Source organism: Diadema antillarum, unplaced genomic scaffold, assembly GCF_040938485.1.
Source record: "Diadema antillarum isolate AM-2024a unplaced genomic scaffold, OU_Dant_1.0 seq00000687_RagTag, whole genome shotgun sequence".
Classification (NCBI taxonomy): domain Eukaryota; kingdom Metazoa; phylum Echinodermata; class Echinoidea; order Diadematoida; family Diadematidae; genus Diadema; species Diadema antillarum.
Window position 1 is genome coordinate 262,833 of NW_027271592.1, and position 72,089 is coordinate 334,921.

General features: G+C 38.2%; 5 protein-coding genes across 5 annotated transcripts in view; 3 read left to right on the plus strand and 2 right to left on the minus strand.

The window, feature by feature from the left end:
• LOC139737232 (uncharacterized) overlaps positions 1-823 on the plus strand; it is a 15,242-nt gene extending 14,419 nt beyond the window's left edge. Inside the window, exon 6 of the mRNA XM_071647907.1 lies at positions 758-823. Within this exon, the coding sequence (XP_071504008.1) occupies positions 758-823 (66 nt within the window). The remainder of the gene's footprint in view (positions 1-757) is intronic.
• Positions 824-3,763: 2,940 nt separating this feature from the next.
• Positions 3,764-15,615, minus strand: LOC139737250 (cysteine and histidine-rich domain-containing protein 1-like). The gene is made up of 10 exons (XM_071647927.1): positions 15,474-15,615; positions 13,872-13,978; positions 13,116-13,202; positions 11,840-11,901; positions 9,800-9,891; positions 8,976-9,040; positions 8,010-8,080; positions 6,424-6,555; positions 5,805-5,967; positions 3,764-4,828 (listed from the first exon to the last, which is right to left on the minus strand). Exons 1-10 carry the CDS (start codon positions 15,550-15,552, stop codon positions 4,727-4,729), a joined length of 960 nt encoding a protein of 319 aa, XP_071504028.1. The 5' UTR covers positions 15,553-15,615; the 3' UTR covers positions 3,764-4,726.
• A 2,007-nt stretch (positions 15,616-17,622) lies between these two features.
• Positions 17,623-35,780, plus strand: LOC139737233 (chromatin assembly factor 1 subunit B-like). Its single transcript, XM_071647908.1, has 13 exons — positions 17,623-17,651; positions 19,752-19,874; positions 21,620-21,752; positions 22,478-22,586; positions 23,931-24,034; positions 24,685-24,781; positions 26,309-26,396; positions 28,380-28,549; positions 30,920-31,092; positions 31,988-32,171; positions 33,151-33,276; positions 34,427-34,750; positions 35,303-35,780. Exons 2-13 carry the CDS (start codon positions 19,752-19,754, stop codon positions 35,778-35,780), a joined length of 2,109 nt encoding a protein of 702 aa, XP_071504009.1. The 5' UTR covers positions 17,623-17,651.
• A 4,460-nt stretch (positions 35,781-40,240) lies between these two features.
• LOC139737252 (spermatogenesis-associated serine-rich protein 1-like) lies at positions 40,241-46,306 on the minus strand. Its single transcript, XM_071647928.1, has 7 exons — positions 45,962-46,306; positions 45,245-45,383; positions 44,414-44,520; positions 43,813-43,980; positions 42,792-42,918; positions 41,997-42,059; positions 40,241-40,352 (listed from the first exon to the last, which is right to left on the minus strand). The coding sequence occupies exons 1-7, from the start codon at positions 46,005-46,007 to the stop codon at positions 40,241-40,243; spliced, it is 762 nt and encodes a 253-aa protein (XP_071504029.1). The 5' UTR covers positions 46,008-46,306.
• A 15,881-nt stretch (positions 46,307-62,187) lies between these two features.
• LOC139737234 (uncharacterized) lies at positions 62,188-67,942 on the plus strand. Its single transcript, XM_071647910.1, has 7 exons — positions 62,188-62,242; positions 63,255-63,385; positions 64,108-64,172; positions 64,511-64,548; positions 65,117-65,196; positions 66,623-66,685; positions 67,674-67,942. The coding sequence occupies exons 1-7, from the start codon at positions 62,188-62,190 to the stop codon at positions 67,776-67,778; spliced, it is 537 nt and encodes a 178-aa protein (XP_071504011.1). The 3' UTR covers positions 67,779-67,942.
• Positions 67,943-72,089: the final 4,147 nt, after the last annotated feature.

Consider the following 72,089-nt stretch of genomic DNA (forward strand, 5'->3'; position numbering starts at 1 on the left):
AAGCAACATGGTGGGACGGGATAGGGAGACATGGCAGCTTGTGATTGCCGTGGATGCCATGTCAGATTTTTAATTAAATTCAGAGACTCCAACTCTCCCGCTTTCAACGGGAGATCTCCCGCCGAAAGCCCATTTTTGCAAAATCTCCTCTTCTCCCGCTTGAGATTTAATTTCACCTGCTTGAAATGATTTCTTACTCTGTGTCATCGTATGTTGTAAAATAAGGCTTAGATAGCACGAGATAACATCTAGGACCCCAGAGTTGGACCCAGGCAGCAAGGAACTTCGCGCACATCAAGTTAGAGTCTCCCGTTTGCTAGGGGTTTCAGGCGGGAGAATCTCCAGATCAGAAGATGCTTGGGGTTGGAGTCTCTGTTTAAAATTGCCACGGCAGTCCCGGTACTAATGAGAAACCCTGCCGTAATAAAACAGGGTGAACGCAACAAAACGCGGTGGCACGTAACACGGCGTAACAAAACTTGGAGGCAGTCCGTAGTGGGACGCGATGGAAAATATCTTGTAGTCTAGCCTGACCAGATGCCGTGAGAAGGGCATCTGATAGCTACATGTTTTAAACAGGACTGAAGACAAACAATGCGCACTACATTTCGGGCAAACGGGGCTGCCGTGGCCGCCGGGAGCATGGTGTAAATACAGCACTAGTGGCCAAATGAAATACTGTAAATCCAAAACAACACTAGCATGGTGTTTTTGGTGGCTCACATGTGTAATTTTCCTTCTTTTTTTTTTTGTGCAGGCTAATATTCAGTGTGATATCAGCAAGAAATTCCCTCACAAAAGTGGGGATGGAAACAACGTTTAAGGGTTACATAATTCTACATGTGGCATATCTCACTCTATATACACTATGTTGATACTGACACTGCAAGAAAGAGTCATACATGTATTAAACCAAGACTTTAGACTTTCTGATACATGTATCCAATTTAATTCTAAAAACATCCAGTAATCACAACTGAGGGAAGAAGGCAAATAAATAAAACATAAAAAAGTTAACTCACCCTCAATATCTCACCTTATACAAATGAGATATAAATTCTATGTTGTATGATGTAAGTCAAAACAACCTCAACAAAAGCAAAATAAAACAAAAACAAAAGACCCCCTAAAACCTGAAAAGGTTTAAAGCATAAAGCACTGAGTCTGCAAGACCACAGAGGTAGTGGATTTGCATGTGAAGATTTACATGCACATCAGGACACACATTGCACAACATTCGTTCACAATCTCATCACTTCTTGGGAATCAATATAAAAACATGATTGGGCAAAACTCTGATTCCTGATTAAAGGAGAATTTACCCCAGATATACACAGCAGAACCTCATTATAGGGAGGTTGGACAATACAAAACCCTATAACGTGATTTTTCTGGTTCCCACTTTTTATAGTGAATGTAGAAACATCAGTGGTAGGTTGTATACATCTATGAAGTTCAAGGAAAATCTGACAATCCATTTAAAATCTATCAATTTTTAAAGTTTGGGTTATATCCATGTGCTGCAATTGCTGGATAAGATAACAATTTGTGATGTCACAGTAGGGCAATAAGAAAATACAGAGAATGCCACAGTTTTCATTTTGTACGAAAAGTGCACATCCCCCCTCCCCGCCTTCTCATAGAGTGCTCTTCCATTAAGCTAAAAAAATCAAAGTTTGCCCAATTCTCTTTATATTTTCTCAATATCATTATTCTACGGTGACATCATGAATTCATGCAGTCTTCTTGTCCAGCAATGGCAGCACCAAAATTCTAAAAAAAGTTTTGAATGGATAGCCTGATTTTTCCTCAAACTTCACTGATGTGTACTACTAATATTTCTGCATTCATTCAGTCCACACATGTGAATTTGAGGTGATTTCCCCTTGGACACAAAAAAACACGCTCAAGATTGCCTCCAAAAATATATCTCTTCTCGTAACAAGTCATTCCTTTTCTCTCTGGTCGCATATGTCTCCACTTAATCTGCATTTAATAAAAGTACAATGTATCTTATTGTAATAAAACTGTCATACAGTACATTATTATTTCAGGATTTGCTCTCACATCTTCAGAGTGAGATTCTCAAATGTAGAGCAAAGAAAGTGCATGGTCATTTCTTTGTTAGTTTGATAAAACTGCACAATTTTACAGGGATTGAAGGGATCTTTTAAAAAATGTTCGAATTATGCCTTGGCAATGACCACAGCTACTACAATTTCAAACAATGTCCTTATCATGCCTGGCCATGGTATTATGTTTGGTTGAGTTCACTGAAATATCTCTTTCAGCAGATTACTGAATGAGAAAGGAAATTTTGCCCTTTCACGTTAACCCTTTAACAGTTGTCAAATTTTGGCCAGGTTTAGGTACTCTGCTACTATTAAATACACATGCCACGATGTCACAAAGTTCCAGGTTTCTTTAGAAATTTTGAAAGTGTGAGCTAAACAGAGCATAAAATAAAAGGCGAAAAACCCCACCACATTATATGCTATCTGTTGTATGCTATTGAATGCGATGCCTTCTCCCTCTCCTACTACATTGTATAAGAATATCCCTTAACTTATGCGAAAATTGAATCCAATGATCGAAACCATGAATTTTGGCCTATAACCCTTTTGCCCTCAGGAAATACAGTTCACTCTCATTATTTCAAACACAGTTACTAACTAGAAATGTTGCTATGGCGACTGGTATGCCTCCGCCATAATGCATGGTTCTTTGAATAGGTCTATAGCACAATGTCTTGACAATGACATGTGTGATGACAGTTTCACATAACTGGCAAAATATTAAAATGACAGGTTTGTCACAAATGCATTGAGTGTTCACTTTCCTTGAACTAAGTTTATATGGATAAATGGATATACTGTCTAAGAGTGCAGGTATTTGGGGATTTGAGGATTTGTACCCAACTTTTGACTCTTTCATAAATTTAAAGAAGTAAAATATAGCACTTTCACTTGACCTTTGACCTTTTGGCAAAAAATTTCCAAGAGAATCTGTATTGGGTATTACATGCATACACTAAGTTTCAAGAAAAAAAATCCTGCAGGCATTGCATAGATAAGAAAGTTCAACATTTTGATGAGTTGACCTTGACCTTTGACCCATGACCTTTGACCCATGAACCCTAAATTCCCTACATGATCACTGCCAGTCAGTAATGCATATATACTAAGTTCCATGAAGATACCTTTAAATATTTGTGAGATATGGAGAAAAAAGTGAAATTTTAACATTTTCACTTGACCTTTTACCCTTGACCTTTGACCTCATGACCCAAAGCTCTCTCTCTGGGGAATCTTTATTTGGTAGTTCATGTATACACCAAGTTTCAAGAAAATACCTCTAGACATTGCATAGATATAGAGGAAATAGTGAAATTTTGAGCATTTGACCTTGACCTTTTGACCTTTGACCTTGAGCATGTGCGCCCGAAGGTTGATAGGCACAACTTCGCCCACTCATACATATACATGCCAAGTTTCATTAGGATACGTCTAACAGTTTTTTAGATACGCTGTCCACAAAATTGATTACGGACGAGAAGGACGGACGGACGGACGGATAACCCAAATACATAATGCCTCCAGCAACACTTCATGGCGGAGGCATAAAAAAATGGCAACAACAAAGTAAAAATTCAGGTCTGAAAATCCTCATCTTCGTATCTTCATAAACTGTGTGCTATTTGTTCAGATATAGCAACATTTTGATACAGTGAATAAAAATTGCCAGTCCCAACGGCTTTCTTATAATTGGAGTCACCTGTATGTGTGTAACTTTTACTCATTATGGACAGTTTATATTCAGCTTGAATTATCATAACTTACAATTATAAAGACTGAACAGCCCTGCTGAAGTCATGTTTGGAAAACTTACTTTTTAAAACTAAGATAGAGTGACCTTTCACATAATGTCTCAACATTCATACTCATATTAATGCATATACATGTAATTGTCTACACATATCTGTTTCTACCATTTCTAATAAATTATGTTACTGCTAAATATTTCTAGTAAGGATTGCAGCTGAGAAGTGCCACTTTTGGCCAAGGTTCATTGACCTTTGAACTTTGATCCTGGCGACTTTCCAGAAAATCTTGTTTTGTGTATTTCATTCAGCAAACTTGAGCTAGGCACCCAAAAAATCCACTGAAAGTTTTTTTATGATAGCATGGTTGTAACATTTGGGGCCAACAGACAACCCAAAAAATTGAATGTTTTGTTGTTTTCTTTTTTGGGTGGAGATATAAAAATCTGACACATCTGAACACTTTGTCTCATGCACCTTTGAGAAAGGTTGGACTGACAATGTTTCAAGTGGTGACACAACATTTGCTCCAAGGACTTAGGGTTAGGGTTAGGTTTGTGATAAGTTTTTAGATCTAGTTTGATGTGAGGATTAGGATTAGGGTTACAGTTATGTTTGTGGGTAGAATTCATGCTTGGTTTAGCATGCAGATATTCTATGGCAGCTTTTGTTTGAGGAGCAAATGTCATGGAACCCTTACAAGCAGAATCAGAGGCAAAGTCAAAGGCCCATGATAGAGCCAAACATCAAGCTGACATATTCAATCTGCTGCTGAGGGACAATAAAATATTCTGAGTAAGATTTCATACACACAAATCAGAGGTGACTATTAACTGCACTTTGAAATGTTCATAATGATGGGGCACACATTTGGACAGTCTCTGGTTGGAAAGGTGCCGACCCGTGTCAAATTTCAAACTTCTTCCACGACTGAGGCCCGGCTTTCTGAAGCTTGATCTCCACCTTGGTTCCAAGCATGTTGACAACACTGCTGCTAGGATCAACAACCTGCAAAGATAAAAGGAACGTTTTGTAATGGGGTAAAGCCCCCTAACAATTTTGGAAAAATGAGGAATAAAAAGAAGCAACACTGAAGAGCATACAAAATAAGTATACAGTGCACTCTTGTTATAACGAACATGGTTATTACGAAATAAAAATTCAGGCCACAACATTATCGGCTCTATGTATTTTTATTATCTATTTGTTCAGTTGTCATGAAATTTGGATGTAGCGACAGAAAACTGCTGGTCCTGAGGACTTAGTTACAATGGGAGCCCTTTGTACAGTGCACGCCCGTGATAACGAACACGGTTATAACAAAATTCCAGTTACAACGAAACAAAAATTCAGGCCGTTGCATTATCGGTTCTATGTTTTTTATTGTTGATTTGTTCAGTTTTAATGGAATTTCGATATGATGAAAGAAAACTGGCGGTCCCAAGAACTTCGTTATTATGGCAGTTCACTGTACATACAAATGTATGAAGTCTGAAAAAGAAATTAGCTATACAACCAAAAGTCTGAAAATCCTTAATCCAATTTAAATTTCCCTAGGCCTAGAAGTTACTGCTTCTTATCTGTCACATCCAGGCAATTCACACGCTGAAAAAAATAAAAAATATGCAAGGGTTTCAAGCTTTGAGCTGATTTTATCATAAGATTCTATTATTGGTTTTCTACTGACACTTTGGAATAAATTATTGACTTGCTCTCACTTGGGAAGCTCTACCAGTGATCAAGATTGAAGAAAACCACAGGAGTGCAAGTACTATCATGATAATAGTACTGTTATCATATTACTGCAAGTACTATACTGATGCCACTTTCATTGGAAGTCATATGATTATTCATAGTTCAATAAAAGTGAGCTGAGCAGGGCAAATCATCCTTTTATCTTCAGTTTTCTATTCCAGTTGTATAGTATCTTTGTTGATTTGTGATTTAATGGTGAATAAATAAACAAACAAACAAACAAAATTACCCCTTCTAATGTGATCTTCTTCTCAAATTCGCTCTTCTCCTGGCCAAAGACTATGTGAACGTCGAGGGAAACTTGGTTGGCCTCGATGACAGTCAGACTTGGGTCTGCCTTCTTGCAATAGACTGAGAGAACGGCAACTTTTCCCGTCTGATGCCAATCATGCCTGATTTGATGGGGAAAAGATTACAAAAATATACAAAATACACAAAAAATACAATTTGTTGTAAGGAAGAGGGCTTTATTGGTGGAAAGTTCTACAGTTGTGACATGTATATAAACATATTTTTTGGGTGCAAGTTTCTTCACTTTGTCTCCCTCCATAAATTAATTTCGTTAAGATCGCAACTGCTGATCAGTAAATTAACAAACATAATAATATCTTTCTTTCATTCAATATGTCCAATTCACATAGGTTTCATGCTGTGAATGCTTCTTGTTTTACAGTATGTTCCTGTTTAACCAATACATGATGCATCATTTGCAGATTGCAGATTGCAAGAATGGTAAACAATACAGCTGGCAACTTGAAATGTCACCTCAGCACCTGGGCCAACAATAATCTATTCACGGCTTCCTAGCTCAACAATGACTGATTAATTCTACTTCCTAGGAAATTCACCTGCATGATACTGTCTTCTTTTCTGCATTGTTGTCACTTTTAAACACGTGGTCACCCAGAGAGCAGCCCTCCTGGTTCAAGAAATTGTTGAAATCTGACGTCTTTCGGTTACAACACGACCAGTATTTCATCCTGGGGGAGAAAAGAAAAGTTCAGTTTTCAATAGGGCGCTTACATTGACAAAGATGTTTTACAAGGGTGATTACCATTTCACCTGCATGATACCATCTTCTTCTCAGTGTTGTTGTCGTCATTTTTAAACATGTGAAATTTATCTGTCAGCAGTGATTACCATTGACAAAGAGGTTTTACAATTTATCATTTCCAAATGATTACCATTTACGAGGATATTACAGAATGTTCTTCATGACTAATAGAATCGTTGGTTCAGCCCCCATAGAAAAATCGGAAAAGGACAATGCCCCTTCTGTGGGCAATGTCCACCATCAGTTTTGCAAATAGGTGACGCATGCACAAACTTAACCCTATTCCAAGTGGGGGGGGGGGGGTGTCAAATTGACCCCCCTCGACATTTAACACCACGATTCCGCAACGCGCAAAGATTTTGCCGTGTCGTTTCATGACTTTTTTTATTGAAGTCTCCCGCATATTTTGAGACCAAATTTGTGACGTCCGGGTACACTGTTCTGAAGTTACGTAATGTTTTGCATATGCATGTCAACCCCAAAACGGCTCAAATTCATGATATTGTGTGCAAATTCAATGCAAATTGTGTTTTTTTGTTAAATTGATATAAATTAGATTATTTCAACTTCTAACCATAGAAATTAATCAATTCTAGCGGAGATAAGTTTGAAAAAGTGCCTGCAACAAATTTTGGCAAAAAAACAATAGAAAACAAGAGGTCGAAAAAACAAAAAAAATACATAAGAAATTAAGAAAACAATAAAAAACAAAAGAAATTGATTTTGATTTCGCTATTTTTTTTTACAAGAAAATTGTTTGATGTGTCTTGAGGAACTCTGACACAAAAATTTAGGGATCCTTCAGTTATTTTAATGGAGTTATAGGTGAATATATGATTTCATGCATAAATTTGCATAATTAATTTACTTAAAATAGAAAGGCAATATTTTTCTATCGTATGACCATATTATCTTGTAGTTGACATCCGGCTCTATCTTCATGAAAAATTTTGCGGAGATCGGTTATGTGGTTGTGGTTGTGGGCATTATTGAGGGATGGTATAGTATTGGTTGAGGCGAGGAATGGGCTTTTAACTTTTTGTGAGATACTGTACCAAGAAACTACTCATGAAAAAGTACAGGGCACACCATTCTAACAGGAATTCAAAGTTTATATGATGAAAATCGGTTCTGGAATGCCTGAGACATCCATAAACAAAGTAAAACAAAGCCATCACAATAAAAGGTGGGTCCCACCTTTCATTCAGATTGCTCTGTTTGGGTATCTCAGCCATTTCAGAACCAATTTTCATCAAATAAACTTTGAATTCCTCTTGGAATTACAGGCTCTTTCATATTTCATAAGAGGTTTCTCACTATCTCACCAAAAAACGTAAGAAACCTGAAGTTAGGTCTCAATCAAGAGACCCTCTTCCTCACCCTTCATGAAAGATGGCAGCTCCGGGATGATGCCTGCATCTATCGGTGTAGCTGCTTGGTCCTTGGTACTCCTGCACAGAAATGTGGCAAGTTTAGGAGGTTAAAGTTTTGCTGGCAAGCCTAGTAAAGCAGCAGCCAACCGTCCTACTGGAAAATTCTTCCTCCATGTATTATTTATCTCTTCAGCAAATTTCATGCGTGAATGAAACAAAGCAGAAATGGAAAAGTAGATTCTGGCATATTCAATGGGGCTGGCAGGGGCAAGAAATGTATCCATTTTATCATTGTTGGATAATCCCACAGTGAACAACTCCCCATGGGCCTACTTGCCTTTTTACCAAAATGTTTAAGACATTAAGACATCACTGAGAATGCTGGGACACAGGAAGTGTACTCTCCAGGATGATCAATAACAGCTTTTCTCACACAGAAATAGCATCACACCATGAAAATTTAATAAGGTGAATGACAAGGAATGTTTGCATGACCCCATTTTTTTTTTCAGTCCGAACTGGGCGGGTTTGTGCTTTTGAGCAAAATATGCAAATTTGGCATGCCTTTGACAGAGTTGGGCATGCAAACATGGCACATAAATGAGTAAAATTGGAGATTCTCCCACCTATATCCCAATCTGGGGACTGGAATGTCCATTACCGCTGTTGTCCAGTGCCTGCTTAAATTTTTGGTTTATAGATGATGTTTTCTGGTGCTATCTTAGTCCTACAATATTTCTTAATATATTTGACAGAACTAAAGTTGGGTGTGAGAAAGCTGAACTTTAAGTGAGAGAAAAATATGTCTTAAGCAGGAGACACATAGCCAAAGTGGAGGATCGCCTGCAGAAAGCAGTACAGTTGGAGTCTCTGAAATCAGATTTTTACAAACACTAGTATCCAAGATGATAAAAAAAAACACACACGCATGCATAGAATACAACTTGCTTGCACATGTCACCAACCTACTCACTTTTTGGCAGCCTTTATTCTTGCATTGTGTTCCTATTTTAATTTCCTGAGAATTTTGTGATGAACCTGTTTGAGAGAGAGAGAGAGAAAAAATGCATGTAATGTTGCTTTCCCACAATTAAGTTGAACTTGATGAAACCACTTTGTTTTATATACTGAGTACACCGGTGAATAGTTATTTTTCATGTTTCATAATTTCAAGACATTATTGAGAGATTATCAATGCTGCCAAGACCCAAAATGCATTCAAATGCAGAGACTTACCATTAGGAAAATGTGGTGTTCAAAATCAAACAAGCTGGAGCAAAGTTGGATGACGAAGTTGTATCATCCCATAACTTTCTCTTTAAATCACGCACAGCAATCATGCACCTAAGGCATAGAAAATTTGGACTACAAGAGGATTTGAAGCTGAAGGTTTTAAATTTGGAGAGCAGGGAGTTTAGAAAACTGAGTGAACACAAAATCTGCTTCCCCTGTCCCTGAGTACCAAAAGACATTTCTGCTAATAAATCTGTTCATTCATTTTCTTGTTACTGCATGCAAAAAACAGTTTGCATTTGAAGCACACTTTGGACTCTGACATAATCCTCTCTTTCATTACTTAAATTTGTAGCATCCTTGGGCAAACGATCCAGCTCTAGATTAAGATTTACTAAGAAAAGATGAAATACACTAAAAGTATCAATTATAAACTGAAGTAACTTGCCTTTTAGATTAATTTTGAATGAAAAAAAAAAAATCATAATTACTGTACGAAGGCCCAACTTAACATTGGTTGCTAAATAACAAAACTTTAGATCAAGTTTCTGTCAGCCCTCCCACCTTTGCTTTCTACATTCATCGACATCTTTTCCAGAGCAGCTCGAAGTGCTGAATCTACTGACACTGGCAGTCTGATCTTTGGTTCATCGGCACTGCAGGATGAGAGGAATACTTTTTGTCATAGAGCATACAGAAGGAAAAGCCATTTTTTACTATTCTAACAACTGAGATATACAAGTATTCAAAGAAATGTTTTTCAGCTCTTTTTATTTCTTTCAAGGACCTGCATTGCAGCTTATTTCACATCAAATGTTGTGAATCTATTTCATTGTTCTTTCAAACTTCTTAAACCACTGATTCAAAACGAACAAAACAAATAATTCTACACATCTTATAAAAGTTATGTATGGAGCCAATATCTTAAAGATTTATATCTGTTTCGAAATGCTCTGTGATGGAAATTTCACCATCAGATAAAACGCTCATTGAAACAAAGTTTGCAAAATCAGTTGACTTTTCAAACCCACATGTCATGAAAAATAATGTTGATTTATGCAAGACTTCTGTGACATAGATAAAGCTCATGATGTTCCCTTGTCTGCATATAGACTACCAAACAAACATACAAAAATATCAAATATTACACTATTGTTAAAAAAGATTATCAAAGTAGGCTAGATGCTTATACTGTATTGTCCTGTCTACCAACATGCAATGCAATTTTCAATAGAGGACTCATACACTGACAGAACTTTGAAGTCTTCACACTTGTAAATGTCTATAAATTTTGAAACATCACTCAAATGAGTAAGTGCAATGTGGCAAGATATCAAATACAGTGACAAGGATAAACTAGAAATGTCGCTAAGGCGACTGGTATGCCTCCGCCATAATGCATGATTCTCCTAATAGGTCTATAGTACATGTAGACAACGTATGATTACATTTTCACAAAATTGGCAAAATATTAAAATGACAAGTTTGTCACAAATGTGTTGAATGTTCACCTTCCTTGACCTACATTTGTAGGTTTAATTGGATGAATAGGAGACCATGTATTTGGGGATTTAAGGACTTAAACTTGACTTTGACCCATTCATAAGTTTATAATGCATTGAGTAATTTTCAAGGTGTGGAGAAAAAGTGCAATTTCTGTATTGAAAAGTTCATTGTTACCATTTTCATCTGGCCTTTGACCCTAAAATTCATAGGATAATCACTGTCAGGCACAACATGCATAAATATGTAGTAAGTTTCAAGATAACTTGAGCCACTTCTGAGATATGGAGGAAAAAGTTAGTTCAGCACTTTCACTTGATCTTTGACCTTTTGACCTTTGAGGCAAAAAAAAAAAAAGACGAAAAAAGAAAGTTTCCAGGGAATCTCTATTGGGTTATACATGCATACACCAAGTGTAAAACAAAATAATAATCCTGCAGGCATTGCATAAATATGAGGGAAACAGTAAAATTTCAAAGTGTTGCCCTTGACCTTTGACCCCTGACCTTTGACCCATGAACCCTAAATTCTCTAGATAATCACTGCCAGTCAGTACAGGTTGTACATGTATATTATATACTATGTTCCATGAAGATACCTTGAACAATTTCCAAGATACAGAGAAAAAAGTGAAGTTTTAATATTTTTACTTGACCTTTTGACCTTTGAACTATGACCTCATGACCCCAAACTTTCACCAGAGAATCTTAATTGGGTAATACATGTATACACTAAGTTTCAAGAAAATATCTTCAAGCATTGCATAGTTATGGTGGAAATAGTGAAATTTTACGTATTTGACCTTGACCTTTTGACCTTTGACCTTGAGCATGTGCACCCAAAAGTTGATAGGCACAACTTCACCCCCTAATACACATACATGCCAAGTTTCATTAGGATACCTCAAAAGGTTTTTTAGTTACGCTGTCCACAAAATTCATTACGGACGGAAGGACGGACGGACGGACGGAAAGACGGACGGAAGGACGGACGGACGGAAAGACGGACGGACGGACGGACGGAAGGACGGACGGACGGACGGACAACCCGAAAACATAATGCCTCCGGCACCACTTTGTGGCGGAGGCATAAAAAGTGTACCTCGGTCTGTCTGCTGGATCGGCCGCTTGTATGGGTTGACGAACAGGGAGAGGTTGAACGGGCTGGATAAAGAAAGATCCAAACAGCAAAGAAAAAGATATATGGCAAGACGGTTATGATTTAGTGACAAGACAAAATGCCCATTGCTGCACATGATTACAATGAACTCATATTTAGTTGGATGCCAGGTCAATCCATGATGCAAAAACATACATACTCTGTTTATAAAAACCTAGTACAAGATATGACGTCAAAGCAATGCTCCAAACACATGGTGGCCTATAATGTACACATTTTTGCATCATGGGGTTGACAGAAACTGTGATGTGTCAGACATTAAATTGCAACAGCACGAAGACACTTTGTTATAAGATCTTACCCAATGAGTATCCCTATGGCAATTCAACATATGTGGCATCAAGTAAAAGTCTTTTTCCATTCATATTAAAAAAAAGAAAGAAAGAAAAGAAAAGCACTCCAAGAGCGCAGACCTCCGCCAAGCAGCTCATTTCCGTCCATACATAAATGCTGAAAATCGCTAAAATATCGAAATGAAGCTAAGCTGCATAAAAAAAAAGAAGCTACAGCTGTACAGCTGTAAGAGTGTTTACCTCATAAATCAGTTTCCTGCTGCGCTGCTCCTCGAACATGGCATGCGCTTTGGTATGTGTTTAATGCAAACTTCAAATACGCGCATCTTCAACTCCCAAGTACATTGACCCTATTTGCCAGAATCTGAAGAAAAAAAAATCCTTCAAAACTTCATAAAAATTCCCAGATCACTACTCAAATTTATTCATCTATTCCTTGTGTCATTATCAACTTTTTCAGTAACTTTCATCCAAATCTGTTCACAAATTTTTGATTTATTTTGCACACAGACAAACCAATGCAGACAAAAACATAACCTCCTTCCTTGGTAGAGGTAAATATCCTTGACTTTCACATAATATACAGGTGTATATGCAGAACAGTTCTGTTTTCAAGTAATGTTCGCTTAAAGTATAACTCCATAAATACGGGAAAAAATACATAATTTCACATGGCAGTAACATAAATCCAGGCAACACTGTCTTAATTGGTAGTTCGAAACAAGAAACAACAAACATACAGCCTTTGCAACAATTGATAACACACCTTTTTTGTGTTAACCCGTTGAGGACGGTTTGATTTTGCTACAACACACATTTCCCAAAGACACCTGCCCGAGTATACTCGGGACTCGTCCTCAACGGGTTAAAGACTGATCAATGTCACTGTTGTCACTACACTGTACCTGTGGTAACGGTTCATCGACATCATTGGACTCTTTCTTCGGTTCTTCTACTGGTTTCACTGGATTATGGTTGGACTTAGAACATCCCTGGAAAGAGAGAGAATGGAAAAGTTGATGAATGCTCACAAATGACACTGTTGACCAAGTATATCTTGCCATACTTACAATGCATCTCACATCAATAGTGCAGTCTTTCCTCAGAAGAGACACTAGGCTAAACCCTCATGTCTGGTAAGTACCAAAAATACTTCACACATGTTCAGACAGAAATCATGAAAGTAAAATACAGATAAAGTGATGAAAACCAGGTTAAAAAATAAAAAGACAAAAAGGAATATTCAAGTACACGTACATGTACAATGCTCCATAGTAGGCCAGCTATCTGCCATTTAAGTTTCCTTGCTGGCAAGCATGGATTAATTGTTGTTGGACTGATGCCAAAATGACCAGTATCTTTGTGTCATATTTGAGCAAATACAGAACCAGTCTCCATTTATGTATTAGTAGACTTCTCTTACTTATCTTATCTTTTCTTTTTATTTTTAAGAGCTAAACACTTTCAGTGCTTGCTACTGTAGATGCATTCATAGCTGTGCAGCTCACTATTCTTCTGTTCCCCTGCCAGCCACAAAAATTACAATTATTAAAAATCAGGGAGGTGAGGGTGCAGACTAGAGCACAAAGAAACCTTCAGGATAATGTGGCTGCAATCAAGAGACCACAAGAGTGTGATGCATCTTAGGAGTAAGCACGCACCGGAATATTCAGGAACTCTGTGAAATCGGTGGTTCTCTTTTTGCAGCACGACCAGCCCTTCAGAGCATCGTGAAAGACGGGCACCCCAGGGTGATGCACACATGCCTCTGTCATTGACATCAGAAAAGAAAAGGAAACAGTTTATTCAATCAGTAATTACTATAGAAACAAGAAGTGCACATTGCATTACATTAATGTTAATGTGCTTGGTAACTGTACACCCCACCACGCTTTTGATGTTCATACAAAAGAGTTCGTTAAGCATTCTCATTACATGGATAGAAAATCTGTCTACATTAAGAGGACTCTTATTATTTAACATTAGGTTGTAATTGATGAGGTATGAGTTTTGTTCAATTTGTCTGCCCTCTGCTCTGTACAAAATAGAATTTGTAAGATCGCAACTGCTGATGCTGATCTTCATTTTTTAACAAACATGTCAGAAAAAAAAAGGTACGATTTCTGAAATAGATGAAAAGGAGGATCGACCCCCGCTGGTACCAGGCATTTTTCCAACATGTTTGTTAAAAAATGTAGATCAGCAGTTGTGATCTTACAGTTGTGATCTTACAAATTCAATTCTGTACAGAGGGCAGACCTACTGAGTACTGAAGAAAACTCATTCATCGTATCTTCACCCCTGTGCTTCATCTCATGCTTGAATAATATTAACTGATTTTGACGGTTCTCCTCCTGTCAAGGCAGATGTACATAATGCAGAGACTCCAACCCCAAGCACCTTCTGATCTGGAGATTCTCCCGCCTGAAACCCTTAGCAAACGGGAGACTCCAACTTGATGTGTGCGAAGCGCGAAATTCCTACGGTTCTAGATGCTCTCTGGTGCTATCTAAGGCTTATTTTTTTAACATATGATAGAAATAAGTAAGAAATCCTTTCCAACGGCAGACAAAGAGCCAGGGCGGGAGAAATTAAATCTCAAACGGGAGAACGGGAGATCTTGCAAATATGGGTTTTCGGCGGGAGATCTCCCGTCGAAAACGGGAGAGTTGGAGTCTCTGCATAATGTAGTCTTTGTGGAACATTATTTGTACATCGTATAAATTACCATGGCATTGATACATGTGTACTGATCCCAAACAACCCAAACACACCCGATGGGCGATATATCCTATGTTATTCACTATTTGGTGTTTGGCACTTCACAAAAGGCAATAATAATTTAGGGTAACTTTAGGGGTCTATGTACGGCTATGCGGCTTAGTGATGATGCAAGCAGATTGAGTTCAGCCGGCCCAGGGCCAAAGTAGTGTCAGAATTAGATGACATATCTATTTCCCAACATAATATCAAGTCATATACACCCGCAGTGAATGATATGCCATCGCCATATCGTGATACGAGAGCTAGCTCGCGCTCGGCCTGGCAGCTGGGAGGATGTTTCTTACCAGCGCGCCCGGGCGCCGGCGGCTCGCCCGCATGCGGCGGGGCTGAGACGGCGGCAGGTTACGGGAACCCACCGCAATGATCACATTTCCGTACCCAGTGTGAATGAATGAATGAAATGTATTGTTGGTGATGCTACGACTTTGCGAATGTTCTCGATCGTCTTGAAGAGTCCCAGAAATGCGCGAATAACTCACCTGGTCCATCCTGATCTTGAGAGTAGTTAATTCCACAACCCTTATTAAAGCACTGTAACCTTTCTGTAGCCGTCGTCATTTTGGTAAACTGCAAATGTATCCACGTTCGAATCTTCGTTGCTGAAAAGATCGAGAGGAACGAAAGCCGGTTCCGTGAAGAATCACTGTGTTTACTTGCACACACATGCCAAACGTAGATTGAGTGTGTGCGGGGCATTCGGCAACAAAGATAACAGCCCAAAGAAAATCGACACATAAACGAAAGCAACAATGATATTCGTTTTTTAATATGTTACCTTCTTTCTTTTTCTTTTCCCTCTTGTAATTCCTTGATTTTCTAGTTTTATGTGATTTGTTTATTTTTAAGCTAATTATGTTATGTTCTGAATCTTAAAAATCGATAAAAACTTAAATAAAAAAAAATGTTCGCTTTAGTTCCTTATGACTGTCGGAAAATTCAGAGCTCATTACACAAACATTTTCATCATTCCTTTTTGTTAAAATTGACTGAACAATTAGGGTCAGTCGAGTTCTCGACTGGTTGCTCTCCTTATCCAGGGGCGGATCTAGTCCCAAAGATCCCAATATTAAATCATGACCACAGTATTTCTGTGGTCATGACAGCATACAAAAACAAACAAACAAACAAACAAACAAACAAACAAACAAACAAACAAACAAACAAATCTTTATTTATTTATTTTTTTTGCTGACACTTCTCTTCCCAATTCGGCACACACACACGCACACACGCACACACGCACACACACACACACACACACACACACACACAAGGGCTTCACACTTTCTGCTTTCACTTCTTTCCAAAATCCGATGACAAGCAAAAAAAAGACCCCCAAAGCAAAACAAAAAACCCTTAAATCACATCTACTATTGAAATAGATTAGCTATACAGTTGTATCATTATATGAAGATGTACTACTACTACTACTACAGAGGAGGCTCGGTATGCTTATTGTGCCAGACATCGCTGGTCATCACTTGTTATATTCTAAAAAGGTACAAAACCGCCTGGGGAAGTGTATAAGTGGGACTGATGAAATCAGTTTGTTTTTACCAGGCTCGGTTACAAGTGTATATATTGGATCTATTTATATTGATTTTCCTCTGTACAGTGTCGACGAATCACTCTCTCTGTGTGTGTGTGTGTGTGTGTGTGTGTTTGCGTGCGTGTGTGACCGATTGATGACTGCTCTTTAGCACATTTCAAATATCATTATCAGCGAGGGGGGGGGGGGGGGACTCATGTTATATTCAATGTTTCAGGGTGGGTTTTTTTTTCTTGTACATCTGTATATAGAATATGTTATAAATGTTTATATGTTATAAATGTTTTAAATGTTATAACTGTTATAAATGCTGTAAATGTTATAAATGTTATTAATGTTTATATGTTATATATGTTAAATAGTAGACCCCACTCACAAGCTGTGCTTTTTGGGGACTATGTTTGGTTTGGTTTTCAATAAATTAAATTGAATTGAATTGAATTGAATTTGAACCCAACAACATTAAAAGGTCCAATATTTTCTGCAAAGAGAAAGAGAAAAATGAGGGGAAAAGTCAGAACCTATATTTTCTGCAAAAAAAAAGGGGGACGGGTCCGGAAACTGTTAAAAAGGAGACAGATTTAGAAGTTGCCGGAATAATATTTTTGCTGTAGCCTGACATCATTTTTACTCCCTATCCTATCCGCTATCCATGGGCGAGACGAGGCACCTTGTCTATGCCGAAATATTACTCGCAAATTTTAGGGGCCGAGCCTATTGAACTCGCTCCATCTCACCGAACCGGAAGTGTGATGAACACTACGACAAGCACAACGAGAGAATAATAGTCTTTATCTTCAGAACTATTGAATGACAGTCTGAATTAGTTTTGCATTGATGATAGTTCAAACTCTAAGATACTCTTTATTTCAATAATCAAAGAAGCTTCATAGGTCAATTTTATTCTTTATTAAACTTTTGATTTATAGTTTCTATTTGATTTCCAATTGGCTTAGGCTGTAATATCAATAAAGTTAATATAGGAAAGACTAAAGTATCTTGTTAAATTGTTTATGCTGCCCTCTCTAGGCCACTTGTGATCAGTTTCGCGGGAACTACGACGAGCGGGCTGACTTCTTTTCAATGGTCGAGATATCAACAAAGTACCGTAAGTTCTATATAAAAATCCTTGTTAGTGTCGTTTTTGTGTGTGTTTTTATTGAGTTATCATCGCCCTGTATTTCATAACTCTTTAACTCATGTACGGTCAGTTTTCTGGTCGAGATTCGATCTTACAAATTGGCAAACAGGTCCTAATTATGATCATATCTCGGGCGGCTCGGGCCGCGGATTCCCGTCCTGTGCTGTGCGAGCCGGAGCTGTGCGATGCATTGCCACTAGTTGCAACCCGACGACCCTGCCGCGCCGCTAGCTGCACGCAGTGCAGTATACAGTACGCCGCTGCTAAGTAACTGCTGTTTTTAGTGTTGCTGATGTTGTAGAAGCCAGGGACGTGTTACAGAGATGGAGTGGCAACTCTTCGTAATTCATGCAAACACATGTTTGGGTTCAAGGCGTTACAATCATATTGACAATGGGATGTCTAGCATTCCACTACCCTCTACGCTTTGAAGTCATGCTCCGGCACCGCTCTATTAGTAGTAGTTGCAAGACGAAATTCGGAGACGAAGAACGCATTTTACCTTTCGTTGAATTACAAGTGCTCTTTATTTCACCGTAAAATTTTGAATTTAATACCATTTGATTTAGAATAGTTTAGGAAAGAATTCAATATTTTAAACATGTATTTCTAATTTCTTCGTAATGCGCAAATCAAAATGAAATGGAAATTAACATGTTATTGTTACTAAATGTTAGGCCCTCGGGAAAGACCTGCTATAGAATCTAGTGCTATGTAGGGTAAATACCTAACGTTAATATTTTTCTATAATGCGCACATTTCCGCATATTAGTTTTCTATCTTTTAATCTGGGATATTTTGATCTTTCAAATAAAGTGCTCCGCTAAAGCGTGTTCCAGTGTGCTTTTAAACTATTTGCTGTTAAAATTGTCAATTTTACACTGCATTTTGATTCGCTGCTCCAATTCAAGGTACACAAATGCATTGTTGCCATCACATTGAAAGAGAGAGCGAATTGCAGTAGGGGCCAAGTATTTCTACATTTGTAGATGTGAAGGTGCTAGTTTTAATTATTGATGCTCTCTTTTGTCAAAGCACATGGGTAACACCTGTAGTTGAACGCGTAACTTCTCGGCGGTGCCGCGCATGACTTCAAAGGAGAGCAGTGGTCTCTCCTTCTCTAGCACCTCCCTGTAGAAGCCTAGACTTCTACTTGCCGGTTCGTCGTAACAGACATAGACGCGAGTAAAACATGACATAGGCGTGTTAATATTGAAAATGTTCACCGAAGTTATATTTTATGGATTTAATTCTATTCCTGGCTTGCCTCCCAAGCCAATCCTCAGACTCAGAGTCAGAATACTGCCAGATAGGGCCTACTTGTGAACTTGTTGAAGTTGAATAGGGCTCTAGATAGTAGAATTCTAGTACTTTTTGACTGGAGACTAGAAATTAGAAATAGAATCTAACATTAGTGACATTGTTGCGTGTTGTGTAGTATCAACACTGCTGCAGCTGCTGACATTACTTACACTAGTAGGCGTTTCTAACAGATCAGAAATGTACCTTATTGGCGAAGCAACCCGTAGGGGGTTCTAATTTAGTCATTGTTAGTACCTAGTTGTATTAAAGTTTCAAGTTTCGAGAACCATGCCAATCTAGTTTAAACAGTATAATGGAGTCATTGGTGTTCTGAACACTCACCAGTATTGCTCACTGTTTATGATTCTTAAGTTAAAATGAAATTGTAGTCTGTATATAGATAGATCATCGATCATTTAGATGCTGTAATCTTTTTAGGACAGCCACAATGGAGACTACAAGTAGTAGAATCCCCTGGCCCAAATTACTGCAGTTGCATCTGTTTATTAATTTCCATCATCAGTCAAAAATATACAATGACAGAAGGTTCTATAAAACTTGAATGGTACGGTACTTAGTTAGCTGAACAGAATTATGTACTGACCGTTTGTTAACGTGTCATGTTACACAGTGTGTCAATACACTCACTAGAGCTGTATTTATTTAATCATTTTATATAATCAATATAGAATGCATGTACTATAATAGGGCAAAATGGTGCAGATAAATGGACATTGAATTTCAATTGTCTTGTCACCTACACAGATGAAGGTTGAGACTCCCGAGATTTCATGGCACGGACGCGATCCCGTCTACAGCATAGATTTCCAACCTGGCAGTCATTCCTTGCGCAGGATAGCAACAGCAAGCACAGACACAAATGTCCAGGTATCTATTACTTTAAGTTTTAAATTCTGTGGCCAATAACAACAAAAGATATCCATGGTTAATGTTGGTACTTGTCTTGTATCCTAGGCAATCTGGCCACTTTCTGAGGGTGTTTCATAAAGAATTTACAATTTGTAAGTCTAACTTTATGGTAAGATTGACTAAAAATTATGGAATACTGTGTGTGTCTTCAATGTTGCTCAACTTTCTAATAAAAATGAAGATTTTGGAGACTTTTTCATGTACAGCCATTGATATTCCATAATACAAGATAAAATGAATAAAAAAGAATTATTCTGTAAACATTAATGATAATTTGAAGTGGGTGGTAATTAGTCTAATAAAATCGAGCAGGGAAACTAGTGGCGTACCATAATTTTTAGTCAATCTTGAATTTTAAGTTGGACATAAATTCTTCATGAAACACCCCCTGGAGAAGTAGATATTTACTATGCCTCTCATAAATCTTCATTCAGCTACAGTCATTGCAGATACCATACATGTAGCAACAACTATGCATATTAATACTGTTTAGTCATCCATTGCTGTAGACCTGATCCCATAGCAGAGCCTGCAATTATTTTGAATGACATTTTTTTTTTTCAAGGTGGGTTGGCCTGTCATCAAGCAGAGCCTTGTGACAATTTAAAATTTCTGAAGTTTGAGCCCCTCCTATTAATTGCAGGTGATCAGTAGAAACAATAGATTGCTCACAATCACAGATATTCATATATATTGCAGTTACCAGGTATGTCGTGAAGACATATTATGATAGCATTGATCATTAAACAAAGCTGTTTAGTCTACCCACCTTCGCTAATTTTTTTTTTCTATTTTTGAATCACCATCCTTTTGCTTTGATGAGCTTTTGTTGCATTCTTTTTTGTTGTTGTTTGTTTTACATTGAAATGAATAAAAGTAGTCTTGCCACGCCTACTGCAGAGAAAAAGGGAAAGAAGTGGTGGTCGCTGCACACAAAGTACAATTCCTCATACCGCAACAGCATGATATAGTTGCCAATCATTGGTATTGTGATATTGGTATTACACTGTATTAGCGTTTCCATAGTCTCAAGTTTTCCTTGCATTTTTGCACATATAGATCACAATTTTTCTTTTTCTCAACTCGAATGTCAGTGACTCTATCAGGGTAGTGAGATGAAAGGTCACATATATACATACTACCCTCTACTACTCCTCACAGTCTTCTGAATTTTTCTTGGAGGTCAGATTTTCATAAAATCATTGTCTGCAGCTCATAAACTTTAGTGGACTCACTGTCTGAAACTTGCTTCAAGTTCTTACCAAGGCAAAATAGGAAGTTACAAATCCCTTCCATAAATTTCCACTCAGCATGTACAGTATCTTATATACAGTAGTTGTCAACAACCTCAAACCTTGGCTTCCTATTAAAGTATACATCTCTCTGTTCCAGTTGTAGACATTTGTCCAGGTTTGGTTGGTATACTGTAAAACGAGGAATTTTCGCGTGCATTTTAATTTCGCGAATTTCGCGAGCGCCAAGATTCGCGAATTTAAAATGAATGCGAAAGTCCTTGCGTACATTATACGCATTGAACGCCAGTGGCATTTCGTGAAAATTTCATGCCCCGAAAAAGGCTGTCGGCTCCAATTCGCGAAAAATTCATGCCGTGAATATATCATGTTTTACAGTAGGTGGATGTAGATCATGACCTTTAAACTCAGCTTTCTGTATCTCTCCTCCTGTTGTGTGTTTTTGTCCAGGTGTGGTATGTGGAAGTAGACAATGACGGCAAGGCGCAGCCCACGTTTGCAGCCAGCCTGTCCAGACACACCAAGGCAGTCAACGTGGTGCGCTTCTCTCCCGATGGGGAGCTGATTGCATCGGGAGCTGATGGTGAGCCAAAAAATGAATGACATTTCCTTTGTGTTCTAGTTCTTGTTTTTCGTCCCTTAATGGCAGGATATCCCCCAGCAAGGTCTTATTGCTGAATTTAAGCAGGTAGTTGACTGTTCGTAGTATGAAGTGCTCGAATTGCGACTGAAACATGACTCTGCCACAATTTTTTAGTATGAGTACATTTTTGTGCTTCAAAAAGGAGGCTTTTTTGCCTCATTATTTTATGTGTAGTTCTAACAGGAGCACCGGAGGCTGTTTGCCTCATTATTCTACGTGTAATAGTTAAATGTCTGCTTGTGAATATGGGGTACCTATCATTATTTACTTTGTCCCTTTTTGTTGATTTTCTGAGTGTGATATTGTAATGCATTTGATTTCACCAGGTCATTATCTATTTGTTTATTCATCAAGTTGATAATTTGCTTATGCATTCCTCTTTCTCCCAGAATCACATTTATTTCATTTTGAGGAATATCTATGGTTCTGACATTGAAACAAATTGCTTCTCTCAAGATTGTCATTGAAATTAGTTGATTTGCTGTAGCCCACCACATAGCTATATGAAAGTCTCTTTTGTTGTTGTCTTTTTAATACCATGCTGATTATTCTGTATATAGCAAAACAAGTCCTCTATTGATTAGATTGTTTTGACCTCTTTTGAGTGATAGTTAATACCACATTTTGCTGTTGTTTGTTTGCTGCATATTCTTTAAAATCTGTAGATAGCCTAATGATCCTGTGGAAGCTGCAGGATGTCGGCATTGTGGCGCCCTCGTTTGGCAAAGAGGATGAGGACTGCAAAGAGACCTGGTCTGCCATCAAAACCTTCAGGTACATGAGTTCCTATTTGCTTGTTTGTTTGTTTCTTTATTTGTTTGCATTTTTGTTTTGTCTGTTCAATGTTTTGATTTTTCATTCTGTAAATGATGGCATGTGAAAGATCTATATTTTGATACTCTATATCATGTGAGCATGAGAGCGATACATGTATGTACACCGTAGAAGCTACCACAATAAAAAAAAACCAACTATACAAATTAGTAAAGGCTATAGAGTACAATGCAACATTACGTCCAAGGAGATGTACTGTGTGTTTGAACTTTTCTCTTCTGCCACCAATACTGAATTTTCACTCATATGTTCTCTCTCTTTTTCATTCACCTTTGCCTATTTGATGCAGAAGATGTTGAGATGTTCCTTGCCCAGGTTTCAAAATGTCTATTATTAAAAGGGAGGCAGTCCTGAGATTTTCAGTGTACTGATAATTAAGAATAGTAAAAAATATAACCTTTCACCAGTTTATATGCGTGGAAATTAAAAACTGTCTCCAAACGCGATTTTTGACAAATAATTCCTGCAGGCGATCATATAAGAGCCTGTAAAAAGATCCTACGTCGTTGATGCCCTACTCTCAAGTTGACAGGCATACCTCTAAAAACCAATTTAAGTGTTCAAATGATTAGTTGTAATTTTATCATAAAATGTGAAAATATGTGATTTATCATTTTAAACAAAATATTTCAAGCTTAGTTAAATATAATTCATGTAAATTAATATTGTAAACATACATCTATATATATCTTTAAAATCAAATATACCATGTACTTGACATCAAATAGGCACTGTCCTTTTCTAGCTTCTGTCCGTGTTGCATACTACTTTGCGTACAAACCACTCTCGCGCGCGAATTCTTACCATACTTATGTACACACAAAGAGATTTTTCTCCTCCCCACCAGTTACTGGGGAAAATCTCTTTGTGTATACAGTACTCCATCTAGCTGAGTTTGGCGTTCAGACCGAAGATTACCATAACAATTAGCGTACGCATAACGAGCAGAACACGGCTGGGAAGAGTTGTGCCTCGGTGACGTCGGACTCTCCGCCAAGACTCGCTCATTAGCATAGTCACCATGCAGATTCACACTTTTTCAACAAAAAATTATGAGCTTATCTGGTGATTTGAAAGTTTGTTTTTGGTGAAAGTATTTCATTTGAGGTACCAACAACAACATATTTTTTTTTAATTTGTGAGGACTGCCTCACTTTAAATAAAATTGTCATTTCAAAATGTACTTTTCAGATCCTTTTGTTGCTGACGAATTACTGTTGCTATTACACGCTATTTTATTATTAACTAAATTGCCTCGGTTTTACAATCTTGTTTTGTTTGTAGGGGTCATTTAGAAGACATCTATGACATATCCTGGTCGTCGGATGGTTCGAGAATCATCACGGGATCTGTTGATAACAGTGCCATCATCTGGGATGTGCAGAAAGGTGAGTCATAAAATAGCTGTGACAGAGAGACTTTGAAGTCACAGATATTCAGAAATTTTATGAAGTAAGAAATGCCTCATCCATTTAGCGAGAATCATATCAATTCTACATGCTGTGTTGTTCACTGAAATAACGGAATATGGTGATAATGTTGCTGTTGATGATGTGTTCAAAGCTTTGCTGAGTTTGGTGCTAAAAAACGGCAATGGAACTGAGCTTATTTAGCTCCATTGCCAGCCGTCGACTCACCTCGAATATCACAATGTATAGGAGCTAGTTATTTTGTTGTTATATTTGTTTCATGGAAAATGAATAAAAATATCTCTTTGAGGCGTATCTTTTACTTATATATGTAGTACATTGTATATTGTTTGCTCTTTCTGAAGAAAACCCATACAATGTAGATGAGGCTGGAAGCAAATAAAAAAAAACCTTATATACAAACTATAAATTTGTATCATCAATATAGTCTCTATTCTCATCAACAGTAATAGTCTACCTCTACCCTGATTCCTTCATATTACTAAAACCTTGGTATTTATTGTTCTTTACACCCTTAGAGTGAATCAAGTGTGGATCATCGACTCTATATTATTTCAGCGTTTTCCAGAAGAGATGAAATGATCCTGATAATTGTCTATTCTTTGCAGGAGAAAAGCTGGTTCTTCTGAAGGACCATCGCAGCTTTGTGCAGGGTGTGGCATGGGACCCAAAGGACAAATTTTGTGCTACCATCAGCTGCGACAGGTAGTGTTATTGGTGTCTACAGCAAGTGTCCATTAACTGTAAACACAAAATTATTTGCGTATTTTTTCTCCGAATTTTTCCCCAAAGTTACGCTACTTTTGGCAAACACAAATTCTAAAACCCCTCTTATACAATTTTGAGTGCAGCTTTTGGCTGGTCCTAATATTCTAATGCCTATGTGTTTTGCTGACTAGTAGCTTTCTGTGTAGGCAGTATATTGAAATGGATCGTTTGTGTTTGCCAGTACATTGATTTTCATGCATGGAGATGTCAAAAATCGCATTCTGTCTTTTGTGAATTGGATGAAATATTTTAGTTAGCAATTATGCAACACTTGCGATAACATATTTCTGCTCTGCTCAGAGGGAAAATTTAATTATGTGCAAATAAAGATGTTTACAGCAGGCAAAAAGTTTACTCTACAAACAATCACAGCCTTGTGAAAAGCAGAGAGTTCAGAATAGAGTGGGCAAAAGATTGACACATGATAAAGGGACTTATTTGTGTAATACTGTATACACCATATATTTCGCAAGTCTAAATTTTCGCGAATCGGGATTTCCAGACAATTTCGCGAGTGGTTAAATTCGCGATCGTGGAGTCCTGTACTGAACGGAGAAGTGTACACGTGTATGTCACATTCACGTCGGAATCAGAGTCAATATTTTCGCGTGTCTCTTTAATTTCGCGAATAGCACCTGACTCGCTAAATTCGCAAAAATAAAAACCTTGCAAAATATTCGGCATATACAGTACAGTGCACTCCCGTTACAACGAACACGGTTATAACGAAATTTCGTTATAACGAAGTAAATCTTCTGGTCCCAAAATTATCACCATTAAAGTCTATGGTACAAAATTCGCTTATAACGAACACGGTTATAGCGAAATTTCCGTTATAATGAAGTCTTTTCTGAGCGCCACAGACAAAGAAAAACAAAAGAAATGTGCTCTGTTATAACGAAATGCGAATTGCTTTCGAAAATACGTAGCGGAACAAGCATTTATAACGTCTCTGCATGGGTGTTCGCTCCTTGTGTCACGCACAGTTTCTGAGGGGAACTTGTTATTGTGATACCGTCACAGTTATCCCATCACATTTCACATATAGCTTTCCAGTGTATGATGAGTATTCAGCAAACATAATATGATATATAGAAATCTATACGTGGTTCCTTGTTTTCGTTATATATTGTTTTTTGTTCGGTTATAACGAAATTTCGTTATAACGAAAGAAAACTGCTGGTCCCGAGCATTTCGTTATAACGGGAGTGAACTGTATGTCACTGAAGACTGGTATGAAGATTTCTACCAGCGTTTTGGTCCACAATGGAAACCCAAAAACGCTGCATTTACTGTCACCATTCTACGTTTTTCTTTCCCTTTTCAATGATCCATTCTGAACTTGGACGATTACCTAAGCTTTTAATTACATGCTTTATTTAGGGTATTAGTGTCTCAGGTGAGTGATTTTCAAGGTAATCTGCAGGTATCCATGTTTTTGTGTGTGCTCTGGCTTCTTCACAGATCACTGAGGGTGTACAGTCTCCAGAGCAACCGATGCATGCATCACATCAACAAGATGTCAATGGCAGCCACTAGTAATAATGGCGAGGTAAGACCGGTTCCTGTATCATTTGATGTGTGTGTGTGTGTGTGTGTGTGTGTGTGTGTGTGTGTGTGTGTGTGTGTGTGTGTGTGTGTGTTTGTCTGTCTGTCAGGATGTCTGTGTACTGTAAAAGTGGACTAATTTTTCGCGCTTGGCTGGGTCAGAAGAGTTTCGCATGTTTTTAATTCCGCGGAATCAAGACGTCACGCACAGGATTGTATGGCAGGCAAAAATATTCGCGTGCTTTTATTTTCGTGCTAGTTTCTGGTTGCCCGAAATGCGCGAAAATTTCCACTTTTACAGTACCTGATGCTGGCCATTTCTGTACCTGCTATCTGTTCCCATTTAAAGCCAAAAGGGCTCAAAATTCATCTTCCACCAGTTGGAATTTGCTTGAATACATCCAAAGGATCTACCCAGACACTTACCAGGCTGACACGATTTGCCAGGATGATGAGTTGTTTTGGAGTATTTTGAGATCAAAAGTGTAGAATAATTTAATCATAGTTCACGACTTTTATTTCAGTAGAATTCTCTCCATTCAGTATTGTGGATAGGTAGAACGTATGCGACGATTGATCGTTTCCTAGTAGTTGTGTATTCAAACAAGCTCTGTTTACTCAAGAGCGGAAGATCGATGAGTACTGCTGTTGCCCAATATGTTGATTATTGATAATTTGATTGTATAAAATTATGCAGCAACCACAACCGGATTTACTCTTAGACTGTCCGGGGAAGCTTTTTAACTAATATTTCACATTTTCATCATTAGCCAATTGAAATTGTGTGACTACAGTGTTATTTCACACATTTCTAATGATTATGTGTGCATTTTATAACAAAAATTAACAATTCTGCAGGGACGTGAGAACTATATTGTCACTTTAATGAGAACATTCCTAATTAGGAAAGAAGAATCAGTCAACCGTGGTGTTCCTATCTTTGACAACACCATTTAAAGGGGTGTATGGGGGGAGATGGGTAAAAATTCTTATTTTTTATCATTTTCTCCCAATACCATGACGCAAATCTCTCGTTTGAAGAGGCTGCACCCCCGTAAATAATGCCAGTGTATATCTTGGCAATCAATGACTTAAAAAACCAAAGATATAAAACACCTGTTTCTTGACCCTGGCCTAATCTAAGCATCAGTCATCGCCACAGCGCCACAGGGGGGGGGGGGGGGGGCACCGCGAGAGGAGGAGATTGTTTTGGTTTTGGCATGGGCTATGTAGCTCCATGGTGCGTGTGTGTGTACGTGTGTGTACGTGTGCATTACACATTGTCAGCTCCGGCAAACTGGGAATGCTCTCCTTCTTATTCCTGTATTTTCGTTATTTACGGGTCAATTTTTTTCGTTCGAAATGTAAAATGGATGACCATAGAATTTCTCAATAGAATATAAAATTGAAAACTTTAGAAAGGATAGAGAAAATTGAGTTCACTTTGAATGGTCTGCCACAGGCAGATATCCTTATCATGCTCTTACGTAATACGACAGCTGCTGGAGTCATTAAACCCTGGCTTGGCCTCCAGGTTTGTCACGCCTGAGCAGAAAGTTAATTTGCAATGGACAAATACTTCGACTCCCAACTCCCAAACGAAAAATCTTTAACAAGGTATAGCACCCCATCAGCTTCATGGAAGTGGGGTCTCGCCTCAAACGAGGGATTGACGGCATGCTTCCAATTTTCTGAATTGTGGGCTCGGCAGGTATGCATTTCTTTTTGTTTGTTTGGGATTGAAATGTGAAATGAGAATTGAGAGTAAGCTGAAGTGGGCTGATGGTACCTCTTGTCATTCATATAATACCGACCACTGTCTGTAGTAGCCAGTCCTACATGACGCTGTATGTGCGTTTATTTGTCAGGCATGTGCTTCTGTAGTTGCACAGTGACATAATCAGTAGTACGCTCAATTATCTTGCATACGTGCTGGGGGAATTTGAATGCATATCTATGGCATAATGGAAATCCTTTGTGTTTTCAGAGCATGATGAAGCAGTACAGGATGTTCCACGATGACACCATGAAGTCCTTCTTCCGACGTCTGACCTTCAGCCCCGACGGCGAGCTCCTGATGGTGCCCGCTGGTTGCCTGGAGATGGGAGAGAGCATCCTCAACACAACCTACGTCTTCTCCTCCTCCTCCTTCTCAAAGTATGTCCGCTGCCTTGACCGCAAACTTCCAGTACACTGAACAGATCCATGAAGCTTGAGTGCAATTTAGAAATGAAAAGGGATGGATTTTCCCTCTTCTTTCCCACTATCATAATTATCAGTCCTTTTGAATACCGTTTACTTTCATATTTGCAAAGGTTGTCTTCTTGCAAATTTGTGACTCCACTGGCTTGTGTATTTATCACCACATAGAAATTGTATTGCCACCTATTTACAATGTGTGTCAATTGTCTCAGTACATGTGACTCAGTGCAAATACATCAGTCATGTACAATCTATGCAATTATTTCCAAGCTGTTTCCTCCAGTTGGCAAAATGCCGCAATACAAAGATTTAGATTTAGTAATGAGGTAGATATATGATATATATGTGCTGTCTCTGTGCTGTGTAAGCCTGTAAGATGCAGCCAAGAATGTTTTGTGGTGGCTTCTGTGATCATATTGCTATTTTAATGGGAATTCATAATGCAGAATGTGACCATGTTAGTGCACCGTGGTACATGCATAGTGATAGCAATCACTTCAAGAGATTGTAAGTGAAGTGAAAACTGGAATAATCCACTCATTTTTATACCCCCGCCAAACGAAGTTTGAAGGGGGTATATAGGAATCAGCGGACGGTCGGGCGGTCGGGCGGTCGGTCGGGCGGTTGGTCGGTCGGGCGGTCGGGCGGTCGGTCGGGCGGTCGGTCGGGCGGTCGGGCGGTCGGTCCGTTGCAAATCTTGCGTCGCGAACTACTTCCTCAGTTTTCAACCGATTCCCATAAAACTTGGCACAGATGTGTGCCTTGGGTTGTAGATGTGCAAGACGTATTTTTTGACAGTACCCAAAAGTATGTTGCCATGGTAACGGCATATTATGGGGAAAAATGGGTACAAATCTTGCGTCGCGAACTCCTCCCACAGTTTTTGATCAATTTTTATGAAATTAGGTACAGATGTTCATCTGAATATGTTAATGTGCAAGACACATATTTCCGCAGTGGCAAAAAGTGCGTTGCCATGGTAACGGCATGTTATTGGTAAAATATAGGGCAAAATGCTTCATGGCAAAACTGCTTCATCAGTGTTCTTCCAATTCTCATGGAATTCATATTGAATGTTTGTCTTAGGATATAGGTCAGCATGACACATTTCTTGACATGGACAAAAAGTATGTTGCCATGGTAACAGCTCACATATTATGAGCCAAAATGATGGAAAATTTTGTGTTGCAAACTACTTCCTCAGTTTTTGCCCAATTTCCATGAAACTTGGTACAGATGTGTGCCTTTGGTTGTAGATGTGCAAGACGCATTTTTTGACAGTACCCGAAAGTACGTTGCCATGGTAACAGCATATTAATGGCAGAAGATCAAGGAAAGATCTTGCGGATTTAACTACTTCCTCAGTTTTTTGACCAAAGCTTATGAAATGTGGCACACACCTTGATCTTGGTGGGAAGATGTGGAAGACATATTTTTCGGACGTGTCGGAAGCTGCGTTGCCATGGTAACGGCATATAAATGGCAGAAGATCAAGGAAAGATCTTGCGGATTGAACTACTTCCTCTGTATTCGACTGAAGCTCATGAAATGTGGCACACACATTGGTCTTGGTGGGAAGATGTGCAAGACATATTTTTTGGACGTTTCGGAAGCTGCGTTGCCCTGGTAACGGCATATTAATGGCCGAAGATCAAGGAAAGATCTTGTGGATTCAACTACTTCCTCAGTTTTTGACAAAAGCTTATGAAATGTGGCACACACAATAGTCTTGGTGGGAAGATGTGCAAGACATATTTTTCGGACGTTTCGGAAGCTGCGTTGCCATGGTAACGGCATTTAAATGGCAGAAGATCAAGGAAAGATCATTCCTTGGGTAAGACTATCGTCACGGGGCGGGGGTATTAATCACCTTCAGTGATATTTTTTATTGTGGCAAGGATTGAGCATGCATTGATGATCAAATGAGAATGGAGGGGAAGAAAAGGAATAATGAGAACTTTGGGTCAAATTTGAGAGTGTTGCAAGTGAGAAGAGTCAAAGGCAATTTGGAGGAATAGCAAATATGAATGCAGATTTAGCTGCCAGAGGACACGGGAGAATTACATTTTTTTCACTCTTGTTTTAAATTCAAGCTTAGGTTATGCGCTAAAAACTCAAATCAGGTCACTCCTTCTCTTGTGAATCATACTTATACGTTTGTTAATGCCAGTGTGCTGCTTGCGATACAATGCATTGCATAATGAAATCAATTTAGGTGGCAACCTGTCAGTAAAGACCACCTTCTAAGTTTCCCTGGGGTGGATGCTCCATGCAGGTTGGACCGTAATATTGTCACTGAGCATCTCCTCCTTTCACCCCCACCAGACCGGTCCTGCACCTGCCCGGTCCCAACAAGGCCACCATCGCCGTCAAATGCTGCCCGGTTCTCTTTGAGCTCCAGACCGCGCCCAAGGCAGACGGGGAGGCGGCCAAGAAGGTGGAGATGACTCCGGTAGACAATAAGGATGGAGCAGAGAACTCGCAGAAAGATGCAGAAAGTATGAGCAAGTGCTTCATTCACAGAGACAGTTAGGCTTAATTCATTAGCTTTGGGACCTAGGTAGAGGTTAAATATTGGATCTCTCCATTATATCAGCCTTTCAGGGTAAAGGGGACTGAGCAAGAAGGTAAACTACCTCACTGTTACTTGGGGAAGGAGAGAAGTACATTAATAAAGAAAGTTTTTAAAAAAAAAGATACACAAGGAATGCATTTTTAATGTTTTTTAAAAGCAGAAAAAGTTTTACTTCAGTATGCAGTGAAGAACCCCCCCCCCCCTATCGACAATGCATGGTAAAACTCTACTTTTGTATGGAATTGGACTGTATGTGATGTATCTGCAAGATGTTGGTTTTTATTCACAGGATTTTTCCTATTCTTTCCTTCTTTTAACCACATACCAAGAATGTCATGTAGGATTGTTTTGTGTGTGGGAAAAGTGTCATGAAAACTTAATGCCTCCGTGCAAATTGCAATGGCAGTTATATCATTATCTTCACTTCTCAAAAAATCCACAGTTCTGATCAAAATATCATGTTTCCATGGTATTGGAAAGCAGAATACTACTTATATCTTCTTTTTGGTATTAGATGGGAGACTACAGGAGGTAAAACTTTTATTCCCTCTGCAAATTTGCAGAAAATCAAAACTTCTCTATCAGAAAAAAAAAAAAATCACTCCAGATGGACATTACTATCCTCACTTGGCTCTTGACTTGATGATCCATTATCTTGATGTTCAACTGGCAGTATGCTAGGAACTACTGGAACAGATGAGTTGATTACTGGCCTGCTTCTGTTTGTCGATAAAACTGATGTGTTAATTTGCGTAGATGCCTGTCATGAATATTGGTTATAACATCGTATTCTATCATCTTACTCTACGCCATACTAGGTCCCATGGATACTGGGACCACAGCCCCTGCTGCAGCACCATCATCATCGTCATCATCATCACATGGTTCCAAAGCAGATGAAGGCCAAGAGAAATCTGATCCAAGTAAAGAAGTGAATGAGCAATTAGCCAAACAGACCCCAAAACCAGAAGTAAAGCCAGAAGAGGCTCCCAAACTATTTGAGTGAGTATGCTGAAGAACTATACCTTAGCTCCTGGTATACAATATATTCTTTGCAACTGATTGGCAAATTGCCTTTACACATCAACGTAAATAAGCACTAAATTGATCAGTGTTTTAGTAGTAGCCATGATAAAAATCATGGGCGTACATACTCGAGCAGGATTCGAACTTACGACCTCCTGATCACCGGACAGGCGGCGTTATCTCCACTAGACCACCGAGCTTTTGCCCGTCAGCAAGTGTTGGTTATAATCCTTATAGCATGCAGCGGGTACTGCTTTATTATTCAAATTCAGATGACGCCTGTGCGGTGATCAGGAGGTCGTAGGTTCGAATCCTGCTCGAGTATGTACGCCCATGATTTTTATCATGGGTACTACTAAAACACTGATCAATTCAGTGCTTATTTACATTGATGTAGGGCAATTTGTCAATCAGTTGCAATGAAAACATCTCGACGGAAGAATTTCATGAATTTGAACAATATATTCTTGTCGACATTCTTGTAATGCACAGCTTCATTGCAGCATTGATGTCTATTTAATACAAGAATAATGTTGGATCTCTATTTTACTCTCAACAACTCTCAATGAAGCAAATAGAGTATGGAAGTGTGATTTCATAGTCATTCATTGCCATGGAAACTGGTTGTAAACAACCTCACATACCCAGAATATCTGTGAGTACAGTGATTGCTATAATTAAACCGTGCTCGAACAAAAGACTGTGACATCATCACTTTTGTACTCTGTGCTTTTGAAAAATTGTGATATCAGAGATGCAGAGAACGAGCATGGGTTTAAATTTCAATCCTCATAAGCTTGCATTGGGTATTGAGTGTATGGAAGTTCTTTGTTTTTCTTTCCATTTCAGACGTGAGAGATTATGGTACAATTTTTGACCTAGCTCAAAATTCTTGAAATCCTTGCATCAAGAAAAACACTTGAGGTTCTTTTGAATTACTTTGTCTTTTTTGTAGTCTGCCGTACCGCATCGTTTTTGCCGTGGCAACGGAGGATTCCATACTCCTGTACGACACTCAGCAGAACATCCCAATTGGTCTCATCTCCAACATCCACTACCACCAGCTCAGTGATGTCTCTTGGTAAGATCCTAAATTCTCTTTTTGTGTGTTTTTCACAAAGTGTCGCCGGAGGCATTATGTTTTGGGGTTGTCCGTTTGTGCGTCCTTCCATTCGTAATCAATTTTTGGGGACAGCGTAACTAAAAAACCGTTTGAGGTATCATAATGAAACTTGGCATGTATATGTATGAGTGGGCGAAGTTTATTGTGCCTATCAGTTTTTGGGTGCCCATGCCATAAGGTCAAAAGGTGAAGGTCAAATACTCAAAATGTTTTACTATATCCCCCATATCTATGCAATTCCTGAAGGTATTTTCTTGAGACCTGGTGTATACATGTACTATCAAATAAATATCCTCCAGAGATAGTTTCGGGTCGTAGATTTAATGGTGATATCAAATATCAGGTAATCAGCAAAGTCTGTTTCCAAGTTTCTAATCATCCAAAATCTGGCAGAACTTTGCATGCCTGTATTTTGTCCATTTCTCAGGGAGTCTGGCGTTTAGTGTGGTCTTAATCATGCTCCTTCCTGTGGGAAAATGTGAGATTTCAATTCGGAACAGGAGCTGAGGTTCAAAGCATATATACTGTATACGCTATATATTTCGCGGGGGTTTTATTTTCGCGAATTTCGCGAGTTGGGAGCTATTTGCGAAATTAACAACACGCGAAAATATTACCTTCCAAAATGAATCCCTTGCCTTGATGATATGAACATTTCAGTACTAGTATACCATGTCATGGCTTTACGAACGGACCATACTGGCTAAGCTTGTTTCCACACGTCCACGTCTACTTATGAATACTGTAGAGAGCCAATCCATTATTGCAAGGGGACCACTCGTCAGAAATCTAGCGCGATGGACTTAACCACTTAAAAAATGTTGAATTCTAACTTATAGTTCGCAGCGTTTGGTGAGTTTTTTTCATGCAGTGTATAACTAGTATCATTCTTATTTGCTAGTAAGTTGACAATTCACTTTCTTTGCCACTTCATATTTTCTCTGGTCCCTCAATCGCGAATTTAACCACTCGCGAAAATGTGTGACAGCGGCAATTCGCGAAAATTTATGTACGCGAAAATTATAGCGTATACAGTAATTGCATGCATCCACTGTCACTGATACAAGCATTAGTGTCACGCTCATTTTCCCATTCTTTGTCATACCAGGTCACCTGATGGCAGGATTTTGGCCACCTCATCCACGGACGGCTACTGCTCATTTATAACCTTTGAACCTGGTGAACTTGGCAAACCCTATACTGCACCCGCCCCTGCTGCAGACAAACTGAATGATGTGAAGCCGGCCCAAGCCTCGCCCGTGACATCAGCGGCGAGCATGCCCGAGCCAACCAATCAGGGCACATCGACTTTGAAAACAGCCAATGAGAAGGTGCAGGAGCCAGTGACAGTGGTCAGCTCTGTCCCGAGATCGTCCAGTGAAGGGAGTGGGGAGGTCAAGAGGATAACACCTATCAGGGTCCAGCCATCAGGGTTAGTAGAGAAGCAGGCTTAGGTGCACTTGGATGGTGGACTTATTGTAACCGTATCCCTAGGTCCAGTTCATTCTGATTATGATGCATGCCATTGATATTTATTTCTGTATTTCAAAAAATGCATGTGTGAAAGAGCCAGAAATTACTTGATTTAGGCACATTGGCAGCACTTGCATCCAAGCATTCACATTGTAACCAGTGAAATCACATACTTGCAGAAAACCTGTATTCCCATTGCGAAAAGGACACTAAACCTCTCCAGTCTGGGTTGATTTTACGGTCAAGTAGTCAAAATTTCAATAAATCAGTGAACATCTGGACGTAAACGAGCAAGGAGTTTTCATATAGCAACAAAGTTGCACTGATTTCATGAAGATTTGTTTGAATTTACATCACATCTGACTTAACACGTGAGTTTAGTTTGATGTTGATTATGCCAATTGTCCAATTGTAATACCTTCGTTTGACTCTACAGGGCAAATGCAATCAAGGAGAACTGTAAAACAGTTCTGAAAGGTTTAGAAATGGTTTTATTATGATCATTCATCAGGTCTGTCAATCAGCCCAGGAGAATTCAGCTCACAACACTGTCTTCACCAACCATCACTCCATCACCTGCAACATCGTCCTCCACACCTCCGTCCCAATCCTCCGTGCCAACATCCAAGAGTCCTCTGGTAGCCTCAAGCGCCCCCGCTCCATCCAAACCAATCAAAGATGACAAGCAGGAGGAGGGTCATGACAGTGCGTCCACGTCAGAGACAAGGAAAGATGTTAGACAATGCCCTCAATTGTCAACACAGAGCAAGGTGAAAGGCGATGATGAGGTCATTGACCTCACAGAGGAGGATGAGGAGGAAGAAGAGGAGGAGGAAGAAGAAGAGGATGATGATGACTGCATCGATATGATTGAAGTTGAGGAAGATTCTGCCCCACCTGCAAAACCTGTTCCAGTGAAAGCTCATCCACTACCCCCCAAGCCATCAGCGCCGGCTTCGAGGAGAATAACCACCATCAAACTGCTCTAGGCAACTGAGGTCACAGTTGGTGTGTGTGTGTGTATGTAGTGCTGAATACACTTCCCATGCTATTGACTCTCTCTCTGTAGATTGTACAGAGATGATTATGTGTGATTAATGTACCACAGAGTACCAGTTCGTGGCACGTGTTGCCGGTTCTTTGGAGAATTCAGCTCATTATGACTTCCTAAGCTCTGCATTGTGATGCCGCTGAAGCCAAGATGTCAATTCACCAGGTCACCAATAGGTATTATTTTCTCTTATCAATTCTCATCCCAACATAACAGCAATGATATACATGATATTTTTTTGGGGGAAAAAAAACCCTATAAAAATTCTGATACTATACACTGGATGGTCTACCTTGTGTTCATAATCAATGTCTACCACAGTTTTATTTCTTTATTAAACCAGCAGCATTTAATCTGACCACCAGAAGATGGAATTCAAGTCAATGCAAGTCTGATGAGCTGACCACCAAGCTACCCTTTAGTATCATGACTTCGTCTGTTGAGAATGAGAAGGGCGTTGTCTCGAACACCATGGGTTTAGTGGCAACTTAACACCCTTAGTCTATTACAACTGAGTACAACTAAGTCCCCTTGTTACACTGGTGCCACCCAACTGATATAGTGATGTCATGCTTGTATATTCCATTTGATGCAGAGGCCATATGTAATAAGCACAATGGTGTCTAATTTTATTTGAATACTCTTGTGCATCAGGCATTGAAAAACACTTACAACATCAAATTTTTAGGCTGATAAAGAGCACAATTGACTGCATGACTCGGGAAATTGTAATGAGTAATTGGTGACAGTAAGTAATCTCAGTGTTTGCAACTGATTGACAAATTGCCCTACATCGACGTGAATAAGCACTGAATTGATCAATTCGGTGCTTATTTACGTCGATGTAGGGCAATTTGTCAATCAGTTGCAATGAAAACACCTCGATGGAAGAATTTAATAAATTTGAATGTCAGTGTTTATTGTCTGATGTGCTGCATGTATTGCCTCCAATGAAAATTCAAGAATGCAGATGGAAAAGTAGGAGTGTAATGTGTGTAAGGTCTGGAGACATTCATTGCCTCTATGTGCGCCATGAAAAATTGGGAGGATAATGAAGATGCATTTATGGGCAACCTCGCCTATTAAAGTGAAATCCAAAGGGACTGCTGAAAACCTTTGACCTACACAATAGAATGGACACGTATTTCTATCATCTGGGGTAAGATTTGTTTTTCTTTGACTTAGCCAATTTGTTGACTTGTGTGTGGTCAAGTTATGGGAGGTCGACTGTACATTCCTGCTTAACCCTTTTCTGTGCCAGGAACTTTGGACAGTGTATACAATGTTGTGGGGTTTTCTGTGCCAATCAACACTCAGAGCACAGAAAGGGTTAACACTCGGGGAGGCAGCTCCCCTGTAAGTTCATTCCTTCCAAGAAAGTAGTCACCATTAATCAGACAGTAGTTCTACTAAAATTCAAGAGATTTTGTGGGGAGAAAATGTCTACCATTTCATAGAAGCTTTTCCCCGTTTCAAGCATCAACATGCTTTGTATGTACAAAGTTGCATGGGAAATTGAACAGTGACTTTTCTACTATTTTTATGGAGGATGTATATCTTGTACTCAATGAAGAGTTATTGGTTGTTTTTTTTAATAGTCCCACGTTGAGCATGAGGTCAACATTACTAAAAATAACATCCTTAATAGTGATATGAATGAGAGGTTTACAGTTGTATTTCAAGATTATCTTGTAATGCAATGAAAAGACAGTTTGCACACAAAACTATAATACTATTGCAAAAGTTATTTGCATTTTTATTGAAGTATCAAATGACCAGCAAAGATATAAAACGTGTCACAGAATTCCATTACAGATACATATGTACAAAATTGTTGTATAGTTCAGCTCGCAGAACACACAAGAGTTGATGAATTTTGAGAACCTCTCAACAGAAGTAGAGTTTAAAGATTTAGAAAAAAAATAGTAAATGTGATGGTGCAGAATACCAGCAACACTTAAAAAAAAAAAGTTGTGACATGCGTGATAGTGAGCAACACTTGAGCACCAATTGTGATGTGAAATAGAAAACTGTACCTAACATGTAATAATATGACAACTGCATGCTGCACAACACATGGGTACATGGTTCATAAATGTCAATTAGAAAGTGAGACTGTTTAATATGTGAATCACACTTGTCTGACTTGCTCCCTTTATACCCCCCCCCCCCAAAAAAAAAAAAGAAAGAAAGAAAGAAAGAAAAAGAACTCCACTCTTAATACCGTTACCATACTTGTAACTTGTAAGGCTTAGCAAATTTACCTTCATTCCAATATAGAAGCGTTGTATCTCATACTCAACTACCCTGGCATGCATGCCATCATTTTTAGGTACTTCAAATAGCAGACTGTGTATATATAATAAGCTCTTGCTATTCACATCCCCTAAGCTTCTAAATCATTGGAAGGAAAATGTAATGGAAGCACTTTCCTTGCAGTGCTTAACATGACTGCTTCTTCAATTTGAAACACTACTCATATACAAAGTAGTTGAAAATTTGATACAATGAATCAAAACTAAAATGTGATGCACCGTGTGTATACAAATGTACATCCACAGAGCAGATCACATTCTATGTGCACAAAATCATTGGAATTCCATTTCAAGTTCATATGCTCTAAATGAAAAGAGTACAGCTGTATTGAGTCATTGTGACTGAGAGAAGCAGCAAGGCAGTACATTGTACAGATGTGTACTTTGAAATTTATGCAGTTTTCAAAAATGTAACAGGATTGAGCTATTTATTGGCACTAGACAACCTGTAATGTACAAAGATTTTTGTGTGTCTGTGTCCAGTAGACATGTACATATCAACTTGTATAATCTACATGTAGTAGGATAAGAGAGTAGCAACAAATAAAATATTCTTCAGGTTTTGTAATACTGTTATCTGTTTGTCTCTTCAATTACAAATGCATATGTCACTCTAATCATGTCCTTGATTTTCTAGGGGGAGGGCCTAGCAGTAATTTATTCATAGACTTTTGTAAGTCTTCAATTTTGAGTGATTTAAATGTCTTATTAGCAATACTGATTAAGAAGATGAATACAATCACATCTTCAAACATGATATTTATGCACAGCCATACAAGTGTAGACATTACTAACAGATATGGCAAGCGGGAGCAATAACTGCTTTCACCTTTTACCTTATATGCCTAGTGTGATTCGTGGCCACAACCCAGCAGTTTTTATAAAGTCACTTACATGTATTACATCGAGTCCTGTTAGGGTCTCATTGTTGCATTTTATGAAATGAGTTAAGGCAGCATACAAAAGAATATATTCACACAGCTTTTGCAAGAAAGCAATTTAGGAGTGCCTGTCTTCCAGAGGTGTCCATCTTCTGGTTGTCGTGTCTTTTTTGAAGAAAAGTGCCAAAAACGTCCAACACAAGGCATTTGTCTATTCTTTTCTGAACCTCCAATAAAGAAGGATGTGCCAAGACATCACACCAATTTCCATTATGTTCAATGGAAATTTGTTAGGAAGAAATCTGATTAAAAAAAAAAACTAAGCATACTGATATGAAATACTGGTATGGCAAACTCCTTTTCTTTTGTCCCTTTGAAATGAAATACCTCTTACTATTTTTGGCAACTGATACAATTACAAACTACATGATATAATTGAACAATTTTGCCTGTTCCCATTAATCTCTTCAGACAGTGTTTCCACTGCATTGACATGAAGGAAACAATAGGGAAAGACAACTTGATCTCCTCCCTTTGGTGAGCTCTCTTAACTCGCCTTCATCTACGAGGATAGACTGGCTACGTCAATACTGTCTGTAAGTTCAGTGCTCCCATTTGAACCAAACACACAAGCTGTGCACATCTTGAAAGGACAGAATGCTCTGCATTGGAGAAAATGAGCAAGAATTTTAGGAGCTGCACGTCAGTTTTCAGATAACTAGAGTGCTACATGTGCCAGAAAGTGTGGTTGGTTAGCCAAATACAGCGGTCTTGACTGAAGACCACACTTCAATGCCACTCCCATCTCACGTTTCAATCATGCGTGAAAGGCGACCGATTCATCAAAATCACGCACATCAAGTGGAGGTAAAGGAATGAGACGGTCGTACAGTGCACTCCCGTTATAACGAACAAGGTAATAACAAAATTTTGAATACAACGAAGTAAAAATTCAGGTCGCACTCCTATCCGCTCTGTGTTTTTACATTATATATTTGTTCGATTATACGTTGTAACAAAATTTTGATATAACGAAGGAAAACTGCAGGTCCTGAGGACTTTGTTATAACGGGAGTCCACTGTACAGTCACTGCATTGGCACCAGAAGAGAAAAGGTGGCTCTGTAAAACTGAGGTGACAAAGAGTAATGGCATGGTTCTTCCCACAGCGGACCACTCATTCTCCATCGGATCTTTCCAGTTTCAGAATGATGTTGCGGCAAGGGGCGTGGCAGGAGTCCAGTCGTTGAGGGCGATGACTGAATCCACTTCAGCGACGTATTTCCTCCTCCTCTCTTTCAGCCTGAAGGGCTCACTAAAAGACAAAAAACAAAACAAAAACAGAATATCATGAAGGTAACATGGACAATAATGAGGCTCTTTATATTATGAGCTTTCATATTTTTAGGAGATATAATTGAAGTGCATTGATAGTTTCATTCATGCTATTGCACTGCATCACTTATGATGAGGATTAACTTTCTCAGTCCCGTTGGCTACATGCTTATATGTAATTTCAATCAGGTTTCCGGTTGATGGACTCAAGAGGCTTAAAGAAAGTGAAACTGAAGCTGATGAAATATCCTGCAGTGGAGCAATCCAGTGGCGCTTTTAAAATATTAATACTTCATTTTATTCAATTTGCACTGACTGGAAGTACTTCCACATCAATAATTTAGTGGTTAACCATGGCTCGACACTAACTTTTTTGTTTGGTGGCCCGATGGGGCCACCAAAATCCTAAATTTCAAATATATGGTGGCCCGAGAGAAAAATTTGGTGTCCCGAAAAAACCCCCCAATAAAAAGCATTAAAAGTTCTTTTTTTTAATGAGTCAAATATTTAAGTTTTATGATAGTAAGAATTAAAAGTTGGACATATCTACTCATAAATAAACTTCAACAAACTTGCAACACTCACTCTCAGGCACTCATTCAGTCCTTTTCATCCATCCTTCAAACAAATTTAACTGCTAATTTCCAGCGCAAAAAGTTACGAATTTATTCATACTTTTCAAAAAATTTTGGTGGCCCGAGGCGGGCCACCAAATTTGCCCTTTTTTGAAATTTGGTGGCCCGACTTTCATTTTTGGTGGCCCCGGGCCACCGGGCCACCGTTAGTGTCGAGCCCTGGGTTAACCCTTTCTGTGCCAGGGAATTTGGACAGTGTACACCACGCTATAAGGTTTTCTGTGCCACCTGGGCACTCAAAGCGTGCAAAAGGTTAAGTAAGGGAGAATTATTATGTCAGGAGCAGACTATATCTTCTCAGGGTGATCACATACAACATGTCAGTTACACATTTCCATTGTGAGAAATGGCTACAAGAAATTAAATGACCGTATTTTCTTTTCAGTACTTTTGTACATGTGAACATGGGGTTAGTTTGTCATATGAGGGTGGTGAGTTGGCTCAGTCGGTAGCGCGTCTGCCTCACGATCACGCGGCCCGGGTTCGAACCCGAGTCTGTGCCCTGTTGCATAAAACCCTTACCGCTGGACTTACTGCTCCTTTCTAGCGGTAAGTCTTCAAATTAGTGGTAAATGTTACAATCCTTGATGCTGATTGGCTGTGACGCCTAATTTTGACGGTAGTTACCATTGAAATTCAATGGTAAGTTTTATGCAACGGGCCACTGGACTGAGCAATGTTGTGTGTAAGCATACTGTCCCCTCTAGCAAGAGGTAAAACACTCTGTCCCTCGGATAGGACATTAAATGGAGGTCCCGTGTATGAGAGAGTAACAACTCATGCACGTAAAAGATCCCGCTTCATTCATTCATCGCAAAGAGCAGGGTGTTCAACCCGGTGAAGTGGTCCCACCTCACATCCAACTGGACCCCATGGAAGACCAGCTTAATGTAGCTGAATATGGGCTATCCAGCCATCTTCCCAGATGGAAAATAAACAAACAAACAAATATATTGATTTTTCAAAAAGTGTGAAATATCTACACTTACCAGCTTTCAGCAGGGAGTTCTTGCAAGGGTACAAATGTATCCGCTTTTAATTTGACAGTTCCGCTGTGGAATGAGAAAGTATAAAGAAGCTCATGATACCACCTGTCATATTATTAAATCGATCGCTACCTACCTATCAAACCATCTATATACCATATATTATCTATCTTATCTGTCTATATATCTAAATGCACACATAAGACAAGTTTAAAGATCCAACAAATTTAACAACCATTTCCAAAGTCTACTTTGACTTCAAGTGATAAAAGCAAGCATAGCAATTTCACCATTGATGTGACATTTTAGATTATAATGTAGCAGCAGATTAATGTGTTACAAAGGAATATATATCATGCATAAATCAATTATACTTTACAACAAAAACACCTGATCCCCATAAAATGACATACTTAGTTTTTGTGAAGATGAAATGCTACTAATGTGATCAATACTTGTACATACCGCTACACTGTGCCTATGCATGTCGTTTATACAAAGTTGTATGGTGATTTATCATACTACCAGTAATCGAGCTAGCCATCAAAACAATGTTATTTACCATTTATAATGTTGCAAGTCTGTAATCATATCTTAGCAAGTCAAATAAAGGTATTTTGTACCACTTAGTAAATACACACAAGTACTTTTATATTTGTGGAGTAATTAATAATGAATTCACTCCTGTATGTTCCTCCTTAAATTTGCCTTTAAAAAGCTAATACTGTATAGTCTTGCATCTGACTGAAATGACTGAAAAGGAAGACAAAAACAAAAGAAAGCAATACAAGTTCTTACCCAAAATTAACGACAGGACGTGCAGACCCATAATGGTGAAAGCTTGTTGAATATTCGGGAGCTTGGTACGACTTGTCACCTCCTGCCGCTGCCGGAATCTCCCCACGCCTCTCCCACGTACTGTTCACTGTGTACGAAAGATTGTTATTATTTTTATGCGCATAAATACATAATCATATCTTTCTCTCTCTCTCTCTCTCTCTCTCTCTATATATATATATATATATATATATATACTTCATGTATTGGGTAGATGCATTTACATCATGTGGCATTCTGTTTTATTGAATAAGGAAAATGCTAAATGCTAAATATATCTTAACCCAATCAACTTTGTTGAGAAGAACTTTTTCAAGCGAAGACAATTACCGGTATATGCTCATTGTGCTAATTTTCATTCTTCTGGGTTTTTTTTATGTGTTGCTGTCATGGACGCTATCCATCTTCCATGTTTTCCTCTAGCAGAAATGCCTTTGATGCATATGTGTTGCTGATGGACTTTGCACTTGGCATGTAATTTAACCATCAAATTGTTTGAAGAGCATAAAAGGGGAACAATATATGCAGCGAAGAATGATAACAGGAGATTCTATCATGCCCAGCAGTATACTTGTACAAGCATGAATACTGTGGTTTGCACTATAGCACAACAATATGTGTAATACGGAAGACTATGTGAAGGCACCTACTGATCCAATTTGTGTTCCACAAATAGAAAGAATATTGAGGGTCTGGTATAGACTCCTATACATACTCTGTGGGTCTCCCATATACATGTACGAATTTCTAAATTGAAACTAATAGACATACTGGTTTCTATTTGACCAAGAGCCTACAGTTTCTATATAATACATGGGTTTGTCGACCTGGGAACAAATGGCAAACATGCAAAGACATTCAGAAATCAAATAAGCACATCAAGATCTTGCATGTTTAAAATAAAGATACACACAGCATAGAAGAGGAGTTTAGCTTCTCTGTACATCAAGAGCATGAACTATATATTATAAAATTATCTTACATTTTCTGTTCTTTCCAAGCATCATGGTGTGTGTGACCTCATTAGATGACGTAATGGTAGCCAGATGCTGCAGCTGGCCTGTCTTCAAAAAGTTGCATTTCTTGCCGATGTGAAAACCTTCGGGGTAAGCCGTCCACTCGGCACTTGATGTGATCATGGCATTCTTGTCTGAAAAAAAAAAAAATGAGATAGAAAACAATCAAATTACAAGGAATTTTGAACCTTCTGTTTAAGCAAGAAGAAATAAATGTTCTGAAAGAAGATGGTTAATATTGATTTTAAAACTTTGAATATGCTTGTATATTCCACAAGATAAGAGATGATGATGTGTATACTGGTATAATGAAATTATAAAAAAAGATAAAGATAAAATTAAGAGGTATATCAAAGTTATGTTTCATACATGTACGTTGGATATAAACAGCAGCTATACAGTTCAGAAATCAGTATATTAAAATTATGTTTCATACATCATATTAAATAAACAACAGCAATACAGTTTAGGAATCAGCATCTAGAAATATTTAGTGGTACAGAGGTTAAAAAAAAAAAAAATATATATATATATATACATATGACTGACAGAAAGCTATAAACTCACCAGGATAAGTTCGCAACTTTGGCAGTGTTGTTTCCTCTGGATACTCTCCAGTGTAATGCTTTGGGGGAGGAATAAATCTTGCTCTAGAGGACCAGTCCAGACCATAACTGCATGAGATAAATCAAAACACCATTTCATCAACACATTGCAGTGGAAGACACAAATAACTCCATAGAAAAAGAAATATATAGGAGAAACAATACTGGTACATGTATATTCAGAACATGCTCATTAAACTTTTCAATTTGTGGCTAAAAAGAAGTATGGGACACACTGTCATCAAGGCAGGAATATACATTGTATAATTACAACAAATAAATTGGCAAATAATTTATAATTAAGGAAATAATCAAAATGATGTAAAGTGGCCTCAAGTTGTTTTGTGGTAGAAAAGCTATATTTTGGTTACTGAAATTAAGGTATATTTGAAAGCTATACCAGCAGTGATAGTATGACCAAAATCATCTTAAGATTACCATGGACATTCAGAAAACAAAAACAAAACAAAAGTGATTGATGTTTTAGGCCATAAAGCCATATTACACTGTTATGGATCATAAATTTGACTAGTTTGCTATTACAGAAATAAGGATTACAGAAAGCAGTATAATGAGTATGAGAAAAATAGATAAAATACTCTATACATTGCAAAAAGTTATCATGTTGTACAGCAATGTGTAAATGACTCTCATAACGCTTTCATCCCAACTCTTCACAATCTTAGTACTTGATTACTAGGAATGCAATTAGCAAATCATATCGGACTGAGTAAAGAGATATCATAGAATTGACTTTACTGAGCACACATCCTTATCAGGAAGTTCAACTTACTCCGTGTACTCGACGTTTCTCTTCACTACATGGGGATGCCAGTCCGGTTGATCGCCATGTCCAGGGTCGATGAATCTCCGCCCCCTTTTCAGCTCTTCCTCGTAGCCCCGCCTCTCGCCATAATGCCTCCTCTCTCGTTCTGTAAAATATCCAATCAATATGATTTTGCATCATTTAGATTTTTTTTTTCACAGTACATGTTCTACCAAGTTTATACCCATACATAATACTTCTAATACAGAATACCTGGACAAAATGAAATTTTATAGATCTACAATGTATAGTAAGAGCAGGTAGTTATTTCATAAAGTCTGTTGAGCATGCATTAGTGCATAATGCATAATTAATGAATATCGAATGTGAAAATGAAATGGGTGTGAAGAGCAAAACTAATGGCCCAATAAGACTATTAATTAGCTGAAAATAGATCTCTATCATTAATATTCTTGTAACATCTATCACCTTGTATCATAACTTTTGCTTTTATCATCATGATCTTTAGATGTTCAATTAGCGGAGGATCACCGAAGCAGAGCTAGCTAGCCCATTGCGTGAATTTTGAACATAAACTTTGATGCAGTAATATATGGAATATAGCAAAAAGATTTTCACTTTGAATACAAATACGAACAGATGAAAAAAAAAAAATCACGTTAAAAATTCAAATCATCACTGACATCTGCTAAAGTCGGAAGAGAAAATGATAATTTAACTTACCTTTCCTGCCAGGTTTTCCTATTTCCGTAGTGACATGTAGCGCCATAGTTTCTTAAATCAGGGTGTATTGACGACAAAAAGTAAAAAAGCACTACTGCATAGTGGCCAGTACAGTCCCCTGACCTCCAAACAGGCGCACCTGTCGGTGGGCTGGGCGGATAGCCGCGGCCTCTTGCTTGACCGTTGAATCGCTCCTCGGGTTAGTTCTGCTGAAGTGTTATCGCGATGAATATGTACCGGTAAAACGGTTTCCACAAACAAATGATAATCTTATCGTAACATTAATCTTGAGTCATGTTACTAGATGTATATCCGTATGGGTCACCTACGGTATTCCATGCATGAGGAAATATTCTTAGTCAACTCGCAAGGACAGGGAACACAGAATCTCGGCAACTTGTTTACACCGTGTTTACGCGTGAGGGAATCGCAGTTACTACCACGGGCTGCCTTTGATTGTGACGTGCAGTGCTGTACGGGGGTCAATGCACCTAGCGCGTGACGCGTTGCTAGGCGATGGTCTCCTAGGCCCAGGACAAAGGGAAGGTGGAGTGTTGGACAAAGCGTGCAGCCGCCACCAGTAGACTCACTTCCACAGCACGTTTCGACGAATCAATATTCCCGCTAAAAACGCTAATGGCGAGGTAAGCCAAGTCGCATTCATGATGCTATTTTAAGTCTATAACAAAGATGGTTCTACACTTCTGGTCCAATCATCTAGATGAGTTGAGCTCAGTTAACCAATGATAATGAATAATGTCATATTTTCGAGTGCCAGTATTTCATGTTGTCAATAATAATAATGATAATTTAATGTATTTACTCAATAACTATTATGATAGAAATTTGAAGTCGGACTATCACTTTCAAGCATCTTGATTTGTGAATGTTTTCTAACGTGTTGGGGCGCCTTTACTTTTAGTTTTTATGTTAGATTTTTGACAAATATATGCTCTGGCCAAACAATGCCTAATGAATCAATGAAAATTCTACTTAATATATCAAAAATTGTATGTAAGTTTACTCTTGACAACATAGCAACATAATTTGCTTAAGCCAGTCGCTCATTTTTCAGCTTACTTTAGCAATATTCACATCACCATTTATGTAATTCATAGCAAACCCAGAGACTAAGTAACGTACAAGAAGCCGTTTAATTTTTTTTTTTTAAGTATGGCTTAATGACTTAAATTTCCAGAGTATACTACCTTACAATGTGATTTTTCATTATGATTTCCCTGTCCAATTACTGTAGACTCCAACAGTATAGAAAATCGATTTTGTTCGATGAGTTCAAAACACTCATTTCACTGATTAATAAGCTCGCTCATGACATATTATATCTTTCACTCAAAAAGGCGGTAAGTTTTTGATCTTGATCATGCTGCTCAAGCAAATTACATCAGAGGCATCCGGAAAATATAAACACTTGATTATCTGGCAAAGTATACGTGTAGATATACATGTACTAAGAAAGATTATTAAATGAGACTCGGCATAACAAGATCCATTAACCTTACTCCTGCTTATTGCTTGTTCAGAAACGTGTTATACGGACGACAGCATCGGTATACCGTATGTCCCAAAAAGAATTACAACGGGGCCCTACGCAATGATATCTTTAAAAATATTTCATCAATCTAAATACAAATTTAGGGTATGAAACTATAACTCATTGCCCACATCTTACAGAAAACCCCATTCGATTTGCTTCAGTGGTCAAAGAGAAGTGAGGAATTTTGTAGAGGATGTCGGGAATCTCTTTTGTCCAAGTTCTGTCTATTGTTCACACACAAAGTCATCGAAGTGCTAAACTTGGAAGAATCAGACTCATGACATGCTTTACTACAATCCCCATTTCTCTGTGACCGCTTAACCAAATCGAATGGGGATTTCTGCAAAATAGAGCTAAGATGTTATATTTTAAGACCCTGAAGTAGCATAGAAAAAAAAATAATTATATTGGATGTTATCAATGCGAAAATTTGATTGTAATTTTTGTGGGACATACTGCAGTATGTCCCTCAAAAATTACAATCAAATTTTCGAATTGATAACATCCAAAATGATCGACCTGTCCAAGTGCTACTTCGGGGCCTAAAATATAACATCTTAGCTCTATTTTGCAGAAAACCTCATTCAATTTGGTTAAGCGGTCACAGAGAAATGTAGATTGTTGTAAAGCATGTCATGAGTCTAATTTTTTTTTCCAATTTTGGCAATTCAATGCTCTAGTGCGTGAATAATAGACAGAACTTGGACAAAAGAGATTCCCGACATCCTCTACAAAATTCCTCATTTCTCTTTGACCATTGAAGCAAATCGAATGGGGTTTTCTGTAAGATGTGGGCAATGAGTTATAGTTTCATACCTTGAATTTGTATTTAGATTGATTAACTATTTGTAAAGATATCATTGCGGGGGGTCACGTTGTAATTTTTTTTGGGACATACTGTATATACGTGTTTCTACCAATCCATGTGTTTCACAATGTAGCCACTATAAAAAAAAAATTTTTTTTTATTCCTTTTATTGCAATCTTCATGTATCACTGCAGATATGGAATTATCTAGTACCAAAATGTTCTTGCTTCCTTGTTTGTTGAAAATAGTAGGCCTATCCAGAATATACACTGATTCGTACCTGTAGAGTGATGGAGTGATTCCTTTCATTTCCTCCTCATGGAGATCTGCGATTGCTAAAAAAGAAAAAGAATAAAAAAGAAATAATAAAAGAAAGACAGAAAGAAACAACCGAAACAAAATGATAGCATTCTGCCCGAAAAAAAACCACCCACAAATCTGTTATGAGGCAAATATTGAAGGAGTGTTCCTCTCATATTAACTTTCAAAATATGTAAGCTGAAAAAAAAAAACACACAACATGAAAAAGTACCAAGATAATTACATTGAGAATTTAGGGTTTCTGGGACGAACACTGAACTAGGGCTTTCTATAGCTCAGTCGGTAGAGCACAGGGCTAGCATCCGGAGGTCTCGGGTTCGAATCCCGATGGAATCCCATTTTCTTGGCTCAATTTTCCACTATTACTAGACACAGCCATTTCCCTTTTGTGTGTCTTCCTATAGTTTTATATCAAACGGGATGTCGGATTGAAGATGACCTCACCTGCACGTATACCAAATGCGAGAAGCATAGTGTTTTCTAGATTTATGCCAGTGCAGCGTGTCGACATTAAAATGATGGTATCGTTCTGGTTGAGATGAGTATTCTGGCTCTAACTTTTTACAAGATAGAAACTTCTTATATGAAATAGAAAGCATACAATAGCTATTCTAAGAGGAATTCAAAGTTTATTTGACAAAAATCGATTCTGAAATTGCTGAGATATCCAGAAACATGGTGTTCTGATAAAAGGTTGGTCCCACCGTTTATTAGGATCACTTTGCGTTACTTTGGGGTGTTTTTTTTTAATGTCTCAACCATTTCAAAACTAAAAGAAAAATTAAACAAACTGAATTTCTTTAAGAGTTGTATTATGCTCTTTGATATTTCATATAAGTGGTTTTTAATCATCTCGTAGAAGCAAAAACCTGAATCCCCGGATTCTACCAAAACTATTCCATTATATTTAATGTTGTAAACTTAAGAAATGTACACGATCCTCTGAATTCAAGTCTATTTGAAAAAGGGAGATAACTTAATATTGCGAGAACTTATAGGGAAGACGCAATAAAAGACGAACTGATCAGGAAGGATGATAGTGCTCTGATTTTATTCTGAGGCTATTGCTCTTAAAAAAACTTCCAAAAGATCGTGATTTACGTAAACAATATTTCCATATATTCAAATTATCTACAAGAACCAATAGAATAAAAGGAATTCAATTGGGTACCCTAATGGAATGGAGAGTATATAATTCAGTAAATTAACCAATAGGTAAAGAAGAGCATGAGATAATGTGATAGCTGGAGAGGATCACCAGAATGAGAGATGTCTGGGCTCAATAAAAGGAATCAAGTGTGGGATGGAATGAATGAACACACCTGAACAGAGAATGAGTGAAGGTGACAAAACTGAACAAGCTGAAAGATATCTGAAGCAATGGTGATTTTTTTTTTGCTATCTGTGTATCATTCCTTCAAACGCATGTCGAATTTATACTTTTTGTACATTCTGTTGAAAGAAGTGAAAATAAAACCTTTGAATTGAATTGAATTGAATTGAAATGGTGATGAGGCGACAACTTAATATCATTAACGCAACTGAATTAATGCCAGCAGTCAGACTGCATGGCTGTGCTGAAAAGAAATCTAATGCAAATCAATGCAAGGTCAGACAATATAAAAAAGCAGAGTATAAATAAACAAGTTGTGAGTTGTATATACAGCAAAATAAATGATGACTTAACGGTCTTACAATAGGCTATACTTACCTGTACTTCACCCTTATGCAAACGCATACGTAACCATCAGTATATTACTCTTTCATTTCGGATATTTTCTTGGTTGTTGTTGTTTTTTCGCGCTTTTTTCTCTTTGTCCTTTACTATTCTTGCATATAGGGCATAAACTATGTAAATGAGATCCCATATCCACCGCACATTCCCTACATTCCCTAACCCTAGCACATTCCCAGCAAGAACTGCATTTTATTAGGCTTTAAGTTGTTCTACTTTCTCAAGTCAATGGAATTTTATTTCGTAAAAGCTTGCTGTTTGTTGTGCTTTCTTGGTGATGATGTTGCATTAAATCAAATATCTGAACGTTTATGTCATCATTTTGTTACTTTGTGCTGCTTTTGTCTTGAATGTGGAACGCACAAACAAATAAATGAAATGTAATGAATGAAATCATAGAGTGCAGCTCACCACGCCCTAATTATCACCCTAAGTGAGCGTATTAAAATTAATTAAAAAACGTCTTGATCCGTCGCCTCGATGAGAATGCGAGGTTGGCTATTTTATCTTACATAACATGCAGACATAACGCTCTTTTCTTTCTTTTCTTTTTTTTTTTCGTCATCGACTCGCTTCGGCACGGTGATACCAATGGGTGTGTGGGATAAGTTACGCTTTTGGCGGAAACTGGGTTTCTAGTTTTGGCAACAAAATACCAAGGATTAACAGAGAACCGCTGTGCAATCAAAAAAGATTGGCGACAAAATCACATCCTGTTCGAATGTAACTTCTTCAGCACTCAGAGACAGGCTATATGTTACCTAAATATTACTATTGATATCAAAGTACTTTTAAAATGAAAAAGTTGTTTAATAGTAAAAATACAGGTATATTGCTGAAGCTTTGTAAACTGATTGGTGGTATTATTGCAAAGTTTAGATCCTCAAAGCCAGCCTAGATCCCCCACCCTGCCCCGTTCGCTATACTCCTCCCCAACATTCTCTCCAAACCCTCCGTATATCTATTAGCTCAGGACTTTCGCAAGATTATAAAAGTAACCATAAGTTCATGACGTATATGTTGTTAATACTGTGTTTGAAGTCTTGCCTTAATACTGTATACCTTGTATTCCTTTCTTTTCCTTTCTGTACTATATTGTACTATATTGTATAATGCAATTTATCTATATGTCTTTTTACTTTAGTTATCTTTTTTTTTTTTACTTTACTTCCTGCACAGTGAAAGACCGTAAGAGTAAATCTATTATCCCACACACTAGGCCTATACATAGCGTTGTTTATATAGTAGAGTATTTCTTACCCAAATGATGTATAGACCTACTCTATATTGAAATATATGTGCTCTCACTAATCAACATTATATTGAATGTTTGACTTAATATTTTTTATTTATTTTACTTTTATTTTCCTGGCTAATAACACGATATTATGTCCGCTGAACTGCTCTCAATGCACAGGCGTTTTTACTATGTTAAAATCCAATACCCCCATTATAGTTTTTGCTTTTGCTTATATCGACATTTTTGATATGTCCTTTTGTACATGTGTTATATAGTTGATATATCTATACAATGTGTATGCCCCCCCCCCCCCCCCCCCCCGGCCAAAAGGTGTTCAAGCTACCGAGGATTTACCATCGATGATATATACACAGAGTTTAGTGTGGAAACACACGCTGTAAGTGGGATATCTCCAAAGGGATCCGGGCTAACTCGGCCCACGGGACAACTCGTCCCACCCGTCGAGGGTGGGCCGAGTTGTCCCACCCGTTGGTATCGATAGTGATCGTGAGCGCTTGTCTGTGTTTGAGGTTATTTTGTCTTTGTAACGTCTTTTTTAACCGTAACTTTTATGGAATTGTGCTCAGTGGTTTCTGTAAAGAATATTTGCCAACTTTTGGGGGATACAACGACGTAAAAATGAAATTTCAGACGTTTTTATCGCGGTTCGCGATCCCCATAGGTTCACGTTCATTTCGCGCGGTGGGCTAACTCGGCCCAGCTAAGTTTTAGCTGTTGTTTTGTCAGTAAATCCCGGTAAAACTATCAATTTTATCATGTATAAAGGTGTATTCAGGGTACCTTCAACTAATTTCATCTTCGAGGGAATTTAATTTTGCGCATGTTTTGGGAAATGTTGGATATTTGTTCGCATGGTTTCATCTTTGCCGTATCCGCACCGCACCGGTCTCGCCACCAGCAGCTCGCTCACACATCACCGTGGCAGAGCTGAGCAGCGCCATGCCCATGCCCACTCTCGGCGAGGCACGGGGCGGCGCGGGGCACCCGCGCGAACGGCACAGAGGGAGCAGCCAGCCACTCCGTAAACGTCGCTACGGATAAGGGCGGTGGTTGAAATTGGAGGAAAAGGCGTCATTTGCTGCACTTCCCAATTTTCTCGCGTGAGTACTAAATTCTATGCAGTAGTCAGTTGGCATTTTCCTATCCATTGTCTTGAACTTTGAGCTGAGAGCTAGAGAGGGAGCAACTTGTTTCAACTCAACTGTGTTTTGCTGCAACGTTGCGTGAATTGGGCTGAGCTGGTGTGCTACCGCCAGCCAATGCCTAGGTGAAAGGGCAAGGTTTCTGCTAAAGGCTGGGCATATAGGGGATTGCTTGACTCTTTTTTTTTCTGATTTTTTTTTTTTTTTGTCTTTTATTTTTTTCTGAAATTTCTTTTCCAGGATGACTCAATAATATGTATTCCAACCTCATGCAGTTTGCAGTTGTCATTTTGCTGTTTTTCTGTCTATTATCCCCCAGCATCAACATTATTAATATTAATGATTGATACTGAATAAAAAAAAACACACACACACACACACACACAACACACACATAAAATAACGATTTGGATGCATGCTGTATTGTTGGCAATTATCACGTGACTCGGATGACACTATTCGCTATGTTGGGACACTGATGCTCCTTAATTTGTAACATTTGTGAAATAGTATGAGTTTTAATATGTGAAAATGTCACCTTTTTGTGTCTGAAATGATTTACTAGTATACATGTAGGCCTACTATGGTGATCTGTTTTCAAAATGATATTTATTCAATGTACTATAATTGCTAACAGAAATACTGTTGTTACTGCTAATGATTGACAAATTGCCCTACACGTACATCAATATAAATGTTTATGTATGAAGATTTATAGAGATAATTATTGACATTGATGTAGGGCAATTTGTCAATCACTTGCATTAAAAAACATCTCGACGGAAGAATTTCATGAATTCGAAGAAATACTGTTATACCGGTACTGAAATGAATGGAATATATAACCTTGGTACGAAAGCAGCAGATAAAGCAATAGTAAATTACATTGTGATCGAAGCACATCTATGTAGCAACCTAACTTATCACTTTATCATTGAATTGTCATATAGACTGCACCTTGCTACTAACAATGAATACTATTGGCCCTGAAATTAACTTTACATTAGTACATGTATGTTCTCTCTTTCTTTTACACCCAAGTACCAGGTATTACTTCTCTGGCAGGATAGACCAGTAAACTCTGTGGTATTGAATTGCATGCAGACTTGTGCAGGATGGATATACTGCTGGTAGTAGTAGGGCCTGGTAGGGGAAAATATGACCAGGTAAGCTCTGAGATTGTACTGTAGTACTAGTTTTGGAACTACATTGCATTAAAGGACAAGTTCACCTTCATAAACATAAGGATTGAGAGAATGTAGCAATATTAGTAGAACACATCATTGAAAGTTTGAGGAAAATTAGACAATCCGTTCAAAAGTTATGAATTTTTGAAGTTTTTGTGCAGTAACCGCTGGATGAGAAGACTACTGCAGTGTATGAATAACTTAGATGTCACATGCGTACAACAATATAAGGAAAATATAAAGAGAATTTCACAAAATGCCATCTTTTGAAAAAAGTACACATTCCTCTGACTCGTTACCGACAAATGTTATGGGTAATATCATTCCCCCTGCCTTTAGAAAGAGGCAAGTCAAGAGCTCTTTTATTATGCGAAAAAAGTGAAAATACGTTGAATTTTCTTATACATTTTCTTTATACTGTTGTACGCAGTATATGACTCACAAGCTGTAGTAGTCTCCTCATCCAGCGGTTCCAACACAAAAATTTTAAAAATTCATAACTTTTGCATCGATTGTCCAATTTTCCTCAAACTTTCACTGATGTGTTCTACTAATATTGTTGCATTCTCTCAATCCTTATGTTTATGAAGGTGAACTTGTCCTTTAAAGATCAAAAGTGGGATTTTTTTTTTTGTAACACCTAGAACTTTCAACAAAGCTTAACATTTGCTAATATTTCACATTTTTTCTTACCTGCGCCTAAAATTGTATTATGATGGTCTGTAGGCCCACGGTAAGACAGCAAACTTGAATTTGTTGAGCTTCTTGGCTATTTCATTCTTTTCAATCTCAGATCATTATATTTTGTTCAGTTTGTAATTGTATAGGTTCATAGGTTTACACACATTCTCATTGACCAGTATGCTGTTTCTTTGTATCGCCCTCATTCCTTTCCCATTCATGTGTTCATCCCTTTCACACCTCACCTACTCTTTTGTTTCACATTCCATATTAAGTTCGGTAGTCCGAACTTAACTTCCCTTGTCCAGTCGGCCTCTACATTGGGATGTTCGACAGTGACATAGAAAAAGAAGAAATAAGTTCTCACCTCAGCTTGTTGACACCTTTGTCCAGTTTATTTTCATTTGTAGTCATAGTGAGTTGGATTTTTACATTTTAGTTGGTCTCTTCCATTCCTGTTACTCTCAATTTCAATTTACATGTATTTTCATATTTCTCATGAAAATAGTACAGACAAAATAAAAATGTACAGCAGTCTGTCTCAGCATGAAGTCAAAGGTGAGTTTAGAATTGGGCTATGGTACTAGAAATATGATGGGGCCTATACATACCAGCAAGTTTGTTCAGCTGCAACTTATACATGGAGAATAAGCTCATCAGGAGTCACATTCCAGCAGGGCTCCTACTTAGAACCAGACTGTGTGACCATGGTAACCGGCAAGCTACCACGTACAAGAATTCTGAAATCAGGTACAATAATGAAGGACTTGTGGAATGTAACAGGCAGGCTGATCAATACCTGCATTCCTGGTTAGGATCCCTCCGGAGTAGAAGAATAGACAAGGAAAAAAAAAGCAACAAGTTTACTACCAGGTCCCGGTATGCACTTGCGTGCCGTAGCTGCAAATAAGATGTTGCTTAAGGCTGCGTTCACATAGAAGTATACTATTCGGGTATTCGGGCTTGTTTTTCGAGGGCACGCGAATAGCTTGAATCGAACGATAGGATTTCCTCACACCGGTTCACATAGGAGGGCACTATTCGAAAGTACCGAATAGCTGCGAAAAGTATAGCAAAGTGGGAATCGAGCTTGTCCGATTTTCTTGCAGCGTATACCGTCTCTCATTTATGAAATAATGACACTTTTGGTCTGGATTTGCCCTTTAGCAAAAATAAGCATGTAGACTGACATTCTGATGCAGTTAAGAAATTGTTAATAAGATTTGCTGGGATGTAGGAGGAAGAAATCCTCGCTGCATGGGATGGTGAGTTGACGGTGCGGGTGATGGTGTACTCGGTGCCCGAATAGCGAATAGCGAATACCGAACACTTCTATGTGAACGCAGCCTAAGGCTGCGTTCAGATAGAAGTATTCGGTATCTAGTACGGTATTTGCTATTCGCTATGCGCCGTCAAGTCGACCCAGTACACCATCACCTGCACCATCCGGATTTCTTCCTCGTACACAACCATCCCAGCAATCTTATTAAAAATGTCTAAACTGCATCAGAATGTCAGTCTACATGCTTATTTTTGCTAAAGGGCAAATCGAGACCAAAATCGTTATCATTTCATAAACGAGAGATGGTATACGCTGTTCGAAAATCAAACAAGCACGATTCCCACTATACTATTCTATGCTATTCGGCATTTTCGAATAGTGCCCTCTTATGTGAACCGGTGTTAGGAAATCCTGTCATTCGATTCAAGCTATATTTGTGTGCCCTCGAAACGAGCACCGTATACCAGAATAGTATACTCCTATGTGAACGCAGCCTAAGACTGAAGAGTACGTTTGAAAGAAGGTGGTGCGGTGCAGCATATTGGGAAGTTCATTCCAATGATTAGGCCCATGGTGAACATAATACACAATGTATTTTTTGTTTTGTTTTGTTTTGTTTTGTTTTATTGTTTTTTGCGTAAATTGTTTCGGGTACATGGAAGGTGATATGCATCCTTCTGACATGTTGGATATTGGTCCTATTAGTTAATTTAGATATGTTAAGTTTATGTAAATTATGTTTATGACTTGAAGCATGCAGGACTAATGTTTACATACTATCCATGTGCAAATTCATAGAGCAAAAATCAACAAAACACTGATGTGTACCCGGTACCTCCAACTTCATAATAAATGGGATCTGGCTTCTACACTGTGTAGCTATGGAGTAAGTTCCTGTTGGTTTGTGGGGCTGTCTCTGGTGTGCTTTGGATATCCTTTCAGTCCCTTATATGTTTTGCAAAGTCTCCGTGGCCATGCCTCAATCTTGTAAGCTGCTCTTTTTTTTAAATCTTTACTGTAATTCTTATTTTGACTATTTGTAATCACTTTTGATTTATGGTTATTTGTCTTATACTGTATTGCAATCAGTGGAAAACCAATAAATACAAAAAAGATCAACAAAACACCTAACAATAATGTCAGAGCATTAATGTGACCAGAAACTAATTTTTTGTGTAGCTTTGGTTTGTTGTTGTTTTGTGTAGTTTTACATATTTGTAGTTTACTTTTCAGACATACCCCTAATGAATTATCCATATTTAGTTTTCCACACAACCTAATTCTCTCCACTCACCTCCACACCTACGTCCTCAAACTCTTTTGATCTGTATCCATTCATGTTCAACTCCACCTTGTGATCACCTGTAGGCCCTACCTTTATTTTCCATCGGTTCCTTCGGTCCTCGGGTGAAACTACTTTCCTCCTTTCGTTTTGGTTGATTTGTCTATCTTATGATTTTAATATGTAAATTAACTACCCTGGAAAAAGTAAGTGGGTAGAATTAAGAAAGAGTCTACCAAAGGAACTGACCGAGAACAGATCTGCTTTCTTCAGCCCCTACAGCTATAGTGAATATTCAGTTTTGAGAGGACATTGTCTGGTTTTGCAGAGTGACTGAGCATAATGTTGGACACCGAAATGAGTGTTACAATAATGCAACATTTCATGAAGTGTATCTGGATTGACATATGTACAACAATCTCATTTCCTGCGATGCACCTCACCTGGGGCAGAGTTCATCAATTGGCAACTATCTGGTAAACTACTTGTATGTTTTACAGGTAGGTCAAGAGGTGAAAATCTAGAAGAAAGCAAACTATCGACTGAAGTAGGCCTATTTAACTAAAGTAGGACTGAAGTCAGTGTCTTAATGGTTCCATGACATTTGCTCCTGCAACAATTGTTCACTTGAAATTCCTCATGCTAAACCAAACATAAATTCTACAAAGGAGCATTACTTCAATTCAATTCAATTCAATTCAATTTATTGATTTCATAAAAGCAATACAGCCAATATTTGTACAATAATCAAACGTCGAGGAAAACCACGAAAAAGCCAGTGGCTTGAAGATTGTGATTCCCTATACAGAAGTATATTAAAAAACAGATTGGCATGAAAATACAAAAATACAAAATGTTACATAATAACACTAGATACTAGATACTCAATGATAGACACAAAAAATACACATCAAAACAAAAAGTACATAAATACAACACAAAACAAAACGTCATGAATGTATAATGTTCCAATACCTTGATAAAACGTAATTAATCATAAGATTCAAAAAGATGTTGTTTCAATTTCGACTTAAAATGATTTAAACTCATAATGCACTTAAGATTATATTCCAATGAATTCCATATTTTTGCACCTTTATATTGCACCGAGTTCCTACATTTCATCTTAGATCGGCATAATGGCAAGACAAAATTTTGTTTGTAACGTGTATTAAAATTATGACTCATAGAATGCGTTTTAAAATAATCATCAAAAATACACGGCAATACCGAATGTACATATTTAAACATAAAAATACTCGTTCTATAAAAGATCCTATCTTTAAGGGATAAGCAGCCTACGTCTTTGAAAAGAGGAGGAGTGTGAGCGAGATAATGAGAGTTTGTACACAATCGAATAGCTTTTTTCTGAAGAACGGTAAGACGATTTAAGTCACGCTCAGTGGCTCCAGACCAAACCAAATTGCAGTAATCTACGTAAGGCAAGACAAGGGCGTTGTGTAACATTAAAAGGGTTTTCCTTGGTAATATCACGCGTAGCTTATAAATCATTCCAATGGATACACTGATCTTGCCATGGATGTGATTGATGTGATTTTTCCAGGATAATCTCTCATCTATAATAACCCCAAGAAAATTAATTGAGTCAACTCTGGAAATAGCATTACCATCTGCGTATATCATCATACCATCATGTGACAGCTTCATTCCGGAGGACTGAAATATCATATATTTTGTTTTACTTGCATTCATTTGTAATCTGTTAGCTTTAAACCAATCACAGACTTTTTGCAGTTCATCGTTCGTCATTTTGTTCAATATTGTTTTGTCAGAATGAGAAGCCAAAATGCTTACGTCGTCCGCATACAGTACAAAACGAAGTAGATTGGATGCATTGATGATGTCATTCACGTACACCAAAAACAAAAGTGGTCCCAATATGCTCCCTTGTGGTACTCCACATGTTATGGGTAGAATGTCTGAGTTGGTGCCCTTAAAACTAGTATATTGACTTCGACAACTGAGATAGCTTTCGAACCATTGAAGGAGTACGCCACGAATGCCGTAGTGTTCTAATTTGTGTAGCAGAATACCATGGTCTAATGAATCGAATGCTTTGGACAAGTCGACGTAAATGGCCAAAGGAATTTCTTTTCTCTCTAGAGCAGCTGTAATCTGCTCAACGACATGTAAAAGGGCTGTTTCAGTAGAGCAAGATGGTCGGAATCCAAACTGTTCTTTAATCAATACGTTCTTTTCTGACAGGTACTTGTACAATCTTTTGTGCATAATACGCTCGAGGATTTTAGAGAGAGTAGGGAGGAGTGAGATTGGTCTATAACCCTACTCCTATCACAATCCTAACCTTGATCCCAAGTCCTTAAAGAAAATAATACACCAGAGCAATTGTTACAAGGTCACAGGAACAAATGTTGTATTACCGTTATAACACACTACAAAATGTGGCGGAATTAAATTCACATTTTATGAATGCACACTATTCACTGATGATGAAGTGTGATGACTCTATAAAAAAAAATGATGTTTTTGTCACATATGTTTTTTTTAATCCATAGTACAGCGCTACTTGAGACTTTTTTTTTTATCAAAGATATCAAATTTGTCTACATTGAACATCAGTGTAGATATGCACACAGTAGTTGTTCTATGTAAAAATGAATTCGGAAAAAAAAAATACTGGTGTGCAATTCACATGAAGTACCGGTATGCAGTGCTGCAAATCAAATCTCATTTGACACTTGACAAACACATTGATAACGCATAAGAAAAGAATGGGTTGATGGAAGAGTGAAAGAGAGACGGGGAAAGGAAGCGGAAATATTGGCAGTAGGCGATATATAGAGCCAGACGAAGAATCATAAAAAAATTCAGAACTTTACAATTCAGTTGTGGAAAGAAAGCTTTGTACACAGATGATACTTGGTAATGTGATAATTGAAAATGAAAGTATTATTTCAAGTCAAATGAGAATGTTCTGTTATTCAAGAAAAAAAAAGGAAATAATAAAGTAATAGATGTTAAAATGACAAAACAAAACAAAACAAAACATACTTTACATGCTCACATTAATATTATTCAACATTTGCTGTGATCTTGCAGTCTTGGAAAGAGCAGTACCAACCGGTACATTGTAATCAAGGGCAGGCAGGGCAACAGTCGAAAGGATGCAATGGCCACAAAACAACAGATTCTTTTGTGAAGGAAGATGAGAGCTTATATGCATGACCTTACCAATGCCTACCAGTGCATGTTGTAATGTTTCTTTTGTGACCCTGCATGAATGCAAATTATGTAACACTTTGAGTACCGTGCTTGAGAAGGAAGACCATTTGAGAAGCTATTCATCTTGCTGCTTGTTTTTAAAAAAAAAAAAAAAAAAATGTGCATGAATTCAACAGTATGAGTGCAGGACAAGCAAGGATTTGAGAATTTTATAATCAGCCTTGTTTTGTACAAATAAATAAAAATGTAAAAGATTAACACATATAATAGGGCTAAGGCATGGAAAAGATTAAGATATGAAGTCCAAGTTTGGTTCAATAGATCATCACAGTATACATAACATAGCTAGAGGGAGAGAGAGATATACACTGTATATACAGTACATATATAAAAAGAAAATTACAAAAAAGAAAAAGAAAAAGAACTTGACGGTTGGCCATTATCGTGTAGGTACAGGTGGCAGAGAATTTTTCTCTTGAATTAGGGTGAGGATTCCCATGGCAAAAATGGCAATGTCATCGAAACAAAAACAATTCCTTTTTATTTTTGAAAGTACACACAAAAGGTAGGCCCTACAATCATAAACAAGGCCAATCTAGCTAGCACTACATTTCATTACCGGTTTCATGATATCAACCATTCAACCAAATCATCCATATCAACAGGTCAAATAACTGACCACTGGATATCAAACAATTTATTAATTTCCACGGTAATGCCCATAAACAGACTCACCCCTTTGACTTTTGCTTGTTTGTTTTTATTAAGAAAAAAGGTAACATTTATTGGACAGAAATAACTTTTGAGTAGAACGCAGATCTATACATAAAATCAGCAACAACAACAGCAACAACAAAACATTTAACAGTTAAAATCAAATGCATATAATGACATTCATGTAGTTCACATCGAATGATCTGCTACATAATTTGATTTCTTCTCTACTGGGGATACGGGTACGGAGTGGCCGGCTGCTCCCTCTGCCGCTCGCGCCCCACGCGCAGCGCCCCGCTGCGCCCCGCCGCCGCGCCTCCCCGCCGCGCCTCCCCGAGTGGGCATGGCGCTGCCAGCTCAGCTCTGCCACTGTGTGTGTGAGTGAGCGAATTGCAGTGGCGAGACCAGTGCGGTGCGGACACGGCAAAGATGAAATCATGCGAACAAATATCCAGCATTTCACCAAACATGTGCAAAATTAAATTCCCTCGAAGATGAAATTAGTTGAAGGAACCCTGAATACACCTTCATACATGATAAAATTGACAGTTTTACGGAGATTTACTGACGAAACAACAGCCAAAACTTAGCTGGGCCGAGTTAGCCCACCGCGCGAAATGAACGTGAACCTATGGGGATCGCGAACCGCGATAAAAACGTCTGAAATTTCATTTTTACGTCGCTGTATCCCCCAAAAGTTGGCAAATATTCTTTACAGAAACCACTGAGCACAATTCCATAAAAGTTACGGTTAAAAAAGACGTCACAAAGACAAAATAACCTCAAACACAGACGAGCGCTCACGATCACTATCGATACCAACGAGTGGGACAACTCGGCCCACCCTCGACGGGTGGGACGAGATGTCCCGTGGGCCGAGTTAGCCCGACCCCCTCCAAAGAGGTTCTATCCTCTTTGGATATCTGGCATTGTTTTGCGCAGCTGTTTTGTGTGCGAGATCCACAGACTGTATACTATAGGTAGTTGTGTATGAGTGTAGTGCTTATATTGTGCATGCAGTGCTGTGACAACCCGGCGACCCCACGACTTCAAAATGTCATCTTCGCTCAATAGAGTGTGGGTCATAATATACCGTCGTGATCTAAATTGTAAGTTTTTATATCGTTCCAACTATCTATTGATGAGTTAGGACATTCTTCATTCAGTATGAAATTTCAGTGCAGTGTAACAGTTTAGTATGGCAGTTCGTAAAGTTCCGTAGCAATACATCAACAACACTATGGATGCCTCTCCGAATTTCGTTGTCCCGTGTACTTGAAACGGCGTTAGTTTATTGTGCCCATGTATGAATTGCGTAATTTGCGTAAACATCAGAATTTGTAACTTCAGAATTTTGGAAATACATTTTTACTTAGACCACTAGGTCTATATGAATTGTAACCATAGCTAGAACGCCTTACCCATTCTAATTTCTAGTTGTAATGGTAGAAAGATCTACCAACGCCAACTAACCTTGAATTAAAATAAACTATTTCTAGATGCATCTTGATCAGACAATCCAGATTTAGTAGAATTGAAATATATCTAACGTTTTCTAGAAATACAATGTGCGGATCTAATTTCATGTTTAAAAAAGTCTTGTGAGCTATCTCTCTCATAAGGGAGAAATCAGTGGAAATAGTGTGAAAGTATCACATTTTGATTGCCTTCTCTCTATAGGCTCTAGATCTAGAAATGAAATAGACTAATTTTATACCCATTGTTTGTTTGTGCACAGCATGTTACGTGATTTCTGATGACTAATTTACCCTCTATAAAGCTTGACTACCTGAAGATCTTGAGCACTGATCATTGCTGCAACAGTGAAACATGGATATTTTATTTTACATTACACCACAAATTGCCACAATCACCATATAGAGTGAGTGTTCATTGTCATTTGCTTTAATAATGAAAAGTAAAAAGAATTGCATTCTTTTTTTTAAACACACACGCATAAAGTTATATTATAATCCTACATAGGGCAAAACTTCAGAGATACAGCAGTCAATGCATACATTTTACAGACACACAACACATGTCATTGCCTCTGTGACCGCAATGAATTTATTTTTTTTTTGTTTTTTGTGTTTGTTTCTCTTGTGTATCTGATTTTCACAGCGGACACTGCAGCAGATGCATCCAAGTCTGTTCCACGATGTGTCATCCTGCCCCAGGATAGCTTGACAGCCGAAGTCCAAGAAATATTCAGGAGCAGCCTGGCGCTGCAGGATGAGAACTTGGTGCTGAAGGTTAGATCATTGTCATGACTCTCATCTTTATTTCTTTCTCTTTTTTTTTTTACTGTGCTTATGTGTCTGTGTTGAAATGAATCAAATACATATTATGTACACCATGCTTGCCTATAACCCCAATATCATCCAAACAAATGTGTAACTTAATTCTCAGTGAGTAGAGGTATACTGTAAAACGAGAAATTTTCGCATGCATTTTAATTTCGCGAATTTCGCGAGCGCCAAAATTCGCGAAATTAAAATGCACGCGAAAGTTTTTGTCTACACTACATGCATTGAACACCAGTGGCAATTCGCGAAAATTTCATGCCACGAAAAGGGCTGTCGGCTCCAATTCGCGAAAATTTCATGCCGCGAATATATCGTGTTTTACAGTAAACAGTGAATATTCTTGTCCAGGTGTTTGAACTGCATTGAGGGAAGAAAATTGGGGCCACATATGATGGACCTACATGTATCATCTTTTGAAATACCATCTCATATTTGACAATGATGATAACAACAATGCATTTGGTAAATGTTATTATTCTAGGTGGCCAGTCTCGGTCTTAAGAAAAGGGTACTCGCCACTATCATACAAATTTGTCTTTGTAGATTGCTGAGACAGATAAAGATCTATTGCGTATATTGTACCATATTGACGTCGTGTACATACATATGTTTATTTCATTGCCACTGACAGTATGATTTCTTCATATCATCATTTTTCTTTCTTACAGCTGAGGAATAACAGAGGATCATTGATTCCCATGAATATACACATCATACCCAACTCAAAATTCCAGTAGGTATCATTTTGTTTTGAAATATTACAGTGCTGCTTAATTTTATAACATTTGTTGAAACTTTCATTTATGCATGTGTTTGAATGCTCTTATATCCTTTGTTCCTACTTTTCAAGTAAAAAAAAAAGAAAAAAGAAAAGAAATGTATTCAATCATCGTATACTTTATAGTTTGATTTGATTGATGACTTTTCCATTCATGTTTGAATTATTCACAGGTGATACATTGTACCTTCTCCAAATTTATGTTCACAAGAGTATCATTGCCATTGTTGCTGTTTCATTGTTATTTCATTTTCTTTTAAAGCGTGTTTTAATTATACATATTTGCCACACAGACCATACATACTTGAGGTGACGAAACGCTACCAGAACAGTAAGTATATCAACAAATTTGCTTATGTTGTTGTTTCCTTGTTTTATGAGTTTTGGTATGTATTACAATCTCTTATCTTTTGTATGATGCTTATTCACAGGCTTTTGTAAAAACACAAGGTTTTTCAGTGACAACCTGTTTAAAAAAAAACCCAAACTGAATAACTGTAAAAAGAAATGTATACTTGCTTTAACCCCTTTGGCAATAGGATTACTCTTCTTTGTTGTTGTTTTTTTTCTGAAACAGAACTGTGGTAGACCCAAAGGTCACTGAGATGCAAAATCAAGTGTACAGCAAAATCAGTCAAAATCTATCAGTGCTTGTTTGAGCAAACTTACATGTACATGGCACATTTACACTTTATCAAAGAGTCATACCTTCAGTCAGTCAAGGGAAATTGACTCTTTGAGAGGTGGGCAATTTCTTATATGTTTGCAAACAGAAATACAGCTGTATACAATGCACTAGATTATATATTTCTTCAGTTTGCCAACAATCAAAAGGCCAGCATTGTTCAATCTCTGACTCATGCTCTTTCGTATGTATTTCTCTATGTATTTCCTGCCAGTCAAGCCACTGAAGCGGACAGTTAAGATTAATGGGTACAATGAGATTATCAAGCAGCGCCTCCAACAGATTGTCAAAAGGGTAAGTAAAGTGTGAGTGGAATGTGCTTATTAGATGATGTGCATAATATGCCCACGAATACATACCAGTACAGGGGAAACTCGGTATAACGAACACTGCTATAACGAGATATCGGTTATTACGAGGAAATTTTCCCGGTCCCAAACTTCCTTCCACACAAGTCTATGTAAAATGTTACTCTTATAGCGAGATCGGCTATAACGAAATAACTGCTATAACGAGATAAATTTTGTGATTTCCAAACAAAGAAAAACATAGCCAATCAAACCTGTTATAGCGAGGTGAAGCAAAATGTCTTCGGGTAAAGCTTTACTTCGTCTGTGCTATCATGTTCCGAGATTGTAAAGCTCGATGCGCCAAAAACTGTCTTGTACACACATATTTTCTTCAGTTCACTCTACAGCTTGCTAGCACCGCATGTGGTATGTGTATGTGTGTGTGTGCGCGCACTGATATCACATGCAGAAAATGTGGTGGGCCAGACGGCTGTATACATGACATCATCATGACGTTTAGCAAGTGTGAGGCAATCTGATACGGTGATTGGCTTTCTACATAGGGAATTCCCCATCTTCACACACACGCAGTCATAATGTTCATACAGAATGTGTCACACACACACACACAGCATTGTGCAGACCATATTCAAGCTTTCCACACACAACACACACCCATACCATAACCACATACCAATCCACAGACGATCTTCATTCACACAATCGCAAGCTATAGATTTACAAATTCAAACATCTACAATTAATAAGAAAAACATTCTTGATATCGGATTTCATTGGCCAAAAAACATCTTCTTACCCATAAAGGTGAGTAATTACCTCACACACATTACTAGTACCAAGTTATCAGTATTGATTGAAAGATGAGGGGTAGTCCCACATGTGCAAATTAATGTCTTTATGTTGTGCTTTCTTTTATGCCTACTGATATAACGAGATATCGGCTATAACGAGGAAAACGACTCGGTCCCGACCATCTCGTTATATCGAGTTTCCACTGTACTTAGAATCACATTTGGAGAATATATTGTTTCACAATTATTTTGTACTCCCAATTTTGAGATTCATGTAGGCTTCATGTTGTCAATTATATCAGAACTGCATGAACTGTGAGGAAAAATGGTCCCCAGTTATCCAGTTTCTCTTTGTATGCACAATGCTCCTTCTATGATATATATTCTGTGCTTTGATAAGAAATGCTATCAAGGCAACTGACTTGCTAACTGTGCTCAAAATATTGTGCCAAAACGAGATAGCTTGTGTCCAGAGGTGTGAATCAACTTGATTACATATTTCCTTTCAAGAAAAGACCATTGCGACTTTTCACACATGAGAATAACACCATTTTGGCAGGGGAAGTGTTGCATTGAATTGTGATTTGGTAATTTTATTTTTCACTCTCTGTCCCCTAGATTGACAAATTAGAGGAGGCAGTCCCTGAGATGAAGACAACAAGGGAGGCTAAAATCACCAAGGTGAGGGGAAGGAGGTTGGCAAGTCCAGCCTACTTTCCAGTCAGCCTAAAGATGCTTTTCTTATTAAGCCTTTATATGCTTTGAGTTCCGATTGACACAGAAATAGTGTTAAATAGTGTTATTCACACTGTCCAAAGTCTCCAGCATGGAAAGGGATTCTGTTGTTTGGTGATGAGCTGTGGAGGTAATGGTTAAAATACAAATCAGGAGACCAGAAACTTTTATCTCTCTGTGTACCACAAACCCCAAAGCCACAGAAACACAGGAATTTTGTTTTCCTCGGGAAGATGCGGCTAAAACTATGTGAGGCTCTTTCAAGGTGGAGAAGTCAGTGCAGTGGTGCAGTGTGCATCTGTTTTGTAAGATGAGCTCAGTAATGAACGAATCTAACTCACAGCAACATCCCCATAATCGGTTTTTGAAGTTTCCATGATGGAAGATACATGTAAATTACATGTGAACCTTTTTAACATTTGCAACTGGTTTAATCTTCACACTCATCAAGGTGCAAATCAAAAGAAAAAAAAAAATCATGTGCATCCTTGATGTTTAACAAACATACACATATATATGATATGTGTATACGTGTAAAAGAAAATTTGTGGTATCATTTTATTCATGATTGAAGAATATAAGGGATGACAAAGTTTGAATTCATATTATGTCATGAAATTTGGGATTTAGAAATTTACGACAAACTGCATATGAGCTTAGTCCATAAGAATAATGGAAAGTACTGTATTGAATATTGACAAGGGCAACTTTATTATAACAAGAACCTAAAAACCATGACAATTGCCTTCTTTTATCAGTTTCCTCACTATATCATTGTATTAAAGCAAAGGAATACATGTACATTGTACAGAGAATTGGGACCAGCAAAGTCACCTTGTTAAGGAGGGTTTTGTAATACCCACCCTCTTTATAACGAGATTTCACTGGATATATGTAAAGCTATAGATGTGCCTGTCTACCAAATTTTACACAGGGTGTCGAGGAGCTCAATGTGAAGATGAACTTCCTGAACCAGAGGATGCACGAAGCCGAGTCCTCCAAGTGGCAAGGCATGTTCAAGAAGCATCCACTATGGTGAGAGAGTCGTGGCAACATGCAATGCAACCAAGTCTTGTCGCAGATTCTGTGTTTATGGAGCAGGTAGATAGACATACCGGAGGTGGCCGCCCCTTTGAGTGCACAAGATTAATGTGGAATATTGCATCAAAGAGGGCAAAGTTGAGCAGCAGGTACTTGTCTTCTTAAACAGATCATCTCCTACACAATCACATCAGATTTGTTCTCATATAAAAATGTAGTATAGAGAGACAGATCATCAGATCTCATGCTTTTGTCAAAGATACAAAGATTTTACATGGTTATTATTTTCTTCTGTATTGATTTGAAGCTCTGCAATGCACACAATGTTTTGTTTACTAGTATCAGTATGTTTTTAGTGATCAACTCAATCCACCAGTCTTTGTTTGGTTTCTGTTGTAGATCTTGTTGACAAAATGTTGGTAGATGTATCAAGTGTGTACATTTGCTTTAGTGACAAGCACTCATGACATTCTGCACTAAATATTTTGTTCATTGTTGTGATTACCACTAGTTCCACTGTGTTATGTGTGGTGATGCTGAAGAAATGTGTTCGTAGACTGGAAGAAAGACAGGCCTGGTATACATGTATGTGGGTAAGAAGGCACTAGAACAAGTAACGATATATATTTCAGATCTAAGGCCTTTGTGAGAATCTTGATGCCACAAGTTTCGGGCCAATACAGCTTGAGATAAATTAGCAGGTTACTTTTTTTTTTACACAATGTACTATTTTTTGTATAACATACAGTAGCGTCCATGAAGATATTCTCCACTAGTTGCTAATGGGTCTGGGATTCAAACTCTAGGCAACATTGTTGCTCAAAGTATGGATGTGATAGGACCATCAGTAGAGGGGTGGCTGGGTGGACGAAAAAAAAGAGAAGGTAGGTAGGGGTCTAATGACTTGCAAACATAACCTGACCGCGGTGGTGCTGAGTGAACCTGGATGTGGGTCTGAGCAGCAAGACTAGTCACAGTCTCCACAGTGAGTCTCAGATAGAGAGGAGACAAAATAACTGGCTGTCATATGACTAAAGGAGCTATCGTCCTGCTTTCCTGTCTGCTACCTTGCTGTCTGTACTGTTGCTACTATATGGAAGAGTGTTGTCAATTTTTGTTTTCCTTTGCTTACCGGTACCACTTGATTGTTGCTACTGTAATACCAACCTGTCTTTACTCGATTAAGCTTTGTCAAAATACATTGACAGAGCTCTCTCTTGGCACATTATCAAATGTCTGATGGCAAACAGGCAACAGGGTGTGCTAAAGTGATCACTAATTTCAACTTATGAGTATGACTTGTGACCATGCTGCAAATTCACACATCTGTGGAAACTTTATTTAGCAACACTTCTATGAGTCTGCCCAGCAGACACATTAATCTATTAAATCCAGACCTTAATTTGTGTCGCAGACAGTTTGGAGTTTGACGTTATCACACTTGAGGTTATTCAAACCTGAGACTTGCAAACACCATAGTGAGGAACGGGGTACATGTACTCATGGAAGTACTTTGTAAGTAGTTGATAAAAAGTTGGTGTTCAACTTTCTCCAAGATCTCTTTAAGTGGGTGTTGTATGTGTATGTGTGTGTGTGATTTGTGGTGTGAAAGCAGTAAATGCTTTTGCTATCATTGCACCCAGTACTAAATGTGTAAACTGTGTGATTCCCTACTTTAATTTTGATTGTATTTCAAAATAGCCACGATCAGTCCATATTATGGTTATGCACAGTGTCGGGAATTCTACGGTATTGATATTACATGTACCAATCTACCATGAATGTATTTAGTATTGCTTTTACAACTATATGGCTAAAGTTGTTTTAAGTTTAGATTTTTCTCATATATTAGTCTATCAGGGGACTGTGTTAGGAGTAGAATGCATTGATTTAAGGAAAAAAACAACAACAACAAACATGTGCTGTTGTACTCTGTGTACTGAAGGAATGCTCAAACTTGACCAAGATCTGAAGTTCGACATCCTACTCAGGGGTAGTCTTTTTCAAAGGCAGCTCGCTATAATTTCAGCACATGCACACAGAAAGCAATGGACTCGCACACACAGCGTGCGACTGGCGAGCTGCGAGAGGAGCGAGCTCCTCTCGCCATATGCGAGTCCATTGCGAGCCGCCTTTGAAAAAGGCTAACTCAGGGGGTAAACCACTGTTGTACAAGTAGTCCCACATGGAGGCCATTTGAATGGATCAGGGATTAGGAAGCTCACATAAATCCCACCTTCTTGATTGATCATTTTGAGACATCTAAGGCCAAGTGTTGAAAAGAGTACTTAGAGGGTTTGCTGTTAATATGACACAGAGCCAGATTGGTGCTGTATGCCAGGTTCAGATTGGTGCCATAAGCCCTCTAGAAATGGATATACACTGTACACGTATACGGTATGTCCCAGAAAAAACGAAACTGAGTTTCATTGCAACATTTTGCTATCAAAATCATAAATTTGCTTGATGAGTTGCACATCAATAGAAAGATATGCTTCTCTTCTTTCATTTGATGTACAACTCAATGTTCATAATTCATGCATGACTGAAATAGAACAAAGGACAGTGGCACTACCTAATGTTCATTTTCACATGCAAATGGAGACTGAATTTTTCAGACTTTTACCATTATGTTTTCAGTTTGTTTTTTTGTTTTTTTCTGGGACACACTGTTTATACCTGTATTTCTCGTCACGAAACCTTGAGAACAGTACAAGAGCAAGAAAGTTCCCTCTTTTTCATGAGGTCATCAACATCGATTTCTCATTGAATAATAACGCTTTTTGTCAGAGCCCCCATTGTGTCACTATTTTCCCTGCACCTGATGTATTCTTAGCATTTTGAGGGTCAAAGGTCACTCTCTTTCATACTCATCCTTTTGACTGCACAATAGTTATGTGCTGTATGATGTGTGATAGAATGCAATGCCACCAACTCCTTGCCAGGTAATATGCCAGCTTTACGGTTAAATTGTGAACAGTGAGCTCTTTATGGTGCAAATAGACAATAAACTTGGGTATACATGTACTTTATACTGATGCTGCATGTTTCCTGTTAAAAAAGAAAATCCTTCCTGTTAACCTATCTTATTTGGAGCAGAATTTTAGCAGTGGTTGAATAAGTTGCATACAGTAGGTCATAATCCCATTGATATTAAGATAGTGTCACTTGCTATTTTGTAATGAGGGTAACAAGGAATACAAGGGGCATTTTTTGTTGTTGAAATGTTTACAGTATTATGTTTTGTGCAAGTGTGAAAATAAAAACAAAGAGGAGAGGAGAGCAGTGACGCTTTACAAGCATACTATATAGATACAGACATAATAGTAATTATGTGAATGTGACCCTAGTACATCACAGTATGGAACCATAATTCTTTGAAGGCAAATTGACTCTCTGTTAGGGCCATATTGGAGAGCTGTCCTGTAAAATACCGTCATCATCTTGCCATGTCTTGAGAATATTTTTTTTTTATTATGCCACAAGTGTGCTCTGACAGAAAACAAAACAAAACAAAAACAAAACAGGATCACATGCCTATGCGTATTGTGGACGTGGGTACATTGTATGCAAGGTGAATCATTTCATTGGAAGGATGCAACTACGATGTCCTTCTAAGGGTTCAAACTGACTGCTAAAGCAAGCTTATTGTCTTACCAATCGTATAGACCGATTCGGGTTCGTTGAGGGCAGCAGACAATTTGTGGCACTGGGCGCAGCCATGAGCTCTTTTTTGAGGTGTCTTAGCTGACCCCCCTCCTCTCCCCCACCCCCGGGCAACATGTTTATCGCGCACTTGTAACAAAGGTTCGCGCACTAAGCAAGCGTTCGTGCACTCAGTACGAGACGCCTATTGGCTAAAACAACCATGCATCAGTTTTTCATTCCGCGCGCGGAAGGGGGGGGGGGGGGGGGTCGGCTGAGACACCGCGTAATGGCGCTGCCCATTCCAAAAATACACATAGTGCGTCACAGAATCGGTCTATATGGGTTTTGTTTCTTTGGAAGTAGGCAACACTTTGGGGGGGGGGGGAATGAAGCTCTGTAAGTGAGAATATGGTTCCAAGATGATGAGATATAGATGCATTATACATTGTATATTTCTTAGTCTTTAATAGAGTGAAATATCAGTCATAAAATTCCAATCAGTACTCACATTGAATTACATTTTGTATTTCTTTCCGATGTAGCTTTATGTCAGTTGCGATTTGTGATGATTCAGGATTTGACTTTGCCATTTGCATCGAAGCAGGGTAAAGTACAGTTTGTACTGTGTGTTGTGATATTTCAAATCCTGTCATTAAGTTAA

What these genes read in the sequence shown, in the direction of transcription:
- LOC139737250 (XM_071647927.1), bottom strand. Translation starts at nt 15,552, where the DNA reads ATGACGACGGCTACAGAAAGGTTACAGTGCTTTAATAAGGGTTGTGGA. An exon ending in TCGATGAACCGTTACCACAG is followed by an intron (nt 11,902 to 13,115) that starts GTACAGTGTAGT and finishes TTCTTTATCCAG; the next exon opens with CCCGTTCAACCTCTCCCTGT. An exon ending in GATCCAGCAGACAGACCGAG is followed by an intron (nt 9,892 to 11,839) that starts GTACACTTTTTA and finishes CTCATCCTGCAG; the next exon opens with TGCCGATGAACCAAAGATCA.
- LOC139737233 (XM_071647908.1), top strand. Translation starts at nt 19,752, where the DNA reads ATGAAGGTTGAGACTCCCGAGATTTCATGGCACGGACGCGATCCCGTC. An exon ending in GCTACCATCAGCTGCGACAG is followed by an intron (nt 24,782 to 26,308) that starts GTAGTGTTATTG and finishes GCTTCTTCACAG; the next exon opens with ATCACTGAGGGTGTACAGTC. An exon ending in CCACTAGTAATAATGGCGAG is followed by an intron (nt 26,397 to 28,379) that starts GTAAGACCGGTT and finishes TTGTGTTTTCAG; the next exon opens with AGCATGATGAAGCAGTACAG.
- LOC139737252 (XM_071647928.1), bottom strand. Translation starts at nt 46,007, where the DNA reads ATGGCGCTACATGTCACTACGGAAATAGGAAAACCTGGCAGGAAAG. An exon ending in AGAAACGTCGAGTACACGGA is followed by an intron (nt 44,521 to 45,244) that starts GTAAGTTGAACT and finishes TATCTCATGCAG; the next exon opens with TTATGGTCTGGACTGGTCCT. An exon ending in CGTCCTGTCGTTAATTTTGG is followed by an intron (nt 42,060 to 42,791) that starts GTAAGAACTTGT and finishes CTCATTCCACAG; the next exon opens with CGGAACTGTCAAATTAAAAG.
- LOC139737234 (XM_071647910.1), top strand. Translation starts at nt 62,188, where the DNA reads ATGTCATCTTCGCTCAATAGAGTGTGGGTCATAATATACCGTCGTGAT. An exon ending in ATACCGTCGTGATCTAAATT is followed by an intron (nt 62,243 to 63,254) that starts GTAAGTTTTTAT and finishes TGATTTTCACAG; the next exon opens with CGGACACTGCAGCAGATGCA. An exon ending in TCCAACAGATTGTCAAAAGG is followed by an intron (nt 65,197 to 66,622) that starts GTAAGTAAAGTG and finishes TCTGTCCCCTAG; the next exon opens with ATTGACAAATTAGAGGAGGC.